This window comes from Rhineura floridana, chromosome 2, assembly GCF_030035675.1.
Source record: "Rhineura floridana isolate rRhiFlo1 chromosome 2, rRhiFlo1.hap2, whole genome shotgun sequence".
NCBI lineage: Eukaryota > Metazoa > Chordata > Lepidosauria > Squamata > Rhineuridae > Rhineura > Rhineura floridana.
The window spans coordinates 17323977-17396065 of record NC_084481.1 but is presented as its reverse complement, the minus strand read 5'-3'; the positions used below and the strand labels follow the sequence as shown (position 1 = coordinate 17396065).

General features: G+C 42.2%; 1 protein-coding gene across 1 annotated transcript; it reads left to right on the top strand.

Moving 5' to 3' along the window:
- Nucleotides 1–24388: 24388 nt before the first annotated feature.
- On the top strand, nt 24389–50530 carry LOC133378083 (uncharacterized). The gene is made up of 7 exons (XM_061612866.1): nt 24389–24438; nt 24898–25000; nt 40863–40922; nt 41962–42294; nt 44664–44773; nt 45613–45704; nt 48712–50530. The coding sequence occupies exons 2-6, from the start codon at nt 24916–24918 to the stop codon at nt 45685–45687; spliced, it is 663 nt and encodes a 220-aa protein (XP_061468850.1). The 5' UTR covers nt 24389–24438; nt 24898–24915; the 3' UTR covers nt 45688–45704; nt 48712–50530.
- Nucleotides 50531–72089: the final 21559 nt, after the last annotated feature.

Below are 72089 nucleotides of genomic sequence, written 5' to 3'. Positions count from 1 at the left end.
GGGATTTGACGATTAATTAAGATAGACTTTGGAAAAAAGTGAATTTCGTATGTTCTAGGAGACAGGTTTGATATATATTATATACTTATAGCTGATCTGTAACAAATCGGAAGTCAAGTTTTTCTTTTTCTTTTATTTTTTCTGTTGTATTGTTTTTGTTGTATTTGTATTTGTTTTTATAAAAAATTGAATAATAAAAAAATTATTATATAAAAAAAAAGAACTGATGACTTGGTTAGCATGCATTTGGGGAATGGCAGTGGAGCAGAAGACAGATCAGCACACGTACACACACAAACACACCTGCCCCCCGTGCAAGCATCTGCAGGTGTGCATGCATTTGGGCACATGAGAGGGAGGAAGCCCTCAATTGCCACAGCATCTTGGAGACAGAGATTGGGGCAGATTGTAGGTGGAGGAAAGGAAGGACACTGGCACACAAGCTTAGCCTCAGAAATGTGGGGCGAGCAAGTCCTGAGCTTCCTCACTGCTTCATTGCTCCATCTGGGCTGAAGGCAAGATCTGAGCGGCCTCACAGATAAGAATAATTTTTAAAAGGAGGTGGCAGTGAAGCAGGAGTCAAAAAAGGCAAGCAGGCTGACTACCAGCAAGGAAGGGGGGAAGCAGTCTTTCTGTGCAGCTTTGCTTCTTTTTGCTTCTCAAAAAGCCCTCTCCTCTCATTTTGAGTAAGGGCGTCATCAGCAGTGGCAGTGCGAGGAGTTGGGAGTTGGTGATAGTAATCCCCTCTTTTTCCTGGTAGCTCTGCCCTTAGCCTCCTTCTGCATCTGCCATGTGTTTTATAGGTAGATGCCTGCCCTCGGTGCACCTGAAGATGATCTGCCACTTCAGCAAAGTCCTCTTGTTTGGAGGTGTCATCTGCAGAGGCAGTGGGAAGCAGGGAGTAGAGTTTTTTAAAAATAATAATATATAATTCATTTCTTTACTGTTTGTGCCCCCCGGTTTACTTCACAGCCCCCCTGGGGGTCACAGCCCCCAGGTTGGGAACCACTGCCCTAGATAATAAGATTCTTCCAGGAGATACATGTAGTTGCTCTACCATGACACTCTCCACCACCTTACCCCAAAATGGAGTGTTAGCAACTGGTCCATAGTCCAGGGCTGCTTTTAAAGGAGTGGACACACACTTTCAAGATGGCAGGCACCACCCCATCTTTCAATAATGTGTTTATTACACCCTAGTGAACCCAACTAGTCACACACACACGCACACCAGATGGCTTTCACCAGCCAGCATGGGCAGGGGTCCAGAGGGCATATAGTCAGCACAAAGCTACAAGTTATCCTGTTTACATCATCAGGCTGCATAATCCGGAATTGATTCCATTTTAGTTTCACATTTATCTTGGACAATCAAACAAAACCCTATCCGTTAAGTCCTATCCACACAAAAAATGCTAAAGTATTTTTAACATTAGTCCATCCCACCTGTTCCAATTACAACTTGTTGATTAAAAACATGTTTTAACGGTTTCCGTTTATATAGTGTTCGTTACAGACACATTTATCTCTCTGCCAGATGCAGCTGAATCAGATATTGTTGATCTGCAATTTTTAAAATTTATTTAAAAGAAAATGTAGATCAACAGCACCCCTTTGTGGCAATTGCAAGTACCTGGATGAGTAAGAAAAGGCTGCAATCAACATTTTGGTTGCAATCTTGGCAGAGAGAGAGAGAGAGAGAGAGAGAGAGAGAGAGAGTAAAAATACATGCCTCCTAAAAACACAGTGAATTTAAACGGCCACAACTAATTTTGCAAGAGGAGTTTAAAAAGAAATGTGAAGATGCTAGTGCAAATTGGCAAATGAATTAATTTTGTTAGAATAAATTAAGAGATTATTACAATTTGAAAAGCATGCCAATTAAATATAATCTGCCTTAATTTATTCTAAAGAAAAATTCATCTACCAATTTGTAATAGCATCTTCACATTCCTTATTTTGATGTTTAGAATATTTGTTTTTAAATTTCCCTTGCAAAATTAGTTGTGGGCCATAAAAAATACTGTGTTGTGCAGAGCAGTCCAATGTAAACAGTGAGAAAGTTCTCCCTGTGACACTGCTGGGCAACCCTGGCGACTATTGTAATAGAAAATATGTCATTCATGCTTGGGAATAGTAATGAACTGTTCATATTTGAGGTTAAAATGCATATTTTGGATAAAGTGTATTAACATGCATAATTTCATGTTGTTTTTTGTTTGTGTAAAATCACACGATGTAGAAATGGGATGGGGTGGAGTTATACATGCACACATGCAAAACTGTCTTGAACTAGGAACACACAGATCCATCCCTAATAGTAAAGTATTTTTATGCTGCTGTATTTTAATTCTGCTGTTTTACTGATAGTGGTTGTTATGTTGGTGAAACTTTTAAAATTTACTCCATTGCTTTCTTTGTGGGGCCTGGAAATATCAATTGAAAGTAGGATTGCTAGGTTTTGGTTTTTGCCAAGAGACACTGGGTTTTTGGGGTCCTCTCCAGGTCTCTGGGTGAATCCGGACTCTCAGCTTTAATTTTTTTAAAAATTAAGTTTCTAGGTGGTCTGGTTCAAGAGATATACACCAAATCATCAGCTGCCACCCCCTCAACTTCTGTTAAATGAGCTCATAGCTAGCTACTCTAACCCCGCCCTTTCAGGTTTGTAGCCAATAAGTGAAGTCAGGGTTGTGATTGATAAGGAATTTGTTAACCTCTAGACCAGTCTTTCCCAACGTTTGGGTCCCCAGATGTTGCTGGACTACAGTTCCCATAATTCCTGACCATTGACCATGATGACTGGGGCTGATGGGAATTGTAGTCCAGCAACATCTGGGGACCCAAACATTGGGAAAGGCTGCTCTAGACAATAGCTAGAACCCATTGCACGGCCAAAAAAACTGTTGTCTTTTCCTGGTTTATAGCTTTATTTATTTATTTATATTTATATACCGCCCCATAGCCAAAGCTCTCTGGGCGGTTTACAGCAATTAAAAACATTAAAAACAAATATACAAATTTTAAAACACAAAAAACAATTTAAAAACACAATTCAAAAAATTGTAACACATAATCATAAATAAATATTTCCTTAGTACAATCTTCCCTTTCTTTTTCCTTTTCATTTTACCATGGGAAGAGTTATTGGTCAGCCTACAGCTTCAGCATCCAGAAAACAACCTTACATTTTGAGAAATTCATACTGTTTTCTTTGCTGGTTATCCCTTAATTCTGTCAGCTCATCTATCAATTTCAAGGCCACAAAACAAGCACTTCTCTCTGTGTACAGGTTAGGACAGTGGTTCCCAACCTTTATGATTATGGGAACCCTTTTGTTTTGTTTTTTTTAATAATTTTTATTCAAATTTTTCAAAAGACAAACAAAACAAAGTCAAAAAAACATAACAATACATCAACAAAAAAATGAAAATAAAATAGTTGACTTCCGATTTGTCGCAGATCAGCTATAAGTATATAATATACATCAAACCTGTCCCTTAATGTATACATACAGAGTCCCTTTTCTCCGTAGGCTGTCTTAATTAATCGTCAAATCCCAGTATCATCATTTTATTTTGATCTTTCAACAAAAAGTCTAAGAGAGGCTTCCATTCCTTAAGAAATGTATCTGTCGATTTTTCTCTAAGTAAACATGTCAATTTGTCCATTTCTACTAAATCCATTAATTTCAATAGCCATTCTTCCATTGTTGGTATTGATTCCATTTTCCACTTTTGTGCATATAATAATCTTGCTGCCGTAATCATATATAATATTATTCTTCCATATTTCTTTTCTATTTGTTTATCCATAAAACCCAATAAAAAAAATTCTGGTTTTGACTGAATATTTATCTTTAGAATTTTTTGCATCTTCCTACCTATCTGTGCCCAAAATGATTTTGCCTTTTTACATAACCACCACATATGATAAAATGATCCTTCTTGTTGTTTACATTTCCAACAAACATTAGAAACATTACTATACATTTTTGACAACTTTTCTGGAGTCATGTACCAACGGTACATCATTTTATAAAAAATTTCTTTAAGATTATAGCATAGTGTAAATTTCAAACCTTTTTTCCACATATTTTCCCATTGATCCATTTGTATGTTATGACCAAAATTTTTTGCCCACTTTACCATACACTCTTTTACTTGTTCTTCCTCCATATCCATTTTCAATAAGAGTTTATACATTTTCGCAATTATATTTTCATCATTTGTACACAATCCTATTTCAAAATCAGATTTACTTATTTCAAACCCATACATTTTCTTGTCCATTTTATATCTTTCTAACAATTGTAAATAGGCAAACCATTGAAAACTATATCCTTCCTTTGTCAGTTGTTCTCTCTCTTTCATTGTATATTCTCCATGTACATTTTCTAATAGTTCTTGATAAGTTAACCATTTCTCTTTTCCAGTCATTTCTCTTCTATAAAACGCTTCTTGACTTGAGACACATAATGGTATTTTCGAATAAAACCTTGGTTTGTATCTATTCCATATTTTCAACAGAGGACGTCTTATAAAATGATTGTTAAAGTCTACATTTACTTTTACTTTGTCATACCATAGATATCCATGCCATCCCCACTTCAAATTATGGCCCTCCAAATCCAATAGTCTTTTATTCCTCAATAAAATCCATTCCTTTATCCAGACTAAACAGCAGGCAGCAAAATAAAGTCTCAGATTTGGTAATCCCAGTCCTCCTCTTTCTTTGGCATCTTGTAGTAGTTTAAATTTAACTCTTGGTTTTTTTCCTTGCCATACAAATTTAGAGATATCTTTTTGCCATTGTTTAAAAGGTAAATCAGAGGATATTACAGGTATTGTTTGAAACAAAAACATCATTCTCGGTAATACATTCATTTTTATCACAGATATTCTACCCATTAATGACAGTTGTAGTTTATCCCATCTTAGCAAGTCTTTCTTAATCTCTGTCCATAATTTTTCATAATTATTATGAAACAACTTTGAGTTTTTATTTGTCATAATGATACCTAAATATTTCAACTTTTTTTCTATTGTAAAATCTGTCTTGTCCATTAACTCTTTCTGTTCCCTTAAAGTTAAATTTTTCACCAACATCTTTGTTTTTTGATTGTTGATCTTAAATCCTGCTAACGGTCCAAATTCTTTTAATTTGTCCATCAATATATGAATTCCTTCCAAAGGGTTTTCTAGTACAATTATCAAGTCATCAGCAAATGCTCTCAATTTATATTCTTCTTGTTTTATCTTTAATCCCGAAATCCTTTTATCTTGCCTTATATCTCTAAGCAGCACTTCTAAGACCAGAATAAATAAAAGGGGAGATAATGGACATCCCTGTCTTGTACCCTTTTGTATTTCACATGAATCCGTTAAATCTCCGTTAACAATTATCTGGGCCTTCTGAGATGTATAAATCGATCTAATCCATTTTATAAAATTGTCTCCAAAATCCATTTGCTCCAAAACCTGAAACATAAATTTCCAATTCAAATTATCAAATGCTTTTTCAGCATCTAAAAAAATCAAAGCTGCTTGTTTATCATTTCGTTGTTCTAAATATTCCAACACATTCAAGACATTCCTGACGTTGTCACGTAATTGTCTTTTAGGTAAAAACCCTGATTGATCTTCCTGAATAAATTGTTGCAATATTATTTTCAATCTTTCTGCCAAGATCATTGTAAAAATTTTATAGTCATTATTCAATAGAGATATTGGCCGATAATTTTTTGTTTTAGCTAAATCTTGCTCCTCTTTAGGTATTAATGTTATATTAGCATTTTTCCAACTATCCGGTATCTTTCCCTCTTGCAGAATAAAATTCATTGTAGACTGTAAAGGTAGCAAGAGTTCTTCCTCCAAACATTTATAATACATTGCAGATAACCCATCTGGTCCTGGCGCCTTTCCTAATTTAATTTTGTTTATAGCTTCAGATATCTCTCTTGACGTAATAGGGCCATTAATAGCTTGTCTCTGAAAATCTGTAATTTTAGGCAAATTCTGTTTAGATATATACTCTTCTATTTTTTCAGATGGAATTTCCTGACACTTGTACAATGTTGAATAATATTGATGAAAAATCTTTTTGATTTTTACATTATCTGTCAGCGTCTCATCTCCTTCTTGTATCTTTAAAATAATATTTTTTGACGTTCTTTTCTTAATTTATATGCTAACCATTTCCCAGGTTTATTTGCAAATTCAAAAGTCCTTTGTTTAGCAAAATTTAGTTTCCTTTCAATTTCTCTAACTGTCAACATTGACACTTGTTTCTGTAACATTTTAATTTGATTTACAATAGAAACTTTAGTTGGATTCTTTTTCAATTCTTCCTCTTTTTGTTTTATTTCTTCCAAAATTAATTGCATTTTCTGTTGTTTCTTTTTTTTTAATTCAGAGTTACATTTAATAAAATATCCCCTCATAAATGCCTTACTTGTATCCCAAACGATATTTTCACTTGTTCCTTTATGTAAATTATGTTCAAAAAACTCTTTTAATTTCTTCTTACATTCTTGTACTACTTTGTCATTCTGAAGTAAAGATTCATTTAGTCTCCATCTAAATCCAAGATTTTTTTTTTTTAAAGTTAATATCACAGGATTGTGGTCCGAAAAAGTTTTTGGTAATATATCCATTTTAAAAATATCCTTCGCTAAAATTTTAGACATCCAAATCATATCAATCCTCGAGAATGTTTTGTGTCTTTCTGAAAAATAAGTAAATTCCTTTGCGTTATCATTTATATATCTCCAGGTATCCACCAATTCTAAATGTTCCATCAGTTCAAAGCAAATCTTCGGTAATTTACCCTGTGTCTCTTTGATATTTTTTTCAGAAAGCCTATCAATTTTTGGTGAGATTACCCCATTCCAATCACCCATGACGCACCAATGATCATATGAAAACTCTGACAATTTTTCCATAAGTCCTGTGTAAAATCTTGTTTTATCTTCATTGGGAGCATAAATACCCACTATCAAAATGTTTGTACCCTGTAAAGTAATTTCAACCCCCACAAATCTACCACTATCATCCAGTAATACCAATTTAGGAAGCAATTGTGGGTTAATGTAAAGAACAACTCCATTTTTTTTTTTTGGTCCAGCTGAAATAAATTCTTCACCCAAATTTTTACAAATCAAATATTTGGAATCTTTCTTCTTAATATGAGTTTCTTGTAAACAAATTATATCCAATTTTAATTTTTTCAAATAATGAAACACTTTCTTTCTCTTCTGCGCCGTGTTGGCTCCATTTATATTCCAAGTTAGATATTTGTAATCCATCTTTAAGCGTGTATTTTAAAATGTGCCTGATGCTCCTTTTAATCCATCATCTTCCTTCCCCTCCTCTGCATATCCTTGTTGACTTTGTTTCCCAGGAATTATATCCATATCTTTGAGTTTATCTTCTTCCATATCTTTTGAAGCTTTTCTCAAGAAGTCCCTTGCTTTTTGAACAGTATTCAATCTATATTTCTGTTGTCTGAATGTAAAAATCACTCCTTCTGGAACATCCCATCTAAATTGAATTTTGCATTGCTTAAGTTTTTCTGTAAGGAAAGCATATTCTTTTCTCTTACGTAGAAGTCTAATAGGAATTTCTTTCATCACCAGTATTTCCTTACCATCAATTTTAAAGGTATTTTTAAAGTGTTGCTGTAATACCATATCTCTGGTCGTCTTCTTTATAAAATGAACAAGCACATCTCTTGGAATTTTTTTCATTGTTGCATATCTGGAATTAATTCTATAAACTTTGTCTATTTCAAATTCCATCCGATCTTCATTCAAATCCAGAAATTTTACTAAAGCATTCACAATTTTATCTCTGATGTCTTCACCTATTTCCTCAGGGATTGCACGGAATCTCAAACAATGCTCTTTATTTCTCATTTCAGTCACAGCATGGGAACCCTTTTGTAAGCTCAAAAAATTTGTGACCCCCCCCAGTGTAATTTTGTAATTCTAGTTTCTGTTAATTGAAAAAAATGGAGCATGGCAAAATCACGTCTCCAAATATCCCTTTCCATAAGTCCGTTCCTCTCTGTCCAGCACCCAAAAGGGTCCAGGTGGGAGTGCTTTTGCAAGACAGGCAGGAAGGGCATGAAGCCACTTCTGGCCTCTTTAGTGCCAGAAGCACCAGCACGGGGGTGTCCCGTCCAGAGCCGGAACTACGAGGCTGAGACACGGGTGCAATTAAATCTCGTTTTATTAAAGTAATGGATACATCAAAGGCATTGCGCTTCATAGAAAAACCTGCACTTACTCGCTAAAATCCCTAACTACACTCTAGACATGCTCTGCGGCGTATGAAGGAAGTTGACTCAGCAGCTTCCCACTGTGAGCGGCAAGCTTAAGAAAGGAACGTTTTCGATTGTAATCTCTGACTCCTTCGCAAGTCCTGTCTCTGCCCTGTCTGTTTCTCGTGACAGCGGGAGCGAGGTGACTGGGGGCGTATCTCTAACGGCTCATCGGAAGACACCTGCTCCTGAGTAATGGGCTCGAGGTCAGGGGGCTGCTGGTGGCATCCTGGGAACTGCTTGGTAAGGGAGGAATTGGCACTTTCGCTGGAGCTTCCCCCCACAGGTCCTCAGCAGCAACTGGAGGCGGCGCACTCTCCTTCCTCGGAGATTGTGCCATCCATGGGAACTGGCTGGAATTCAGGCTCGCTTCCGCCCCCCAAGGTCCCGCTCAGACTCAACAACTCCCAAGTCTTCGGTGTCTTCTGGCAGCTGAGGCGCCTGAAACTCATGCCTCCCCCCTTCCTGTCCCTTCTGGGAGAGCTGAGGCTCAACTGGGGGAGGAGCAGGGAAGGCTATTTAAGGCCATGTCCCTGCTGACCTCCCTCTCTTTGTTTCCAGGGACCATGACATCTTACTACTGGGACTGTGACGCAACCATTTTTGTTGACTCACCTCGTGTGGCTGAGCCATGAGTTCTGCTACATTTGGCTGCTACTGCTACAGCATGAGAACAGCTGTGGGGTGCACTGCAATCAGCTGTTAGGCGGCTGGGGCGGGTGCACTGCAATCAGCTGTTGGGTGGCCTGGCTGCGATCAGCTGGGCAGCTGCAGGTTTGCTGCCGTAGCTCCGGACAAAATGGTGGCAGCCTAGGGGAAAGCCTGGAAGAGTGGCGGCAGCTGGCAGCGGTGGCAGTTGGCAGCTGTGGCAAAGAGTGCCTAGGCGGGCACACCGGCATCCAGAGTGGCAGTGGTGGCAGTGGGGCCTAGCCCCCTTGGTGGTTTGGAGCTTGGGGGAGGTCTGGGCGGGAGGAGGGAGGCATGGGTTCTATCTACCCTGGGGGAGGAGGGAGGTTCAGAACAGCGGGGCCTTAGGCACGGGACCGGGTCTTAGATACTGCCTACCTTGGGGAGGAGAGAGGTCTGGGAGAGTGTGGCCTTAGGTAGTTCCTACCTGGAGGGGAGGAGGGAGGCACAGGACTGTGGGGCTTTGGGTGCTACCTACCTTGGGAGAGGAGGGAGGAGTAAGGGGATTGCCCAGGTTAAGGGGTTCAGGAGGTTGCCAGTTTGGCATGGTTATTTTGGGGTGCCAGAGTTGATTTGGAAGCAGTTAACATGGCACCAAGAAAGGGTATTGGAGGTAAAAAGGGTAAGGGTAAAGCTCCAATGCAGCCTGCTAAGGTGCCGATTAGGCACAGGGTGGCAAAGGACTCTGCTTCAGAGGAGGAGGATGGCCCTAATATTAGGAGTATTTTGGCCAAGTTGGAGGCTATGGAGAGGACAGTGGGAAAGAAGCCTGCAAAGCTGAGGAAGACCTCTGCTGAGCAAATGTTGTTGGGTGTCACAGCATGCCTGGATGTGCTAGAAGCCTCTTCCAGCAAAACTACCCCTCCAGCGGAAAGGCCAGTGGAGGAAGAGCAACAGCAAGCGGAGAGGAGACCTCAGCAACTGCAAGCAGAGGAGAGACCTCAGGAGCCACAGCCACTAGGAAACTCCCCTGCAGGTGATGCCAATGCACATACATAACCGTGGGGGTGGCCGGCTTCATGCCAGCCTTCCCCATGGGGTTTGCCACATTGGGGGGCTACAGGGCTATCCTCACGTACAACTGCGGGAAATGTGCCAGGGGAAGGACAGAGGCCATCTGGGGGGCATACGACGACAGAACAGGAGCTAATTACACCTACAACAGTTAGTGTATGTACACAGACAGGAGGAGAGGAAGAGCGAGTAGAGAAGGCCGGCATTGAGGTTAAGGATGCATATGCAGAGGTGAGAGATACAGACATCCCATATGGCCAGGCCTCTAGTCGGCTAGGGTATCATCTTCTTCCATCAACAAAGGAGAAGATATGGAAGGGAGAGTTTGTGGATGTTTTCTAGCTCCTTTTCTGAGAACCAGAGCAAGTGGATAAAAACACAGAGGAACAAAGGGAGAAAAAAAGGTATAAAAGGAAGAAAGTGGATCAGAATTGGTCTAATTGGCTGGCAGGCTTTCTGACTTATGCGGTGGTGGTATTAGAAAAACAGCCCAATAAAGAGGCTGTCCTCATGAAATACACTGATATTGTATTTAGAGCATATAATGAATTCATGGGCGGAGCCTGGTTGGCTTATGATGAGGCCTTTAGGATGCAGGTAGTTTTTGACTCAAGTTTGAGATGGGACAGGCAGGAGCCAGAATTGTGGCTACAATTCATGTCTGGAGCAAAGGCTGTATCTGGGGATAGGTCAGATAGTGGTCATCTGGTATCTAAGTTGCAGGCTACCAGCACAGCCTGTGGAAGCACAGGACAGGTGGTTCAACTCTGCTTGCTCTGTTGAGAATACAGCTCCCATGGACACAGTGCTAGGAACCCATGCCACTTCAGGCATGAATGTTCCATTTGTGGGGGGGCTCACCCGTTCACTGGTTGCCCCAGGGGCAGGAATTTCAGGCCCACGAGGGAGGAAACCAGGGGCAGCTGGCCTTGCTCATAGCTAGGGCCCCCAGTCCCATTAGGTTATTAGTTTTGAATAGATTGTTAATCATAGAATCATAGAATCATAGAGCTGGAAGGGGCCTTGTAGGCCATCGAGTCCAACCCCCTGCTCACAGCAGGAAATCCACAGCTAGAGCATCTCCCGCAGATAGCTGTCCATCCTCTGCTTGAAGACATCCAGCGAAGGGGATCCCACCACCTCCCTAGGCAGTCGGTTCCATTGCCGAACTGCCCTTACTGTCATGAAGTTCCTTCTACTGTCCAATCTGAATCTACGCTCCTGCAACTTAAAACCATTAGACCTAGTCCTACCCTCTGGGGCAGCAGAGAACAAATCTGTACCCTCCTCTATGTGACAGCCCTTCAGGTACTTAAAGAGTGCAATCATGTCACCCCTCAGCCTTCTCTTCACCAGACTGAACATGCCAAGTTCCTTCAACCTTTCCTCATAAGACTTGTTCTCCATACCGGCTATCATCCTTGTCGCCCTCTTCTGAACCCGCTCTAACTTGTCTATATCTTTCTTAAAATGAGGCGCCCAGAACTGAACGCAGTATTCCAGATGAGGCCTGACCAATGCAGAATATAGTGGGACTATTACTTCCCTCGACCTGGAAACTATAGCTCTGTTTATGCAGCCCAAAACCGTGTTTGCCTTTTTTGCCGCAGCATCACACTGCTGGGTCATGTTCAACTTGCGATCCACTACAATTCCAAGGTCCTTCTCACACGCACTACTGCTAAGCCGGGTATTTCCCATCCTGTACCCGTGCATTTTGTTTTTGTGGCCTAAATGCAGAATCCTGCATTTGTCTTTATTGAATGTCATTTTATTAATTTCATCCCAATTTTCTAGTCTATCCAGGTCCCTTTGGATTTTATTCCTGTCTTCCATTGTGTTAGCTATCCCTCCCAGTTTCGTATCATCTGCAAACTTCATAAGGCTTCCCTCCACCCCATCATCTAAGTCATTGATAAAAATGTTGAAGAGCATCGGCCCCAGGACAGAACCCTGTGGCACTCCACTCGAGACCTCCTTCCAGTCCGAAGCAGAGCCACCGACGACCACTCTTTGAGTACGGGTTTCCAACCAGTTGTGAATCCACCTGACAGTATTTCCATGTAGTCCGCATTTGACTAGTTTGCTAATCAAAAGGTCGTGGGGGACTTTGTCAAACGCCTTGCTGAAATCTAGATAGATGACATCTACAGCATTTCCACCATCTACTAAGCTAGTGACCCGATCAAAAAAAGAGATGAGATTAGTTTGACAGGATTTTTTCTTGACAAACCCATGCTGGCTCCTTCTAATCACAGCATTGTCATCTAGATAGTTGCCAATGGACTCTTTTATTATCTGTTCTAATATCTTTCCCTGTATTGAAGTCAGACTGACCGGTCTGTAATTCCCCGGATCTTCTTTTTTACCCTTTTTAAAGAGCGGGACGACGTTTGCCTGTCTCCAATCCTCCGGCACCTCTCCCGTTCTCCAGGATTTCTCAAAGATGATGGCAAGAGGTTCCGAGAGTATATCCGCAAGTTCCTTCAATACTCTGGGATGCAGTTCATCAGGCCCTGGATGGAGATTTGAACTCATTTAGGTTAACTAGGTATTTCCTGACTATCTCCTTATCAATCTCGAACTGCAGTCCCGACCCCTTACTGAGATTGCTACTGATGCAAGGTTGCACACTGTTCCCTTTTTGGGAGAAAACGGAGGCAAAATAGGTGTTGAGCAGTTCTGCTTTTTCCTCGTTATCTGTCAACATTTTGCCATCCTCATTGAGCAGCAGTCCCACCGTTTCCTTGGTCTTTTTCTTGCTTTGAACATATCTGAAAAACCCCTTTTTTTGTTCCTCGCTTCCCTTGCCAGCCTCAGCTCATTCTGGGTTTTAGCTTTCCTTACGCTATTCCTGCAAGCCCGAGCCGCTCGTCGGTACTCTTCCTTGGTGATGCGTCCTTCCTTCCATTCTTTATACATGCTCTTTTTTACTTTTACCTCCTCCACCAGTCTTCCGTGTAGCCACATTGGCTTTTTCTGATGTCTTCCATTTTTCTTCCTCTTTGGAATTGTTTGCGATTGCACTTTTTGTAATACGTTCTTCATGAACTCCCACGCTTCTTGGGCTCCTTTTTTCTTTAGTCTATCTAGCCACGGGATCCTACCCATCATTTCCCTGAGCTTGCTAAAATCGGCTTTCCTGAAATCCAAGGTCCATGTTTGACTATATTCTTCTTTGGCTTTCCCCAGAATCCCAAATTCCAGCATTACGTGGTCACTTTCCCCCAAGGTACCAACCGCTTTAATTCCCGTGACCAATTCGTCCGTGTTAGTTAAGATCAGGTCCAGGATTGCCGATCCCCTTGTTCCTTCTTCTACTTTTTGAAAGAGGAAATTATCAGCAAGGCCCATCAGGAATTTGTTGGAGGCTTTGTGCTTCGAACTATCCCAGGTTAGGGGATAGGTATTATCTGTGGGAAGGTTTTAAGGAAGGGTTTAGGATACCCTATCAGGGGCCAAGTGTCGCTTGTTTCAATAAGAATGTAAAATCAGTTGAAGGAATGCAAGGGGTAATTAGAGATAAGTGAACAAATGTATTTCGGTCCATGACCAGCAAAAGTACCACAATACAAAAGAATATAGCGAAAGTGACAACAAAATGTTAAAAGGGAAACAAAAAAATAAGGGTTAAAATTTAAATCAAGGTCACCAAGATTAAGACAGTTAACAGCACTAAAAGTTGATTACAAAGAGCTCATTATTTCCTTCCTGCGGGCCATGGCCGCAACACAAAACGAAGCAACCTTCGCAGTAATCTGGGGATCCAAGTCTGCCAATAGGCGCTGCAAGAGAACTGCCTCCGAACCGGGGTGAAAATCATCCAAAACTGGGTAAATAAATTTACGGCGAAGGTCCTAGTATAAAGGGCAGTACAGGAATACGTGCCGTATGGACTCCACCTTCTCAGCTCCACAAGGGCAAGTCTGTTTGGAGAGGGGAACACCGTTATACCTACCCTCCAAGAGTGCTGAGGGGAGGACATCAAATCTTGCTAAAGCAAATGCTGTCCTATATTTAAAATTGAGTAAGTTTGAAATATAATTAATGGGGACAAAGGGTTTCACATTGATGTAACAGAGAGAATATGCAGCGGTCAGGCTCAAATTGTTCTGAAGTTCAATGTCTTTGAGGCGTTGAATAATGGTTGTTTTAGCCCTCATGTAACCTAAGGCCCTGATCGCCGGGAGCGAGAAACCAAGGGTTTCCAATTTTTTTGTCAGTACCTGCTTCCATTGGGACTGGACCAGAGTTAAAGTGGCCAATCCCGTGGGCACAAATAAAAGTTTCAGCCAATAACTGAATCTATACATCCAAGCTCGGGTCTCAATTGAGAGGGCTCCCAATTCTAAACGTATGGCCACATTAGGGACACAGCTCGGGATGCCCAGTATAGACCTCAGGAATTTAGATTGAACAACTTCCAGCGGTGTATAGTCACCCCCGCTGCAGATCTGCATCCCATAAAGTAATTGGGCGAGAGCCTTGGCATTGAATACCTGTACAGCTGCCGGCACATATGAACCACCCTTTGTATAAAAAAAGAGAGCAGAGCTTTAACTGTTTTCTGAGCAATCTCAGCAGACCTGGTCAGATGTGCCTTCCAGGAGCCCGAAAAATGAAATAGTATTCCAAGGTAACTGAAGGCATCGACTTGGTCAATAGGATGATTATCAATTAGCCACCGGTGCTTGTGTGTTCTTCTAGAGAAAACTAACACCTTACATTTGGCATAGTTAATTTTCAAAAGTTCTTCAGTACAAAATAAGGCAAGTTCTCTTAGCAGGCGACGCAATCCCACAGACGTTTGGGATATAAGAACAATGTCATCAGCGTACAATAGAGAAGACAGGTGTCTACTCGCCAGATTGGGTGTGTGTGAATTTACCGCCAGTAAACGTTTAACCAATGAATTAATATAAAGATTGAATAAAGAGGGCGCAAGGACACATCCCTGTTTTACTCCGTTAAAAGTTGGAGTTGGTGCGGACAAATGTCCAGCCTGGTTACATCTGACTCTTACCTGGGTCTTCTCGTGCAAGCAGCCGATTAAACAGAGCAGGTGTCTATCAATTTTTCTATCCTTTAATTTCTCCCAGAGTCTTTCCCGGGGTATTAGATCAAAAGCTGATTTCAGATCTATAAAAGCAGTGAAAAGTGCTCCCCCCTTGAAAGAGGAGTACTTTTCAACCAAATGCTGAAGGACAAGACCCTGATCCACAGTAGAGTGACCCGATCTAAAGCCAGCTTGTTCATCAGCCAGAAGGTTTTCATCATCCATCCAAGAGCTCAACTTCTCAAGGAGGTGGCTAGCATAAAGTTTGCTGATAACACTAAGAAGACTAATGGGTCTGTAGTTTGATGGATCTGCTCTTTTACCTTTCTTATATATGGGGACAACAATAGCCATCCGCCAGTCATCGGGAAAACAGACAGATTGATCTATGGCTGTAAACAAAGCCACCAGAATAGGTGCCCACCAATCTAGATGTTCTTTAAGAAATTCTGGGGGGGGGGTTATCAACACCTGGCACTTTGCCCATCTTTAGATTATTAATAAGTGCGGTTATCTCACAGATGGAAACTGGGGGCCAGCTGAGTAAGGTATTAAAATCGTCCCACGGTAAACTATTAGTATTGTAACTCTTGGCAAAAATGTCAGCAAAGTAAGATTCCCATTTGCTGGCCGGTATGTGATATTCAATACATGGTGGAACAGACTGGCACTCTCTGGAGACCAGCCTCCAAAACCTTCCTGAATCTTTTAATCTGGAGGCTTCTATTAATCTTTGCCAGGCTTCCCTTAGATGAGATTTCTTTTTCTCTATAATTAAGATTTTATAGCATCTTTTAATAACTAGATATTCTGCAGGGAGAGCTGATAATTCAGAAACTCTGTATCTCCTATAATATCCATAAGGGTATTCTTCAGTAAGACACAGTCCTGGTCGAACCAAGGCTTGGACACCCTCCCAATGGCACGAGATCTTCACTGATTTTTAAAATTTGGGGAATTATTTATAGATCTCAACAGGTCCTGATACAGTATACAAATAGACTCTGGGGCAGTTTCAGATGAAAACCTGTCCCTGGGGCTAAGTATGTCTGCAGAATAGAGAAATTTAGAAATCTTATTGGCTGTAGTGGGAGTCCACCTGATACCGGCAACTCTTCTCTCCGCTGCTAGATTGTGCAAGGGTTCACAAGCCAATAATAGTTTCCCATATCCCAGATTTAGTGTGACAATCAGGAGGAAATGATCGCTCTCATCCCTTATATCTATGTTACATCTTGAGACATACTGCAGCAGGTTCAGTGAAACCATAAAATAATCAATAGTGGATGCCCCATGGCACGTTACATAGGTGTATTTGCTGTGCAGATCTCCCTCCACGCCTCCATTTAACACAATCAAGTCAAGAGTGTGGGTCATCTGTAAAAGGCAAAGGCCAGTGAAATTACAACCTTTATCCTTGGATTGCCTACAAGGGAAAAAGGGGGGGGAATTCCACTATTGGAGGAACTAGCTGGAAATGTTCATATAGGGCTTCATCATTAGCACCAGTCCTTGCATTAAGATCCCCGGCCAAAATGATATGAGCTGAGGGGTACTTAATCATAAGTTTAGTAACATACTCCTGTAACCTAGACCATAGCTCTCTGACTGATTGTTTTTTAATTGCGGGGGGGAGGTAAGCATTGATCACCACAAAAAGATCAGCTTGCAGGAAGAATGTTACAGCAAGTGCTGTATCCTCCAACCCCTCTATTCTCGTCGTCGTTAAACCTAATTTAGTTGAGATCATGGTTGCTAGGCCACCTTTTGGACATCCGCCTCTAATACTTGGGACAGCCTCAAGTGATTAACTTACAAATCCACTTAAGTGTAGTTCCTCAGTGAGCCAGGTCTCTTGAAGCAATACAATGTGATGCTTATTAAGGAATGTAAGAAAATCAGGGATAAAGCACTTATTGGACCAGCCCGCCACATTCCAGGAGATTATTGATAACAAATCATCTGACCGAAGTGCCTTATGTCAGACCGTGGAACACAGTACATTACCTACAAAAGAAGAATTAACCCCAGAATGACCAGGAGGGATTTGTGAGGAGCCTATTTGAGCAAAATTATCCAACATCACATGTGGGGCGTTAGATGCAAGAGGGGAGACACCCTGTAGAGTATGAGCTTTCGACTCCTTCGCTTTACTTGAACTCCTATTGAATAACATTATGGCCTCCTGGACCTTGTTAGGTCCCTCAGAGGGTAGGATCTCCTCCACCAACTAACGTTAGAAATGATCCTAGTGGGCAGCTTCTCCAAAGGAGCAGAGCAAGAGGTAACAGTTTCAAAATTATCAAAAGTATCCTGCTCGATGGTCTCCATGTCCCTCGAACCCAACAAATTAGGGGGATTGGGCAAAAGGGAGGGAAGACCATCCACCACATTACACTCAGGAGAGTTCAACAAATCCGGGGCGGAGAAATTGTCAATGGAAAAGTTAATTTCTGCCAACACCTGTACATCCGGCTTATTCCGTCGAGGTGAAGAGCCAACTTTGTTATTTGGTGGTAAAGAGGTTTCTGTAGCCCAACAGCCACTATGACTAATGAGTTCCTTAGTGACTTGTGCAGATGAAAGCAATCGGGATTTAAGAAAATCTAGTCTCGATATTATGTCCTTTTGGGCTTGTATTGGAAGAGCCCTGAAGGACTCAAATAGTCTGTGCTCCTCCATATCAAGTGAATCATTAGCCAGTTTATTATTCAGCGATACAGGGGATCGCTGGACAGATGCCACAACTTGGGAATGCTCCACATGTAGTTGGTCTTCTTTCACGTTGTAAGCAGGAGCAATCGACTCCTCAGTTGGAACCCCAGCACACTGTTCAGATGAATGCTTGACTTCGCTAGGGTAAAAACAGTCATTCGGGTGGAATACCAGAGACATAGGTGGTGCCACATTATCAAAGACTCTTCGCACCGCGATGTTGTAGGTAGACAGAGCATCCCTGCAAGCGTATAATTTCTTTGCTGCACTGTCCTCTATGAAATATATCATTCCCCGGGCAGCAGCCCCAGAGTAGTACAAATATTCCGCATGCTCAATGTCCTCAGTGGAAAGAGTGCTTGAAGGGAACCCCCTCAAGAGAGCTACAAGATGTAGTTTCCACTGCGACTGTGTGAGGAAACCGCACAGTTTGGGGTAATTGCAGAGGGCAAGCTTTTTGCTGTTTAGAGCCAAGTTCCAATTATTAACTTTGTAGGGCTTCTCCCGACCAGCAGTTACTATTGGAAACGGAATCGACCTTGAGGCTTTGTTCTTAAACTTATCATCCGGAGTTTGAAGAGAAGACATATCCGGAAGAGCCACGTTCGCTGTCTTCAAAGCCTGGGCAGCCACAGGTTCGATGATACCATCCCTTTTTGGAGAAATTGTACTGTTTTGAAGTGCCACTCTAGGGGGAGGGCTTGCACCAAGAAGTCTGAATAGTTTGCCAAATTGCATTTTCATATATTTAGGGACCTTTGGATTTTTTATGTTTTTGCTTTTCTTACATTTTTATAGCCACTAACTTAGAAATACGTCTCTTAGACGTATGTCGCTACCTTGGGGTTTTTTATTTGGGTCTTATTCGTATTAGTTGGTACATCCACATTCATTTTGGGTAAATCAAGCAAAATTTCCAGTGCAATTTTGGCAACAGTTGTTAGCAAGGTATTGCTCTTGTCCAGGAATAGTTTTATATCGTCAATTTCCCTCATAATAGGATAAATCCACCTCTGGCTTGAGGAATCTTCACAAAGGGGTGACTCTGGCTGGTTTATAGATCCCTGGGTGGAATTTTCACACTTAGGCGAGGCTGCAACCACTTGCTGCAACGTTAAATCAGGGGACGAAATCCCTTGAGTGTCTTCCCTTTCATAGTCCAAGATACTAATAGACGTAAGCAAGTTAGTAGTCACTTCTGCTTGAGAGATCTCATAAGCCAGGCTGTGAGTGCTGTCATTTCCCTTTAACTCAGGGACGTCAGTTTTCCAACCGAGTGTCCAGTCGTGATTAGTGCAAGATTCCTCCTCCATGTTCTTTTCTGGCTGCTTTTCTACAAAGAATTGCGTAATCTTCGTCTGGATAACTTTCTTCTGCAAAGGACCATCCTGTGAAAGAGGGGAAATTCCCAGGGCCTTGTACCCAGTTCTAGTGAGTACCATGCTTCATATTTATAAAAGTTTAAAAGTCTCAGGGTAATTTGCCTGTGAGCTGCCAAAGAGTATCTTGTTTCCTTATTTCCTTATCTTGTTTCCTTAACTTCTTTCTTTCATTCTTTCTTCTTCTAATTTACTATTCTACTCCCTGTTCGGCAAAGGGAAACTCTTAAAACAAACGGCTGAAAGATCTACCGGAGAGGTTAAAACGTGGAGGAGGGGGACAAAGTTTCTCCGTAAGTAAATGAGATAAATGAAATAAAGCTGCTATCAGCAAGAACCTCAAGCTATCAAATAGGAGGAGGGTCCTTCATCAGTACATGAGCACTTGTCAGTCATTTAAATTTTTTTTAAATAATAAAAGGTGACCCTGAAAAGATAAAATAAACTTATCGGAGGAAGAAGCTCACTCTGAGGGCTGCCGACTCCGTCCTCCCCCTGACCGGAAGTCCAATTAGAGATAAGATAAATAAGGAAGTGGAAGCAGGATCTGTTCTTGATCGTCCCAGAGTGCAGGACACGGAATAATAGGCTCAAGTTGCAGGAAGCCAGATTTCGACTGGACATCAGGAAAAACTTCCTAACTGTTAGAGCCATACGACAATGGAACCAATTACCTAGAGAGGTAGTGGGCTCCCCGATACTGGAGGCATTCAAGAGCCATCTGTCGGGAATGCTTTGATTTGGATTCCTGCATTGAGCAGGGGGTTGGACTCGATGGCCTTGTAGGCCCCTTCCAACTCTACTATTCTATGATTCTTCTCCACCTTTGCCAACGCTGCGCACATCTCCTCTGTTTGTGGTTCCAAAAAAGGAGCCAGGGCAATTTAGGTTGGTGCACCACCTGTCATATCCAAAAGGCGATTCCGTGAATTATTACATTCCAGAAGAGTTATGTTCAGTGTGCTACACATCTTTTGACAGTGCAGTGAAGGTTGTGTGCAAGCGTGGGTACAGGGCACAGATGGAGGGAGCCTGCCTACCAGAATCAGGAAGCTACCGGGAGGCTGCCCCTTCCCCAGCAGAGAGAAGACACCAACAAGTGTTGCAGCAATGAAGGCAATCAGCGCGATTAAGGAGCAGGAGAGCTCTCAAGAATATAGGCTGATTGGAAGCACCTGGGCCAGCATGCAGAGTACAAAAGACTGGAAGGAAAGGGAGACTCTTTGCTAGAGTCAACGTCAAGCCTTGCTGCAGACATTGCTCCAGCTCTCCTGTTAAACCTGTACCTTGAACCCTGCCCTGACTGATCGGATCTCTTGGTTTCTGGACATTTGGACTCCCTTAAGGACTTCTCTGCCTCCTCCTTCGGCCCCTTCTCAAACGGTAAAACATGCTGGCTGATCCTCTAGTTCCTCCTGTCTGGTAGATTTATGGTCTGGCCTTATCTGTTCATTAGCTGCACACCTCTGTGAATCTCTGTTTGACAACCATGTTTGAGTGCTTTAGTTCATTCTTGAAGTGGGCTGTGAGGAGGTGGCCTGGATCTGACGAGATTGTACACTACTTGGATGATTTTATGTTTGTTGGGTGTAAGGGATCAGGTGCATGTGTGCATTTGATGAAGGAATTTAGTGAGATGGCTAAGGAGTTGGGGGTGCCTTTGGCTCCAGAGAAGACAGAGGGGCCTAGTTCCCTTCTGACCTTTTTTAGGGATTGAATTAGATACAGTTATGCAGTGTTCCTGGTTGCCAGAGGATAAATTGTCATCACTGAGGAATAAGATTCAACAGGTACAGTCAGCTAAGTAAGTCACTTTGAGGGAATTGCAGGAATTAGTAGGATTGCTTAACTTTGCATGTTGTGTAGTGGTCCCAGGCAGAGTGTTTATCAGATGCCTTTGTGATGCCATGAGGGGTTTGAGGGCGCCACATCATAGATGGAAGGTGACAGCTGAGATCCGTTTGGATCTCGCTGTGTGGCAGGAATTTTTGGATCATTTCAATGGGGTTTCGTTTTGGACAGATGACCTGCTATTAGAAGCTGAGTTACAAGTGTCATCAGACGCAGCAGTCATTTTAAGGGATAGGTGGTGTACTGCACAGTGGCCTGTAATCTGGCACCAGGAAGGGATGACTCGGGATTTAACTTTCCTAGAATTCTTTCCTATTGTAGTGGCTGTATACTTGTGGCCAAAGGTCCTGGCAAATAAAGTGGTACACTTCTGGTGTGACAATGAGGCCATAGTACAAGTAATCGATAGATACATGAACATCCCAGAATTCCAGGGTTATGGCATTGGTTAGGGCCTTCACTATTCTTTTCAGGGCACGACATGTGCCAGGTTTGGATAATGGTATAGCTGACACCTTGTCATGTGGTCAGGTTTCAAAAGTTAGCTTTCTGGGCTCAGGAGCATCCGGACACAATGCCAGTGGAGCTGTGGGAGATTGGAGGAGTGAAGCTGAGAGAGCCATGAGGTTATCCATTGCAGCCAGTACTTGAGCAGCCTATGACAGGGCAGGTAAGGAATTTGCATGGCCCATTGAAGTGGACCAGTTGATGGAGTACAGTGTATGCTTGTGGGCACAAGGATTATCCGTAGGCACAATAAGAGGCAGGTTTAGCTTTTATAGCTAAAATGAAAGGGGTACAAGATACTTCAGTAGATTTCTGCATTAAAAAAATGATGGAGGGGTGGTTGAGGGAGCGCTCCAGGACACAGGATCAGAGGGTGCCCATCTCACCAAGTTTACTTAGGGGGATGAGGCAACAGTGGAATAAATTATGCACTACTCCATATGAGGCTGCGTTATTCCATGCAGCTGCATTGACAGCTTTTTTTTAATCATCTAGAATAGGGGAATTAGTAATGGGTTCAAGAGCTGACCTGTCAGATCAGGCGCTGCAGTTCAAGGATATTTCATTCATAGGGCAGGGGGTGTAGCTTTGAGTTTGATGGCCCAAGACAGATCAGAAAAGGCCATGACTAAGAGGGCCCTAGTGGGCCTGGGTGTGAGTCCCATCGATTTCGGTACCCACTCATTTCGGATTGGGGCAGCTTCAACAGCTGCACAGGCTGGTATGTCAGTTTGTGTCATTCAGAGCATTGGCAGATGGAAGTCAGCAGCCTATAAGGCTTATGTGTGGCCCATGAAAGGCGGGAAAGCACAGAAGTAATAGGCCCAACATTGATGATATTGTTCCTTCTCTTGCAGGTGGCTGGGATGGAGGTGAACGCCTTCAGGTTCTCATCGCTGGCCACAGTATGATATTCTGGGCCAGTCATAGGGCACTGTGCTCTAGGCTGGGGACCCAGCTGGGATGCAGCCAGATGGCAGTGGTCCAAGGTTGGGCCAGAGAGGGTTAACTTGGGATAGGCTTTTGCCTCTTCTCTTTCACCAGGGTGAGGTCAGATTAACGCCACACATACTAATTATTCACGTGGGTGGCAATGACCTCGGTCTGTTGAAAGGAAAGGCCCTCATTCTACAGGATGTGGAATTGATAAGGCACAGATGGCCAGGGATGGTTATTTTATGGTCTAATATTTTGCCTAGTTTGGAGGGGTGATGGGAATCCTAGGGCACTAGATAAGGCAGGCAGGAAAGTTAATAGAGAGGTCAGGTTGGCATTGCTGAAAGTGGGCGATGGAATAATTCCTCATCTGGAGATCAAACATTATAGGGAAGAGCTCTATAGAGATGATGGGGTTCACCTGTCCGATTTAGGGAATGTCATTTTCTTAGAAGACCTGCATAGGGGATTGAAAGAGGCCATTTGGGCCTGGTGGGGGAAGAAGGACTAAGTTGAGACTTGTCCTCCTCCTGTGGCAGGTGTGTGCGGGAAAGGGAAGCGGTGAGTACCCTGAGGCACTTCTCAGGTGAACAGTTATCCCAGAGACTTGTGCACAGGGCTGTGGGACCTTGTGGGGCAGGGGTTGAGGTTAACTGTCACTCACCTGGAGTTATAGGGCTTCAGGGGGGCATGAATCAGGAGGAAGGGCGGGATACAAATTAAATAATAAATAAATAAAAATATCTCCCTCCGCACCTGAAGGGTGTGGCAGGGGAAAAGAGCTGGAAGCATGGACAGCTTGACACCCTGCGGGGTAGGCTTGCTCGGGCATGACAGGCTTAGGAGCCTGACAAGGATTAATGGATTTCCCGTACATGTTTCAATTCCCTATGCATTTTAGAAGTCAGAGGTTTATAAGCTATTGAGTCCATATGTTCTTAAGTTATAGTTAATAAAGTGGCCCTAGGTTACCCTATACATGTGTCTGGCTTGTTTATTTCCTGCCTCCTTGCGCAAAAAGCTCCCTGAAGACAGGGAGGTGTTGCTTTCTTTTCTTAATGCAAAGGTCCAATTAAATTGGTATCCCCCTCTCACTCGACAGTCTGAAGATGTATAGCCCTGTCTTCCAACACCAGTATGCGACAGTGTTGGACTAAGAACCAGGTTCAAATCCCCACACAGCCGTGAAGCCCACTGGGTGGCCTTGGACCAAACACAGTGCCTTAGCCTATACCTATCTCACAGGGTTGGTGTAAGGATGAAATGGAAAGAGGGGGAGGGAATGATATGCACCACGTTAAGCAACTTGGAGGAAAGGTGGGATATCAATGCAGTAATAATTAATTAAATAAATAAATACATTTCAGCTGCAGTATGTGGACCCTAGCCTCAGCCAACCTGCTGAGATTTTAAAAAATAACACTATTATTATTATTGTTATTATTATTATTATTATTATTATTATTATTATTATTAGTAGTAGTAGTAGTAGTAGTAGTAGTAGTAGTAGTAACAATAACAATGATAATAATAAAGAAGCAGAAATGTGGTCATGGTGGGGATGCTAGATAGTGAAAATAAAATGGTGGATAGATTGAGGAGAGGGGGTAGTGCTTTTAGGCCTTGGGATGATCATCAGAATGAATAACTTGGTTAGCGTGCACTTGGGGAATCAGAGTGGAGCAGAAGACAGATCAGTGCATGCATGCGCACACGCACACACACACAAACACACCTGCCTCTCCTGCAAGCATCTACAGGCATGCATGCATTTGGGCACGTGGGAGGGGGGAAGCCCTTAACTGTCGCAGCATCTTAGAGAGAGAGAGATGGGGGGGTAGAGTGTAGGTGGAAGAAAGGGGAGACACTGGCACACACACTTAGTCTCAGAGACGGGGGGCGAGCAAGTCCTGAGCTTCCTCACTGTTCCTTGGCTCCGTCTGGGCCGAAGGGGAGATCTGGGCAGCCTCGCAAGTAAGAATAATTAGTAAAGGAGGTGGCAGCGACACAAGAGCCAAGAAAGGCAGGCAGGCTGGCTGCCAGGAAGGAAGGGGGAAAGCTGCCAAGAAGGAAGGGGGAAAACAGCCTTTCCTTGCAGCCTTGCTTCTTTTTACTTCACGAAAAACTCTCTCCTTTCATTCTGAGCAAGGGCATTGTCAGCACAGTGCAAGGAGACAGGAGTTGGTGATAGTAATCCCCCCTTCTTCCTGGTAGCTCCACCCTCAGCCTCCTTTAGTGTCTGCCATGTGTTTTATAGGCAGATGCCTGCCCTCAGTGCACCTGAAAGATGCTCTGGTACTTCAGCAAAAGCCCCCCCCATTTGGAGCAAGGGGGGAAGTGTCATCTGCAGCAGCAGTGGGGAGGAAACAGCTCCAGTGAGTGAAGACTTTTTTTAAAAAATGAATAAATAATTCATTTCTTTACTGTTTGCAGCCCCCTCTGGATTACTTCATGGCCCCCCTGGGGGTCACAGCCCCCGGGTTGGGGACCACTGGGTTAGGAGATGTAGAACAAAAAATATCACAGCAGGATTTTGGTAAGTAATTGTTTATTGTAAATAATTTCAGTTATAATAAAAGTGTACATGCAGGTTTTTTTAAAATTACTTGCAAAAATAGCATATTATAAGTTTTATCTTTCAAATAATTTTTGAACAGAAATTTAAAAGAAGCGTACATGCAACTTGTTTAAATTTTCCTGGGCTGTTGAAGAGGACAGTTTGTCTAATTCCTAGCCTGTTTTGTAAATTTACTCAATATGAAGCTTTAATCCAATATTTACTTTTCTCGGAGTAAACATGCAATGCTAATCCCATATACTGGGAGTAAACCCCATTGAATTCAATAGGACTTACTTTTGAGTAGACATGGTTAGGATTGTGCTGTAAATCAATGGGAATTTGGAGTGAACATACCAAAGGATTGTGTTTGTGTCGTAAATCTTTCTCTCTCCCTCCAATCCTATTTTTAAAGTAGTTTGGCAGGGCTTACCTAGGTATCACTGCTTTTATTTTGTAGGAAACTAATACTGACTTTTATTTTTTTTAAAAAAAATGTTCTGCAATGACCAACTGGTTTTGACAATAAACTATTATATGGGGAGTATGTGTTTTTACATCTCCTGTGTGCGTGCGTGCGTGCGTGCGTGTGGAATCTTTCAAACAACCCTGTGAGGTAGGATTGGAAACCAAGGCAGCTCAGAACAAGAACTAAATCCATTTAAAATCCAATAACCATGAAACAAGTATGAAACAGTTGCAAAACAGCTTAAAATGGCATGATTCTGAATTTTGCCCTTGAGGCTGCAGTCCTGTGCACGCTTCCCTGTTTGAGTAAGCCCCATTGAATACATTGGAACTTGCTTCTGAGTAAACATGCATAGGATTGCACTATAAATATCCTTACAGGTTGTGTAAATAATAAACATCTTTGACACTCATGCTTATATAAATATTTATTCATACTATGTCCTGATAAGTATCTGACTTCACACTATGGTTGGCTGTTCATTATTATTTCCTCTACATTTTAAGTGTGCCCTTCTTCCTTAGGGTGGTCATAGTCTCCTTCTGTTGTTTTCACTCTGAGGGGCAGATTAGGCTAAGAGATTATGATCCCGTGGTCACCCAGTAAACTTTGTAGCTGATTTTCTTTTTAAAAAATTAATTAACATTATTTACATGCAGGCAAAGTTTATGAAGTAGATCCACGCAATACATTTAAAGTACATCCAACTTGCATTTAAAGCACATGACTTCCCTCAAAGAATCATGGAAAGTGTAGTTTCCCCCTCCCACCACCCTTACATCTTTGCATTTGAGGACCTTTTCCAGTTCTGTCATAGCTGCTCTCCCCAGTCCTAGCCTTCTTCTGATTTCTTGACTATTGTCTCTATTTTGGTTAATGACTCTGCCAAGGTATTGATAATCCTTGACAAGGTCAATGTCCTCATTGTCAACTTTAAAGTTACATAAGTCTTCATTACTTTAGTCTTCTTGGCATTCAGCTGTAGTCCTGTTTTTGTGCTTTCCTCTTTAACTGTCATCAGCATATGTTTCCAATCATTACTGGTTTCTGCTAGTAGTATGGTATCATCTGCATATTTTAAATTATTGGTATTTCTCCCTCCAATTTTCACACCTCCTTCATCTTGGTCCAATCCCGCTTTCTGTATGATATGTTCTGCGTATAGATTAAACAAATAGGGTGATGAAATACACCCCTGTCTCACCTGCTTTCTGACTGGGAACCAGTCGGTTTCTCCATATTCTGTCCTTACAGAAGCAAGTAGGCTAGATTAAATGTTTCCTACCCAGGCTCCCTAAGCAGGTGAGAAAGCATAATCCTATCACTTCAGCTGGACCTGGGAATACCCTCATTTAGCTAAGATTTCTATCTTAATTTTCAATCAGAGACTTTTTTTTCTGTTTGAGCGGTATGCTCCAAGCAACTGTGGTTGATGCTTAATGTGTCATGCTTAATGATATCACTAGGGCCCGCCCGCTCCTGTGACATCACTAGGGGCCTCCCCATGACATCAGTAGGGCACGCGCCTGAAATCTCAGGGTTTTGGATGCTTCCGACCTGGCAATCTTAATGAAAGGCAATAGCCAAGTCCATCTAAAACAAACAAGCAAGCAAGCAAGTGAACATTTTTTCTGATACTTAAATGGTTAACCTCAGAGAGGTCTCTTCTTGTTTATCTTTTATTTCCCATGGTGAATTAACTGGTGATCTTAATTGTAAAACTTACTAGGATACATTACCAAAGTGACTTAACTGCAATACAACATGATACCAACACAGGAATTCTTCCTTCAGTGGTACATTTTACACATTTCCATGTAAACCCCTTTTCAAGCTACTGCAGAATCCAATGTCTAAATCTCCTGGGGATTATTAAAATTTTACTGTACGCAATTTCCAGATTACAAGGTAGTTTCCTTCACCATCTATCCAGAAATACTAAGCAGCATATCCAGTCATGCATATACAACCCAAGCTAGCACCCACCATCAATACCTGGAAGGTGAATCTGCATTATTAAAGAACTGCCAGAACTAAGTTCTGCTTTGGACAAAAAAGCAAAAATGTTCAGGCTCAAAGCTCCTAGGGGGCACAAGAAAACAAGTTCTTGACGGAAACTATTGACATAATTTCAAGACATCTGAACAGAGATTAAGCACTCTTATCTTCTTTTACCTACTTATTTGCATATGTAACATTGTGGTTAAAAGAATGATGAAAGGGGAGATATTCCCCACATCATGACAGCATCAGCTACTTTCCATATCAAGCCCTGACTATGACATGCTATGAATGACATTATTGCACTGTGCAACTTGCTGCCGAGATGGGCAGAGCTATGGCTGATATGGCATGTCTACGAAACTACTTAGAGCATATTTGTGGCAGCATAAAGTGTAAAGAGTCCACTATGTTTCGTGATACCTTAGCTTAGAACGTGAATCTGAACAACTCAAATAGGAGGAAAACATAATGACCTCCCCACAACCCCTGAATTCTTCTCTAGCTAGGATTTCGATCTGAGCTGGAGAAGAATTCAATTCCCTCTTTCCAGCCTTCTGTGTCTCCAGTTCCTCTTTTCCCTCTCACACACTCTCCTATGTGTCTCCAGGCCCACCAACCACTCATCTGCTTACCATGTCTCACTTCTAATCCCTAGTGCCTGGCACTTGATGCTGTTATGACAGTGAATCAGATGCCAGGAGCACTGGGAAAAGTACATTTTTACATGCTTAGGATAGGTAAAACTCACCATAAGCTCAGAGGCACATGTTACCAAATTATTCCAAGCTACACAGAAAGTGGATTGGACTGTGAAAGACCAACCAAATTGTGTTTGCATTTTTACAAATCTGTGGGGCAGGCCAATATCTTGGAGATGAGATCAGGTCTCCTGCTCCCTTGGTGCATTCACTATAGCATGCCCAATTTCCCTGCTTTTTAAAGTTTGATAGAAATATTTGTTAGCTATGGGTACGTTCTTAAACCACAAGGTTTTTTGCCTATTAGTGAATTTACTTGCTTATTTGCATACATAATGTTGTGGTTAAAAGAGTGACAAAAAGGGAGCTCCACACTGTGACAGTGTCATTTACTAGGGCTGTGCATGCCCCTCCTGATGTGGTTTGGGACTCGGTTTGACACCTTAGATCAGGCTTGAATCGACCTAGGATGACCTGGTCCTGGCCCGATCCAGGCCTGAACCAGGCCCCAACCTGAACTGGGCCTTGCACAGTCCCATTTGTTTAAAACATATAGTCAGCACAAAGAGAGAGGCAGAGAAGTAAACACAGGCAGAGACTCTTGCCTGCAGCTCCTCTCCCCACTCCTGCCCGCTGCATATTTATTCAGGGTTTATACCCTAATTAAACATGTGGTTAGCAGCAATGGGGAGGGGGAGAAAGACAGGCAAGAGTCTCTGCTTATGTCTCCTTCCCCTCCCCCTCCTCCAGTTAATCAGTCCAGCCATAACTTGAATGAACTGATGTCAGGAAGAGGGGAGGAGATCTCTGGGGCCTGCACAGAATGAAACTAGAACCTGGAATGGAAGCTGCCCCTTCAGCAGGATTCAGGAGAACCAAGTCCTAGAACCAACTGGCCACAATGTCCATATTCTACCTCCACTTTCAATGCCTCTGAATGCTACTTGCTGGGAATCACAAGTGGGGGAAGAATGCTGTGGTGCTCAGGTTCTAGTACTTGGGGGCTTCCCATAGGCAACTGATTGGCCCCTGGGAGGACAGGATGCTGGACTAGATGGGCCACTGGCCTAATTCAGCAGGGCTCTCCTTATGTTCTTATTAGGTTCTCTCTATCAAATGGGAGCACAGGTTTCCCCTCCCCTCAGCAAGATATATTACACCTTACTTGTGTTCCTATAGCATAACAATTCTTCCTGCCCCCTCCTCCTGACAGTGGCAGTCAATGATGCAGAGCTTGGCAAGACAACGTGGCATGCTATGACAGCAGGAATTTGGCTGCAGAGCGGGAACTATCAGTTTGGCTGCCATTTTTAGTGGCAGCTGTACGTTGGCAATGTGTGGTGTTTTGTTATTTATTATTTATTTATTGCTCTAAATCTCTCAACTGCTCAGTGTATGGAAAATCTGTCACTTTCCTGTCAGGGCAACAAACAAGTATGACCTCACAGTGACCCAGTTTAAAGGACTGTTTAACAGAATGCTCCCACTGGTTTCTGTGGGTATGAGTAAGATCAGCAGCGCTAGAGATGAGTATGACTTAACAGTTGGGTTGGGAAAGATGTAGATTTATCTCCTCTGGTGGGGCCAGCTCCAGGCTTTTGGGGGGCCCTCAGGACAGAGCAACCGATTCCCTAGTACTGTAATTGTTTTTGACATTTCTGTACATTCTATTTCTATCTTTGGTCCTCAAACATCCTTGCTCTACCTGTGGGGCACACAACTCAAATCCCTCCAATTCTCAGTTCTTTCTATGCATTCCTCTACTTATATCATCACAGGGCTCTTCCTCACCATTTCTGTTACCTCCGTTTTTCTGTTTCCTTACCCAGCCATCATCTTCTATGCACCCCAACTCTCAACGATTTCAGAGGTAGTCAGGCAGATGTGGTACTAGAGCTTTTGAATGGAAGTGATGAGCAGGGGGTAAGCTCAGTTCCCATGCACAGGGGTTGCTTACAGCCACCATCAAAATCCCTGGTTGGGGCATTGTATTTTGGGTAATTTGATGGCAGGCAACCGCCATGCATGGAAGGCCATTCAAAATACACTGGCCACGCCAACCAACCACTGTGTCTGATCTGGCATGGCAGTCAGTTTGCAGGGCGGGCAGAAGGCTCAAGCCTGGGCTGGTGAGGGGGCCCTTTTGAACTCTTGGGCCCTCAGCCAATGCCGAACCTAGCCAGCTGCTGGTGCTGGGCCTTTCTCTGGATCCTCCACATGGCATGCATGTTGCTTTTAAAACTGCACACCTGTCTCTGCTCTTCTTCTTAATCTACCAATACTCAGCCACGAGCTGCTCTAGTACTGCAAAAGGAGGGGGGAAATGAGGCATCTGGGACTGTGAGAGATTTTCTCCAGCCATTATGAGAGAGAACACAGGTCTGCTGTTGTGTCTTCATTTAGCCTTCACTATTTTAAAAGTATCATTACTAATTTATCCTACCTTTCTCCCAAGGAACACAGTTCCCTGACATTATATTCACAACAACCCAGCAAGGTAGGTTAGGCTCAGAAACAACAATTGGTTCCAATGAGCTCCATGGCTGAGCGGGGAGGATTTGGACCTACGTGTCCCTAGTCTAAATCTAACACTCAGGCTACTAAAATTATATTTATATTACATCTTTCTTCCAAGGAACTCAAGCCAGCATAGTGCTTTTCTCCTCCCATTTTATCCCCACAACAACCCTATGATGTTAAGTTAGGCTGAGAAAGAATGATTAGTCCAAAGTCACCCAGTGAGCATAGCAGGGATTTGAATCCAGGTCTCTGTAGTCCAAGTCTAGCCCTGTAACTATTACACCAAACTGGTAGCGCATGTCTGTCTGTCTCCTTAAACTAGGATTGCCACTCAAGTCAGGCCTCAGGATACCTTTCACCTTGCAATCTCATCTTCTCTAGGACATGGATGAGTTCTTTAAGAACAGTGGCTGTAAAACAGGCAGAAAACACGTTTTAGATTTATGAGAAGAAGTAATTCCCAACATTACCTGAGTGAAGGAGCATAGAGCCAAACAATTTCCTCAAAGGAAAGTACCTGATCTTATTGTTTCTTCAGAGAAGCATTTCATCTGGTGTGATGGCAGGGTGAAACCCTGATTGCTTCCATTAGCCTTGTGATGGAGAGATCATTACTAGGTGAGCCCCACAGGGCTAAAAGAGAAATTGGAGCCATCGCTAAAGGAGAGTTGGGGGGGGGGAGAGAAAATGTCAGAACAAGGGGAGGAAACAAGGTACCTTAATGAAGAACTCCAGTTTCAGGTTAGCTGACTGATTGCAAATTAGGGATGGAAAGAACTGGCAGTTTCTGTTGTCTCAGTTTCTCATTTTTCCAATCTTAAATTCAGTCCTCCACATTTCTGCAGTAATCTGCATTTTTTTAAAAAAAAATCCTCATGAAAATTCTCCAGCATTTTAGTGCAAATTTCTCCTAATCACATTTTTGAAGGCAGTTTGTATGCATTTTTTCAAGTCATTTCTTATCTTATAATGCATCTTTGTATGTTATTTTCACTTATATATTCATTTTTATGCACACTTTGCCTTAATATATGCATTTTGGTAAGCATAGCTTGGTTGTTGAACTGCATCGCAAAATTCAAATAAATGCAAATTTCGAAGGATTAATGTGTTTCAGTTTTCTTATCTGATAAATTCAGATTGAAATGCAAACTAAATCAAAATTCTTGCTCATCCCTATTGCAAACCAAAATTCTTGCTCATCCCTATTGCAAATAGTGTATGTGTGTGTATGTACGGTCTGTATAAAGGGAAAAGAAGGTGAAGGGAATTGAAAGGCCAGCAGGACTAGGACAGGACCAGACTGACGATTCAATACTCTCCACAGCAGAAGGAAACCCTATTTGGAGCCGGCACAGGATCTGATGCTGCCTCACGCCCTCACCCTCTCAGTGAAGGATGAGAAAAGAGGCCACATTCCAAGTGAAGTCTAGCATTCTTTTGGTACTTTCTGGGTTTTTTTGGTGGACCTGCTGATGTCTCAGGTGGGGAAGGCTTGGTGAATGTGGGATCTTGGGCAAGGGGGAAAGTGGCTCCTTGCGTGTTCAGGCTGGCCAGTTGGATGGTCTGGAAGGTTCAGTACAGTGCCTGATTATCCAGAGCTGCTCCATATGTACTGAAGTTTCTCATATGTTCATCCCTGGATGGTGTCATCTGGACCCTGATAGGCCTGATAGACTTTGGGACTCTTGGAGTCGCACATGCTCTTTGACCACACATTCTTGAGGCTAGGGATACAATGGCATCTTCCTCCATGTCTCCGTTACTAGTTAGGGGTCACAAGAGCTCATACAAAAGATCAAAAAGCTGCTCAAAAGAAAGGCAGAGGGGCTGCTTTATAATGGTAATTAGTCTGAAGCAGAAAATTAATAGGTGAATTTGAAGTAAAAGAGCATTTGTTTATAAGCATAATTACAGAAGAACATGGATGAATGTTGAAATCTCCAGTCAGAATTTTATGAGGGCAACTGTCAACAAAGGGGAAAGGGCTGTTTTGTTGGAATAGCTGCCAACAAAGAGGCACGGCTGAAACAAAAACACAGAAAACAATAGCCTCCTTCAGAAATGAAGACTGTTGGTGTGCACATTATTAGATTATTCAGGCTCATCTCAAGGAAGTTATAGAACATGATGAAGAGGCCACTGATCAGAATGGGAAGTGGGAATTGATAACAGGAAAAGTGCAATATCCTGCACTCAAATAGGTAATTTCCAAGCTGAATTATATCTGTACAATTCTGAAAACAAATATTAAGGCTGGCAAGTAAAGGACCCCAAATAACTTATAGTCATCAACCCTCTTCAGACATTTGTGTCCAGCATTAAGAACATAAGAAGAGCTTTGCTGGATCAGACCAGTGGCCCATCTAGTCTGGCATCCTGTTCACACAGTGGTCAACCAGATGCCTATAAGAAGCCTGCAAGCAGGACCTTAGCGCTGTCCAATAGCACTCTCCCCCCACTTGTGATTCCCAGCAACTGGTACTCAGGGCCATACTGCCTCCAACGCTGCTGCTGGTACATAGGCATCATGGCTGGTAGTCATTAGTAGCCCTATCTTCTATGAATGTGTCTCATTGTACAGTACAGTACAAGTCAAACTAGACACTTGAGTATTCTTTCCCCCCTCCCTTTTTTAAAAGGCCAAAGCAGTCTAAGCAGGTTGAGACTTCGAGCAGAGGAATGGGACTCAGCCATGAGAAAGGGCTGCTGGAGCTTTTTACCAGCTGTTTTCCCACTCAGACTTACTCTTCTGTATGTGTGTGTGTGTGTGGGGGGGAAAGACACAGGAAGGAACCTGTATCTTTCCCCCCAGGACAGAAGTTCTAGAGCTGGGGTGGAAAATCTTTTTCAGCCTGAGGGCCACATCTATTTTATTTATTTCTTTAATAAGATTTCTGTTTTGCTTAATCATCCATTACATCTAAGAGGTTTACATAGTTTACATTATTTTTGTACAGCCCTTACAGTTTGCTCTATGTTCTGAAAAGATACACTTAATCGCTTAAATTGCAAGCTCTGACTTATGAGACCTACCACCTGATCCAAGTGGTTTACACTCTCTTTTGGGCAACCTTCCAGGGTCCACATGCCAGAGGGGGCAAGAGTGGGCTGAGCAATGAATACCCTCTTACAGCACACAGGTTTCTACACACACACTTTTTCACACCCCTCATTCCTCCACCCAGGCACACAAGAGGTTAAGGACACATTCTATCCAGGCAAAAATTACTCAGGGAGATCATGAAGCAGAGTTGGGGAAGGGTGTGGTTGGTCAGCTGGCTGTGGCCTGGGGAGAGGGCCAGATAGATATTGGGGTGGGTGGGCTGCATTTCCACCCCCAGGCCTAAGATTCCCCACCCCTATTTTAAAGGGAAGAATCGGTCCAAGTGACAATGTCCAGATGGAAGCTGGTGGCTCTGAAGTCAGTGGGGCAGCAAATCCACTCTAGGTTTTAGTCCGAACTTTCAAGAAGCTGTCAAAGGTGCTTTCAGCAGCCTCCACTGAAGCACACACACATTACAGGGGCAAACAAAACAAAGAGATGAGTTTCTTAAATCATAATGTTTCAGCTTCTGCCTTCTTCAGTTGCTCTGAAGTGAGATAAAGGCAAGTTGCTGTAGCCAAGATATCATTTGCTGTAGCTGTGTGATGTCAGGTATTATCCTCCAGATTGAGGTGATAATGGGTGTTGAGGTGTCAAGATCCAGAAGTGCTCTCTTGTTTCCAATGTTCTTGGATCAGATGGTACCCCTGCTGCAATAATTCTTAGAGAGGGATGTTTAAGGGACTTTTAAAATGGAGGCAGAACTGTGGATTTTGGAAACCCTAATCATCATCATCATTATTATTATTTACTTATTCATATCTAAACACAGAGAGGTCTCTAAGTGACCTACAAAAAGTTAACAGCCAAAAAGGTATAGCATAAAATGAAAACAATACATTCCAATAAAACCATTTCAATAATCCATAATTAAATCTACCAAAACAAACAACTAAAATTTAATTAGCAAGAACACTACCATCAAACAGACCATCAACCATCTTATCTTATTCTGTCAAATATATGGAATCCCAAATATGTTAACGATGGTGTCAGGCAGACTTCACTGGGGAGAGCATTCCATAGCTGAGGAGCCACAACTATACATTATGCTGAATATGTAGCATGCATCATCATCATCAGTTTTAAAATGAATTATGAGTGGGGGGGCATCCATCAGGGTGCAGTGCATGAGGAGGGGAAGTTTAACCCCTTTCTCCAGCTGTGATCCCCATGGAAATTGACCCCTCCCACAGAGCAATTGCCCTTTAAAAGGAGCTTGCATTTATACTAATTGCGCTTCCCCCTCCCCCAAGGGTAGCTGTTGTCTCTCTGTGTTATATTCATGTGGTTTTCAGCTGCAGATGGAAAGATTAAAATCTCTCTTCCTCACGCATTGCAGTCCAGATGGAAATTGCCCCAAACAAAAGAGACTGAAAGGGCTGAGGACAGGAAATATATGAAGAACATGTAGATTTGTGAAATTAAAAAGAAGCAGGCATGTGTGTGTGAGAAAGAGCATGTGTGAGCAAAAGAGGAGATAAGAGATAAACAAGAGCAATAGTATATAAACTTCTGTAGACTGAACAAAGGAACATTAAATGAACACACTGAGTAAAAGAAGGGAGTGGGGAGGAGAGGAAGGGAATGAAATCATCCAAACGAGGAGATCAAGAAGAGCTGCGGAATAAAGAACAGGAGAAGTTGAGATCAGGAGAAGAGAGGTAGTAAAGAGGAGAAGGACAAAAATAGGAGAGGTTGAAAGAAACATGAAGGTCAGAAAGGAGGACATTACAATCAGAGCTTGGAAAAGTTACTTTTTTGAACTACAACTCCCATCAGCCCAATCCAGTGGCCATGCTGGCTGGGGCTGATGGGAGTTGTAGTTCAAAAAAAGTAACTTTTCCAAGCTCTGATTACAATGGTCAATATCTAAAGTAAATTAAAGAGCATCATCAGCCATAGCTTCCTTTTCTTAGTAGGCCAGCCTTTGCCAACCTGGTTAGGATTGATGGGATAGTCCAAAACATCTGGAGGGTACCAGGCTGCTAAAGAAAGTACAAGGTGATGGAATAAAAGTAGTGTGAACATCAACTGAAATAAAAAACTCCACTTTATTTGGTATACCAGAAATTATTTAACAAAAAAAACCTTACTAGAACAAGAGGGACCTCCAAGCAGCTTAAAAGCCAAACCACAATATTCATTTAAAATAGTCATACAAACAAACATTTAAAAAACAAGTTACACAACAAATTAAAACATAAAATATAAAATAAATCAGTAATTTTAAAACACTTATAACCTACTAAAATCTCATGCCTGGGTAGACTTGCTGGAAGAAAAAAGTTTTTAGCTGGCACCGAAACAGTACAGTGAAAGTGCCTGCCTAATGTCAATAGGTAGGGAGTTCCAAAGTGTAGGTTCTGCCACACTAAAAGATTGATTTCTTGCAAGTGCGGAACAAATATTATGTGGTACTTGTAAAAGTGCCCGTTCTGCAGATCTGAGGGATCAAGTGGGCACACAGGGGATGAGGCGATCCTTCAAGTAAACTGGTCCCAAACTGTTGAGGGCTTCATCATAGATATGACTACCTTAGCTCAGAAAAGAGCTTGGAACAGGGCCAGATTATCCATTAGGCTTAGTAGGCTGAAGCCTAGGGGCCCGGAGCTCTTGGGGGCCCATGCATAAGCTAAAAATATTATCGCGGGACAAGAGCTTCCAAACTGCCCGCCATCCCCCTGCTTCACTTACCTTTTTCTCTGCTGTTTTTTGCAGTTTGCCATCAATCAAGATGGAGGCCAAGGTTTCCCTAAGGGGCTGAAGCCTCTGCTGCCATCTTGGTTGATGGCACGCATGCGTGCTACACGCATGCATTGCTGCCATCAACCAAGATGGCGGCAGAGGCATAAGTCCCTTAGGGAAACCTCGACTGCCATCTTGATTGATGGCAAACCTGCGTGAAAAAAAGCAGAAAGGTAGGGAGAAGGGCCCCCGAAACACCAATCAGCCTAGGGGCCCTCCTCAGCTTAATCCGGCCCTGGCTTGGAAGATTACTTTTAAAAAGTAAATTACAGTTACGATTACATAGCCCCAAAAAGTAGTAATTACCCTTACAATTACAATTGCTCTGAAAGTAACTGATTATTTTTTCTCAAAAGTAATCACTACAATTACATTTCAGTTACTTTGCGGGGGGGAAACTACAAGGTGCTGGCCTTGGCTGCTGCACATCTAAGTAGCCTAAAACAACATTAAAAATAAACACACACATACAAGAATCATTCTTTTTATCCATATGATAGCAATCAGAGCTTGGAAAAGTTACTTTTTTTAAACTACAACTCCCATCAGCCCCAGCCAGCATGGCCACTGGATTGGGCTGATGGGAGTTGTAGTTTAAAAAAGTAACTTTTCCAAGCTCTGATAGCAATGGTGATCTCTCAGCTTGTAAGGGAGATGGGGAGAGAGGCAGAGGCCACTACTTAGATCTTTGCATGTCAAACCAAGTGCAACCCCACCCACCCCCCAGCCAGCCAGCATAATCTCTCTCACTTAACCACTTCCTGGACCCTGCCCTGCCACCAACTAAGGGACACTCACCCAAGCAAACATTTTCCCCTGAGATGCAAAAAAGTTAAAATATTGCAAATGCAGCACAGTAGCCAGAGAGGGTGGTGGAGGCCACTTTGTGTGCCAAGTGCAATCAAAGTATACACACACATACACATTGTCATCTTTCACTTCCACAGTTCTTTATCTCCATTCTGCTGCTCCCTCCTTCTCCTCCTTTATCCATGTTCTTGCCCTCCGGCTCCTTTTTCCCTCCACTCCATTCTTCACCACCACCGTCCATTTTTAAAAACATTTGTTTTCTCCACTCCACCCCGTCTCACTCTCTGCCTCCTCCCTCGTTGCCCCCTACCCACCCACAGAGCATGAGGGAAGAGCGACACTGCACAGAAGACCAGTTTGAGGCACATGATTTTGATTCACAAATCAGAGGAGCAGAAGACTTTCCCTGCTCCTCCCCCAAGTAATACCCAAAAGTAATGCTGGAAACATTACAATTATTCCACAGAAGTAATACAATTACTCCTAGTTCTATTGCAATCAAAATGGAAAGGAATTACCCACTTGTTCCTGAAAAAAGTAATGAATTACTCTAAGCTCTGGTTCAGGGCAAACGTCAGCATTTTATGAGCCCGCAACAAAAACAGTACTCAGCCCTCCTATTTCCTCCATGGAAGCATGGGGGATGCCTGATGCCCCCTGATGACCAATGGACCACCTCCCCCCAATTAATGTCCCTGTCTGTAGGACTTTCTCAGACTCTCTTTTCTATCCACAGGGTCAGGGTCATGATAGCCACAGGACCATTAGAGGGATGACTAAGGTAAAGATTTGAATAGCAAATGCTGCGATTGTCATGATGTGTATTCATTTTCAGACCATACTTGATTTGGGTTTAGTTTTCAGGTCCACAGAGGTAAGCTGATAATTGTCCACTCAGTGTTATTGGTAGTAATACTGAGTTGACAATTAATTCCTGGTAATGAGTTGGGGAAACCACCAGGCATCTCAGATGGATAACATCTTTAATGCTGACGTTAACTATACTTCTAGGTGTGAGATGATCTAACAAAAAGGGGGCGAGTTATTTTAACAATAGCAAGATGACTTATAAACAGTAAAGTTTCTTCCCTTGCCACGGAAAGTTTTAAGGGGAACGAAGCACTTAATTGCTCTTCAGGTTCAACCTCTTCCCCTCAAGACAGAACAAAAGATAAGCATTAGTACCTCTATTCAAAAAGTATGAAGTTGGATATTGTGACTTTTTGCCTTTTGTGCTTCCACATTGAATCTCTGCATGGTAAGTGATATTCCAAACTCTGTCGGCAGCAATTTGCTTTTGCTAATTGATTTACTTTACAGAGTTTAAGGCTGCATAAGGAATGGATAGCAGAGGTATAGGGATGGAAGGATCTGTCAATTTTGGTTCTCTCAGTTTCTCATTTTACTAATCTTGCAATTAGTTCTCCACATTTCTGCAGCAATTTTCATTTTTTTAAAAAAACAATCCTCATAAAAATTGTTGAGCATTTTAGTACGAATTTTTAATACTAAACACATTTTTGTATGCAGTTTTTAAAAATGTGTACATTTTTGCAAACAATTTCTCTGAATATAATGCATTTTATATGTTATTTTCACTAATATATTCATTTTTATGTACACTTTCCCTGCTATATGCATTTTCATAACCATTTGGTTGGAGAACTGCATTGCAAAATCCAGATAACTGCAAATTTTGAAGGATGGCTGTGTTTTGGTTCTCATATTGTTTCAGAAAGTGCAAGTTTGATAGATTCAGCTTTAAATGCAAACTGAATTGAATTTGTCTCTCAGAGGAACAATGGCTGTAAAACTTTTCTGAAGAAAGGGCTTCTAAGCTTCTACTGTGATATTTTTTACACAAAAATAAGTTAGCTTTGAAGTAAATTAATGTCTAGGTATGGAGGGTGACTGAATTTCTGCCAGTATCTGCTGGTGCTTCCTGTGGTTTTTGAGACAAAATTATAATGTATTATTTCCCTTTTCTTAAACCAAAACAGCTAACATAAGCTTATGTGCCACATACTGATAAACTTATCCTTTGATAGTGCTATGAAACCAACCAGAGTTAAAAACGCAGAACTATAGTCAAACTTTTAATTATAAAACTAGTGATTTCAGAAACTGACCTATCAGATTTGGCCATCTAGAGATCAACCAAAACCAAGTTCAGTTGTTTGTCCAACTAGCTTGGTCCTTTTGTTGAAAATGTATCAACAACCCTGCTGGTCAAATACACCTTTTGAGTTTCCAAGCTGTCATACAGCAAACCAACCCTTACCATCTTTTCAAGACTTCTTTAGTTCTTGTGTTAAGTGCAATGGATCTTCATGGACAGCATAGTTCCATATTGCTGGTGCTTTCAGAAATTTTATGGGAAGTGATTCATATATGGAATCAAATAAAAATATGCTTTTTGTAATAACTTTACTTTTAAAAGCCTGTTTTCCAGTAGTTATTCCTGTATGTTAAAAATATTTAAAATAAAAGTATGTTTAAGAAAAACATATAGGATCCTTCCCACTTAATTCAATAAAAACACAGCTGCTAATGTGAGTGGCTGAAGGAAAACTTTCTTACACAACTAAACTGGCTCCTGGTCCATTTTGAGGCACAATTCAAAGTGCTGCTTCTTACCTTCAAAGCCCTAAACAGCTTGAGACCTTGGGTGTCTGAAGAACCTCCTTCTCCCCCATGAGCCAGTCCCAGTGTTAGGTTCCTGGTACGAGAGTCTCCTCTGAGGTCTGCTGCCTCAGGGATGAGGCAGGTGGTGATTGGAGAGAGGGTCTTCTCAGTTATGATGAAATGTCATCTGTTGGGAGACCCGCCTGGTGCCAAACTTGACATCTTTTCTCCAGTCAAGCTTTTCAGTGTGATTTGAGCTGGTTTTAAACCAGTTTGTTCTGTTGTGTCTTCTCCCATTGCTGTTTTAAATCATGGTATTGATGTTTATATCTTTTTATTACTATTGTGAGCTGTGCTGGGAGTTGGCTTAAACCAATGAGTGACATACATGTATTTTAAACAAAGAAACAGACAAATATATTTGGAGTTCCTTTGCCTAACTCAGTAACTTTGATGATTACATGTTGGGGCTATGTACGTCGGATAGAGCTTTGCCCCAATCTCTCTCTCTCTCTGCTTTTAAAATCAACATTTTATTAATCTTTTACAGAGATATTACAAAAGAACAGAAATTAAAATAATAAAAATGCACCATGATAATAATTAAGCCTTATAAATGCCTTCTATACCGCTTAATCATTAGGCGGATGCATTTGGCTTTGTGCTGGTTCCAGGACTTGACTTTTCAAGCAGCCTAGGATAATTTCCATCTGACTAGAAAAATGGGTAACATGAACCAAAGTTTCTCGTTTATGTGTGCTATAATTACATACTATTTATTAACACACAATGCTTACAGAATTAGAAATGTTTTTCATGGGTGACAAAATGCTATTTTATTTATTTATTTAATATTTTTAGGTGCGGACTTAGATATTGACACCTGCTCATCATTTTTATCCAGCAAAGCTTCATTGAAAGGTACATATTCTTTTTGTGCTTGGGTGGTATTAATTTAGGACATCAAATATTTGTTTGTTTGAGAAATGATACAACAACTGAGAGGAAACAAATGATGTCTGTAATCCCGTTTAACTCCCATGCAGGTCGGTGAGATTGAAGCAGCCTGCGTATGGGACTGCAGCTAATGTTAACAATCCAGTAGATATGCTTAACTACTACTGAAATCAATGAAGTTTAAGCATACTTGACTCTAGGCTGGACATATAACAATTGACAATGATCTGCCTGTGTCAATAGTAAACTTTGAGATATCATTCAGAAGATCTATTAAGAACAAACTATTTTGCCAGATATTTCATCACATTTTTAATTAAACAGCAAGTTCAAAGCCTACAGACTGTATCAACAAATGGCTGAACTGCTGTGATATCATACTAAACCCTGTCACTGGCATGGCCTCTCTGTCACTCACCGGCTTAAATGCTCTGAAATCACAGAGAGGCAGAGCAGCCTTGGGTAAGAAAATGGAGGGTGGATGGCTTGAAAGACTTTTAACAGTGAACATCTAAGGAAATGAATGTTTGTTAACATTAAACAGTACATGTATAAACTCTATGGGAATTCAGTTGACACCTTTTGCTCATGCAAACCATTTGAGCAGTTTTGGAAGATTTCATCGGAAATTATTTTCCATAGAATCGGGATGGCTAAGAAGGTGCTCTCCAGATGTTGTGGAGCGCAACTCCCATAATCCCAGATCACTGGCCATCTTAGCAGGGACTGATGGGAGTTGCAGTCTACCACATTGGCTACCCTTGCCATAGGTGGACACAGATGTTCCTTGCTGTTTAAAGTATGCCACAATGTGCACATTAGAAGACCAGAGAGAACACCAGGTTTTATATGTCTAGAAGAAACATAACTCCCCTTTCTCTTTATTCCTCTTTTCCTCTAATGTTCTCTTTTTATGGGGAAAAATGAAGCAAACAGCTACTTGTATTTCCAATGGCATTTTTCTTTCTTATCTTTATTGATAACAACTTCCTTCTCTTTCCAGCGAACCTTACTGCCTCAGGTCCTCAGCTCAATGATGAATTTCCGAGAGAAACCTTCACTTTTAACTGCCCCTTGCCTGGCAATGTTGAAGATTTCAATATAAAACTGTTCAAAGGGCAGCATGAAGGAGTAGTCTGTGCTCTCTACGTAGACAAAGGGAAAGTACAGAGTCACAAGAGTGAGTCATGTGATCCAGTGCATTCTGGTGATAAAGTGTCATTTGTACTCAAAAAATTGAAAAATAAGGATAGTGATACCTATATCTGCTGCCTAGAAGTTCTTATGCCAGTATATCGTTGCTGCGAAACAACTGAAAAACATCTCTATGTCCAAGGTAAGTGGACTGTCTTATCTCTTTTGTCTAACTGTGATAAGGAAACAAAGAACGTTATGACAGAAAGCCTTGGAGAACAAAGTCCAGAATCCCATTTTTGTCAAATAATGAAGGCTTGTTCCAGATTATTACTGTTTCATAATATCAGTACATACTCCTTTACCCTTGTTTCATAGACATCTTGCCTCCTCAATTTCCACTAAAAGGAAATCGCATTTTCCCATCATTTAATTGCTGGGATAATGTGATTCTCCTCCCAGTTAGCACGACCAGTATTCCAGTAAAAGAAGTGTATAACACTGTTAAGTGACTGTAACTGGTGGCATCTTTGAAGTGATGCCTGTGACAGCACTGCAGAGAACAGAGACTATTTCTATTCAGTCCACTGAGACTTGAAAAGAAATTATCCATGCGGCATTTGTTTTTCCACCATACCATATGAGCACTCAGGTAAGCCGTTGATCAAATCAGTGCCTCTATTTCCATCCTCCCTTGACTCAGCTGCTGTCTCTGTTTCGTCTCCCGCCACCATTTGTAGAACATAGGAGAAAAGAGGTGGAAGAATTAGCTGGGAAGGTGATGGAAGAAGACAACTGTCTCATTCCTTAACTACTTCGAGAAGTTGCATCGCAAATGCATGCTCATCACTTCATGACTTGCACGTCTGAGTGGACTTTCACAAATACACACCAACCACAGATAGAGTTTTCCTTTCATATTGCATCACCTCAACTGCAATGTTTTACACTGGGGTTGATCCACATGTTCACCTGTCAATTGTCACATGTATGGCAATCAACTATTTAAGAATAAAGTTATGTACATTCATGACAACCTGGCAAAATTCTCACTGCTGTTCTGTGCAGCTCTCACAAATAGAGGGGACTTCTTTTTTATTGGATTTGGAAAATCTGTAGAGATCATGAGACCTAAGGGGCAGGGTGAGAGGCATGCATTTCACAGAATGTAGGTGCAGAGAAAGGAGAGGGAGAGAGGTTCCCTTCCATCTGGTGCTACAGCCTTACCCTCAAGTGGTATAGATGACACTAGAGCTGAGCAAGACTGCAAGGTTCATAGGAAGAGGCTTTATACTGTGTCAGATCCAGTAGTGTAGTGGCAAATTCAGAAGTGCAGGGTCCCTACATGTGAATCACAGCCATGCCCCCTACCTGCTTTTCTTTTTTGCTGTGGGGTTGAGAATGAGATCCTTGTAAATGTCTAGGAGCCAATCAGCATAAAAGAGGAGAGTGTTAGCACTGAGAAGACCCTTTGATTCACCTCCTTCCACCCTGATTGGCTCCAATCAGCAGGAAAGGACAAGGAAGCATGTTAGAACACTCTTCTCAGTGGCTAACATACTCCTCTTTCATGCTGATTGGCTTGTAGGGTGCTAGAGACATAGGGACCCTGCTGGGACCCTGCTCCCAAAAAAGGAAAGGGTCTAAGACACACTCCCTCGACACCCCACACAACTACACCCTTTGTCAGACCATTGGCCCATCTAGCTCAGTATTATCTACACTGATTGGCATTGGGTCTCCTAGGTTTCAGACAGGAGTCTCTCCCAGCCTTATTGGGAAATGCTAGGGACTGAACCTGGGGCCTTCTGCATGCAAAGCAGCTGTTCTTTCACTGAGCTTTAGACCTTCTCCTAAGTACAGAGGAACCCTGGCTCAACCCTTGGGCTACACCACTGTCCTTCAACCTTGGGTCCCCAGATATTGTTGGAGTACAACTCCCATTAATCCCAGCCAGCTTAGTCAATGACCAAGGATGATGGGAGTTGTAGTCCAACAATATCTGGGGACCCAAGGTTGAAGGACAGTGGGCTACACCACAGAGGTAGGTCACAACTGTGGTCTTAGGCCTCAATTCTAAGTTCTGGTTTTTTATGTTGCCCAAGATTCAGAATAATCCTCCCAGGATCCAAGCTTCATAGAACAGACTAGGGACCATTTCGCTGAAACCATCAGTTATGCGTGCCTTTTCCCGTTAAGTCAAGGCTTGGCATATATGGGCCCAGTGTGGATAAACATATCTAAGATTCACACATTTAAATCATAGTTTAAGATTCTGGGTCGTTCAAAACATGGTGATTATCGTTTCCTGGATTGGACACAACAGGAAACAATGGTTAACTGAAGATTTCATGGCTTATTGCAGTCCACTGAGAATGAAGAACTGAAAAGGTGACATGCACTGGCAAATATGTCATTATATCTTGACTGATTAATGTATGTATTATGTATGTCCAAACTGGGCCAATATGGCAATTTGGGAGTCATCCTACAATTGGAATTTACCAGTCCAGTGGTGGTTGGCTTTAGGTCTCAGGTACTACTAATATATATTTTTTGTTTAATATTCAGAAGAATCCTGCTTGTTATCAGAATTCACATCATGGATACTCGTTGGACTCACTGTTCTTTCCGTTGTTGCCTGTATCTTTTGTTTAATAGCTTGTTGTCTGAAAAATGTGGTAAGTGATTCCCACAGCCTTCAAAGGCTTCTAACCTGTCCCCATAAGATGCAGTAAAATTGGGGCTTTCATTTAGGGAAATGCACCCTAAATGACACCCTCACAGATATATGGAGTCAGCATGTAGAATGGAAACTGCTTTGATGAACAAATTTGAGCCATTTATTTACTACCGGAATTCAGTCACCAGTGACAGCAGTTTACTTTTAATTCCTCTAAGACAGAGCTATTTATTAATTTAAAGACCTGGAGCCTGGGGAAAAGGAGAGAGAAATTTTTGCTGATGTGCACAAAGTTATCTGAGGGAGCAATTCCCCTGATTGCTTCCTTCCAAAGGAGAAACAAATAATTGGTGGGCCCAGGCCAGCTCTGAAGTAATTTGAGTGGTTGTGGCAAGAATATGGTAAACATGGTTGATTCCCCCCTACACTGGATTTGGCAAAGTGCCTCTAAATCAATTTTAGATTGCTCCTGTTTGAAAATAGGTGTTAGGGCCAGGTCACATGTTGTTTTTCCTTCATAAGGAAATGTCTTTTTTTTAAGGGAGGGGGAATTTCGTACACACACACAAGGAAACTTCCATTAATAACAACTTCCTGATTTTTGTACACAAGGCCAAAAACAAAGAAAGAAATTCAGGCTGCAATTCACACATTACATTGTTCATCCCTCCCAACACCAATTTGGAAGTATGGGTGCCAGCCGGTTAATGTGTGAATGAGTCCTCAGAGATCAACCATAATTTTAGCAAACTGTACAAAAGCAAACTGTCCTGTAAAAAAAGGAAAGTTAAGTGTGTGTGTGTGTGTCCATTTAAAATCTTTTCTTTTTGACTCCAGATTTGCCACCATTCCTCTAGCCCTCATGACTACAACAATGAATATATGCCCATGGCAGCTGTGAAACCCAGCTAATAATTCACCACCCTCAGGTAATACACCTCTATTTTTCTTTTTTCTCTCCCCCCCTACTAATTTGCTTCCCAAGATATGTTGATGCATTTAATTATTCTGAAATAGTATATTAGCTGTAATTGTTAGGTGGCAAGTTTATTTAGCTTGGGGGTGGTGTGGGGGTATTGGGCATTTTGTGCTTCAGAACAGTATGTGGCAAGAAAAAAAGGGGGGAACCTGCATATGGAGGATGGTCACCTTCATAGCTTTGTAAATTTAACATATACAATGTGAGGAGAGCATTTTCTTATTGCATTGTTCAAGTACGTTATTGCCAAACAGGAAAAATGGAAAACATATATGAAAACTCTCTCAACCAAACGTTTTCTGTGGTCCAGCTGTCTGGAACAGAAGTGGGATCAGCCAGCACCTAGGGATATGTGTGTGTGTGTATGAGAGTGAGAGAGCGAGAGAAAGAGCAGTGTACTACAGGGTTTGGAAGTGCATGGAGTCAAAAACCATTGGAGTTCTTTCCAAATTTTCCACACCATTATTGGTTTCTTTATATGACGTGGAGAATTATGAAATGAACCGCCTAACCCTGAGTCAGGTGATATTGAAGGAAGCAATGGCAGAGGTGGGAAATTCCTGGCTACGTCTGACCTCAGCTGCATGGCAGCAATTTGCTCATCCTAAACAGTAGACCATCTGCTTTACATACAGAATCCCAACATCTCCAGGTAGGGCTGGGAATGGTCCTTGTCTGAAATCTTGGAGAGCCACTGCCAGTCAGTATAGACAATATTGAGCTAGATGGACCAAGGGTTTGGCTCAGTGTAAGGCATTTTTCTATGTTCCTGTGTACACTCACCCTTCACATGAGAAGTCACATTGTACTGAAAGTCAAGCATTACGAAAGGACAGAAATCACAGGCTTCTTTATATCTGTATCTTATATTTCTACCTCTCATGCTGATTGGTATATACCACATTCATAGGATAAGGAGTCTCTTCCCTTGATAGTCAAGTTGTAATGACCAGTACATTAAGCACAGCTATAAAGTGGTAGTTTGGGTTTTTAACTCATCACCAGGGATGGCATCTGTTGGCCAGTGCCACCTCGAAAGCATTCCATCAACCTAACAGGCGGTATCAATTTGAGTTTGTTCTTTCTCTGCTATGTTGCTTTCACCGGCCTGATTTTTTCTCCCAAAAATATTGATATTAATATCGATATTTTGAAAGGAAATAATGATATTTTGAAAGGAAAATGGCTCCACCTCCTCCTCCACTGTGACTGAGGCTGGTCAGTTTACATGTTAGCAAGCAGAGAATGGCTGTTTTCCTTTTGCAAAGGAATGGAGGAAAACAGCTTTCAGTGCCCCCCAATGCCCCACCTCATCCTCAGCAAGCCTAGAGTTCTTAACATGGGAGAGACTCTCTAGATTCAGGTTTGCCTTTTAATCTCTATTATAGGATGGGCTTACTTCCGCTTGGAGCTTGGATTATTGGTAGGGTGGGGGTGGGAAAGAGGGAGAGGAAGATCTGTACTGCTATGCTGTGCTGTGAGTAAAACCAATAAAAGAATAATATATTCGAGGGAATGTTTGAGGGTAAAAAATTCTGGTGTTGGGGAAAATGCACTGCAGTTCAGGGCAAACAGGATCACTCTGCAAAGACCTACATATGGACCATTGAAAAATCCAGTGCTAAATTCAAGTTCGGTGGAATTCTCACCCATCCCTAATCATCACATGAGAAATCTGTTTGACTGCAGTTACCAACAGTGATATCCAACTTAAGTTGCATCTTACCATTGCAAAGTATTTGTTGTGCTTGGAAGGCTAGACAGTGAGTGCTTCTCAATAAGCATGGAAAGATGCTGAGGTCTTGCATGATTTGTGAAAGGCAGAAGCTGGGTCTGAGCCACAAATACCAAACCACATATTTGGACCCATGTGTACAGAACAGCAGCAAAAATCAGCTTTATAGAAGGCAAGCTGGTGGGGGTGAGAGACCAGTAACCTACCCCAAAAACTTTGTCCACATGGGAAACAAAATGTCAGGAAGGGGAATAGGCTAGAACTCTTTTTCCTGACATGCTTGTTTTCTGCGTGCAGGGAGGGAGTGTGTTGTAAAATGGTGACATGAATCTGTTTTTCTTCTTTATCCTGTTCTTTAACTGCTGGCTGCTAACTCTGACATTTATTACACCGTGGTGTCAAGAACTGATTGAGGGTAAAGATACTATTTTTGATTTCAGACCATTTGTCTGCCACTACCAGACCTTTATGTCTTTATGTAAGTAAGGAGCATCTTTGCTAAATCTATTTAGTTAAAACAAATGGGATCCTTACATGTAGGGCTGGATTAAGGCCAACTGATGCCCTAAGCACAGCCCAACAATGGTGCCCCCCTCGGCCCTTCCATTGCTTAACTGAGAAGACATTAAGACTCAATAAGTGCTGAAGGTGAAATAAGAGATTGAAAATTCAGTTTTCTTCCAGGCCAGATCCCACAACTATATTAAATAAAAACTGTTTTTTAACATTTTATTTAACACTAAATAGCTGTAAGCAATATAAGCAAATTACTTATAACTAGGGCAACAGAAATAATGTGAATTTTCAACACTGTTTTATGCATTTCTTAATAAAATTGTTATAAGGGAAAAATGCAAATACAAAAATTTATTGAAAATGGCTTTTAATTACCCTCCCGAAGATTATAAGGCAAAATAAGATCTGATATTATCTCTACTGAAATTACGTGATCTCGAGAGCATACTTTTCAATTTTCAAAATCCTCTTTCTACAGATTAAAGTTGAACATGGCAGGTAAGGAGAATTACAAAAAATTCAACTAAAGTCGAGTGTGCCAGTGAAAGTTGAGAGTTAAGGGCATGATAGTCAGGGGAAAAAACTCTGTGGTACCCCCCTTCCCTTGGTGCCCTAAGCACGTGCTTATTTTGCTTAATGGTTAATCCAGGGCTGCTTACATGACTGTTTAATATTTCTTGTTGCTGATTAAGAGTTTCTGTTTTAGGTGTGAACTCTGGTATACAGCAGTGAGAGCACAACAAGGAAGAAACTCCCATCCACTTCGCAGTTTTGACTTTGGGTTCACATGCTGACTTCTGCTGAGGAAGAAAACTTCTTGTGCCATAGCAACGTTTTCTCATTGTGTCTTGCTTAAGCCATTCTTTGTATGTGAAGCGACCCAAACATGCCAAAACAACACTGATCAAATAACATAGGTCTGTGGTTTGCTTTTTGCAGGGACTTTTTGTGGCTGTACAGAAAACTGCCTTTACAGCTGGTTTCCTCTACCCTGCCCCCAAAACCAGCAGCTGAGTAAAATAACCAGAGCTATCCACCACTATGCTGCACATACCGTTATTGCAAATATCTCCTTTGTAACCTGTTCAGTATCAGGCAAATAATTCCTTCATTATGTGGCTACACAAGTACTGGTATAGTGCAGTGGCCGGAATGCAGAATTTGCTTCCCCTAGATCAGAGGTGGAGAACCTCAGGCCCAGGGGCCATATGTGGCCCTCCAGGCCTCTCCGTCTGGCCCTTGAGACTCTCCTCAGGCCACCCTCCTCCCTAGGCTAAACCCTGACCAGCTGTGCTTCACCCCCACCTCCAGTTCTTTTGCCTGGCTGGGATAAGTCCTTGAACTATAATAATGCCTCTGGCTTGCCTTGATGGAGAGATGCAAGTGTAGAAATCTCTGAGATGTGCATGGCTGCACTGTACAAAGACGAGTGGAAGACACCTGGGCTTGTTGGGAACACTCCCCACCCATGGACTTATAAGCAGTGCCGCTGTGGATCACCCTGTTGAGTTACACTGAGGGTGAGGGCGCTGCCCCATTTTGTTGTTGCTTTTATGGGTATTGCGGGGGGGACAGTGGAGTTAAGAATGATTGTGGGTGCTTCCTGGTGAGAGCTGGCAGCTTCAGGATCGGGGAGTGTGTAATTTTGTGCCACCTTTTAGTGAGAGCTTAATTTAAGGAGAGAGCCCCAGAGGTTTGTGAGTGCTCCTGCCACCTATAAATACCAGAGCTTGGAAGTAATTTGTTACAAGTAACAAATTACTTGTAATTCATTACTTTTTTGAGGAACAAGTGGGTAATTCCTTTACATTTTGATTGTAATAGAACTAGGAGTAATTTTATTACTTTTGTGGAATAACTGTAATGTTTCCAGCATTACTTCGGGGCATTACTTGGGGGGAAAGCAGGGGAAGTCTTCTGCTCCTCTGATTTGTGGATGAAAATCATGTGCCTCAAACTGGTTTTCTGTGCAGCATCGCTCTTCCCTCATGCTCTGTGGGTGGGTAGGAGGCAATGAGGGAGGAGATGGAGAGTGAGACGGTGTGGAGTGGAGAAAACAAGTGTTTTTAAAAATGGGCGGTGGTGGTGAAGAATGGAGTGCAAAAAGGATCGGGAGGGCAAGAACATGGATAAAGGAGAAGGAGGCAGCAGCAGAGTGAAGATAAAGAACTGTGGAGGTGAAAGATGACAACATGTGTATGTGTGTGTGTGTGTGTGAATACTGTGTTTGCACTTGGCACACAAGGTGGCCTTCACCACCCTCTCTGGCTACTGTGCTGCATTTGCAGTATTTTAACTTTTTTGCATCTCAGGGGAAAATGTTTGCTTGGGTGAGTGTCCCTTAGTTGGTGGCAGAGCAGGCTCCGGGAGTTGGTTAAGTGAGAGAGATTATGCTGGCCGGCTGAGTGGGGGTGGGTTGCACTTGGTGTGACGTGCAAAGATCTGAGTATTGGCCTCTGCCTCCCTCCCCACCTCCCTTGCCAGCGGAGAGACCACCATTGTTATCTTATGAATAAAAATAATTATTCTACTACCTCTGTATGTGTGTGTTTATTTTTAATGTTGTTTTAGGCTACTTAGATGTGCAGCAGCCAAGGCCAGCACCTTTTAGGTGTTTTTTTTTAAGTAACTGAAATGTAATTGTAGTGATTATTTTTGAGAAAAAGTAAAGTAATCAGTTACTTTCAGAGCAATTGTAATGGTAATGGTAATTACTACTTTTTGCGGCCATATATTGTAACTCTAATTTATTACTTTTTAAAAGTAATCTTCCAAGCTCTGATAAATACATGCTTGTCTATCTGGTAGGTAAGGCTGGTTGCCTTTGCTGTAGTTTTGATATGCTAGTAGTTATTATGGTCCACATACATTAGCGGTTTCAGTTTGTATTGATGTTTAATAGGGCAACTTATCTCATTTTATCTGTGCTGCTCTAAAATGTGGATTTTTACTGGGGGGAGTTGTATTTGATTTTTATTTGTGATATTTTTAGGATGTTGTGAACTGTTCAGAGATGCCTTTGGGATATGAAGTGATAATATAAATTACCCAAATAAACAAACAATACTCTGTTGCCTTGCCCATCCCAAAAGGTTGCCCATGAGGGAATGTGTCTCTTGGGCTGAAAAGGGTTCCCTGCCCTGCCCTAGACAAAATATTTTGGCAGAATTTCTAGATGGAATACATGGGCGAGATGGTCAAAATGTGTTTTCTTGTTGATGCGGGCAAATCTCACTCTAAGAGCTCTTGATGATGACAGTGCAAAAGATTCATATAATAATAATAATAATAATAATAATAATAATAATAATAATAATAATAATAATGCTGCACAAAAATGATTAGGTATTCTGGGAACCATTATGTATAATTGTTTATTCTAGGCCAGCACATCATGCAATGATTTCATTATTAGTTTGTTTATTTTACAGTATGTTGTTAACTATATACTTATGTTATGATTTTTATATTGTATATTGTTCGCTGTCATCCAGCAAATTTGTTTCCCTTGTTTTGCAATAGCCAAATGCTTCATGCTAAGAAATGATACTGACTACTGGATGTGAGAAGCATAGGTTCAAATCTTCCCTTAGTCAGGAGGCTTGGAATGGACAATATTTTTAAAGCTAATGTGAAACAGACCTCATTGTCATGAAAGTACATGACGTACCTCTTCTGTTATCTCTAGTCAAACAGGTGTGGTGTGCTCTGAATTTGGGTGGAGAGGCACAGCTCTATCACAGTGTAGCGTCCCCTCAAATTGAGCCAGAGGCAGTGGTGGTTGGTGACTCCATGTCAGCGGGGCAGTGGAATCCACTCAGGGTTTTAGTGCAAACTTTCAAGGAGCATTTTGGACATATTCTTGAAAGTTCAGACTAGATTCCACTGCCCCACTGACATGAAGCCACCAGCTGCCACTGGCCAGAGGATAACAGTGAGTTATGTGTGCATGCTATTATCCTGTTCACATACAGCAGCAGAGGGGAAAATGTGGCCTTCCAGATGCTGTTGGATTCCAGCTCCCATCAGCCCCAGTTGCCATGGCCAATGGTCAGGGATGACGAGGACTGTAGTCCAGCAACATTCCTGGGGTATAGAGTGGGGATAGATTTTTTTACATCTAAAGGAGCATGCAAGGGAGGAGAGCCAAACCCTACCCTGCCAGACCTCGGCATGCGCTTTCTCTTTTGGAACTCCCCTGCCCCTCTAGCTTCCACTATCAAGGCCAGATGTGAGAAAAGTGATTGACCTGGTGCGGGGAGGTAAAGCAGTCACTGTTCAGTTCCTCTCACCTGTATGTTCCTTGAGATGTAAAAACAAAAACCTTATACGGGGCAGACACAGGGACAACAACTGTGGCTGCCTAACATCAAGTCTCAGCTTCTTGGAGGAAAGACGGAATGCAACTGCTGTAAAGAAAATACATGATGTATATTATTGTATTGCTTATATTGTTTTTATATATGGGATTGTTTAATATATGGAACTGTTTTTAACTGTTTTTAAACTTCTCTTGTTTTATGATTGTAATGGTTATACTTGTTTTATAATTGTATATTTTATTGTTGTAACTGGCCTGGGACCTTATGGTAAAAGGCAGGTAAGAAATCTAACAAATAAATAAATAAATAGATGCTGTATATAATCATGCCACAAAATGAAGGGTGGAATGATGCATTATGAGGAAAACATGACATTCCCAAACCTGTGTGTTCCTCATAAGATAATTGCAAGGTGGTAGGGGGTCTTATAGGGAAGAATGGACAGGTAGACGTAGAGCTTAACTCTTTTCTTCTTTTTCCCCAATTTTCTCCTACAGATACCCTTTTAAGCTAATTTGAATGGCTTCCACAGACCCACAGCAGTCAGGCTTTGAAAGTGGAAGAAAGCGAGGCTGAGGTGGAAACATCCTATGGGATGGAGCGTTTGCTGGAGGGAATCAGAAGGAATGGGAGAGGTTAAGTACCTTTCTCCCACCCCGTTTCTCCTCTACAAATGCCTGCCCTGCCTGTGCACATTCATATTACCTTGGCAAAAGTGGCTTTGGGAACACATCTTTGCTGATACAAAGTGTGGTTCTACCTTAAAAGGAAACAAAAGTCAAACAAAAGGATTTCCAAGATTCTATTCTTCTCAGTCTTTTTTATCCTATTTTCATATCCCTGTTTTTCCATATGCATCTTTGTAGCCTCCATCTTATTCTTGAAAAGCTCAGGAAATCATCATACAACGAGAGGTCATACTGCATATTATTATTATTATTGTTGTTATTATTATTGTTATTATTATTATTATTATTATTATTATTATTATTTTGCAGAACCACATTCAATGAATGGCTGCCTTCTTTCAGATCTTTTATGTCCAGGCATCTATCATGCCTATATCAGCCGATTAGTCCGACACAGAGCTATGTGAGCTAATAATGTATCTTAAATATTTACTAAGCATGTGCCACAAAGAAAATTTAAGTGGTGGGCAGATAATGATGATCAAAGCTAAAAAAAAAAAAAAAAGGAGGGAGGGGAGTTGTGGGACATGGAGCCTATAGTTATCTTGTCTCATGCAAGACTCAGTCTGTACCTTCCTGATCAATAACATGATATGCTTGATCAGAGTGGTTGAAGATGCGCAGTGATTCACTGAGACGCATCTTTGTGACACCTTCACATTTCTTGGGGCAGAACACATTACTGCATGTACGAATTTGGAATGAACACACTGTGAGAGTGTACCCTTAGTCTAGAAATAGATTACAATTCCACCCACAGGTTACCTTTCACATCTTTCTTCTTAGTCAGAGCTGCCTGACAGTGTTTGTTCTTTTTATCCAGTCACAGACGTGAAGAATGTGTAGTCCTCCAGATGTTGTTGAACTCCAGTTCCCATCAGCCCCAGCCAGCCTGGCTAGTGGCCAGAGATCATGGGAGTTGTTATCCAACAACATCTGGAGGGCCACAGGTTCCCCAGCCCTGTTCTGTAGTAATGGCTCAAACTGCTAGTAGGAGCTTTCTCTTTTGGGAGCTGGGCTGGTCCTACCATTAGGCAGAGTAAGGCAGCTGTTTCAGGTAGCAGATGCTGGGGGGGGAGGCCGGGGCATCAGCTTCTGAGCTCCCTGGCCAATACACTCTGCTGGAAGTAGGGATGGTGGAGAAATTTGATTTTGTTTGCATTTTCATGAGTAACTACCTAGTTCGTGTTTCTCTAACCAGTAGGCAAACCAAATCACAGCTATCCTTTGAAATTTGGACTTCCCTGAATTGGTGATGTAGGTGATGTAGTTCTCCGATCAACCAGTGTGCACACAAATGCATATGCATATATTAGGGGAAAGTGTGTGTACGAACGCATATATTAGTGAAAAACAACATACAGAAACGCATTAGATTAGGGGAAATGGCTTGTATAAATGTGTATATTAGTCAAACCCGCATATTTATTAAGAGAAATTTGCACTAGAATGCTGGTGAATGTTCATGGTGGTTGTTTTTTTAAGCAAATTGTTGAGGAAATGTGGAGAAATGAACTTAAGATTGGAAAAATGAGAAACTCAGACAAATCAAAATGGTCAGAGGACAGAGGTATGTATGCCACACAGCCTGCTCTGTTCTCCCTAAGCTAGCCATCTGCCCTCAGGCATGGATGATGCTGACCCATCACCAGTGTTGACGTAAGATTTAGCTGCCAGTTTTGTTGGCCTTCTGTTCCTGAAATGGTAGGGTGCCATCTTGTCCTTTCCCTCAGGCAGCAAAAGGTATTGGGCTGGCTCTGCCTGGTAGCATATTATGCCTATCTTAAAATAGTTGCATTGGTTGGTAGCACAACATGGGTTGGTGATTTCTGAATAAGAATATTTATGAACCATCAACTCATTAAAAAAAATCATGGCACAGTACAGTAAAATCATTAAAACATAAAATTACAAAACCATAAAGTACAGATGGTAATGGAGGTCACTGATTCATAGGGTCGCCATAAGTCGTAATCGACTTGAAAGCATATAACAACAACAAAGTACAGAACAAATAACCAACACTGAATTAAATTAATTCTCTAAAACAGAAACATTTCCAGAAGGCCACAAAATATCAAAATTGTAGGTACCGATCTGATTTCAATGAGAACATTGTTCTAAAGTACTGGTACAACTATGCAAAGTTATTTATTTCTTAGATATATATCCTAACCTTTCTTCCAGTAGGAGCCCTGTGACAACTATGAGACAGTCAGAAGGACCTCTCCAGATTATCTGGTCCATGGATAACAGGCAAAGTGATTCTGTTTAAAGCCTTTAGTGGCTTGGACTCAGGATATCTGAAGTTCTGTCTCCTCCCACTCCCTATAATTGGCTGAAGTCTCATCTTCAGGGCTTGCTGGTGGCTGAGGCATAACAGGCTAGGGCACAGGAGAGAGCCTTTTCTCTGGCCATGCCTAGATTTTGGAACATCTTCCTCTAGGAGATCTGTTTGGCCCCTCTTTCATTAGCTTTCACCATTTGGTTAAATTAACTTTTATTTCTGCAAGCATTTGACCTGCCAGGTTGAAGTTCTTCTGCTGGCAAACCTTTAATTTGCTGGCTTTTAACTGCTACAACTCTCTTCTTCTCCTCCTCCTTCTCCTTCTCCTTCTTCTAAAAAAACCTCTTTTAGATGCTGTCATCATCCCTGACCATTGGCCATACTGGCTGGGGCTGAAGGGAGTTGAAGTCTAACAACATTTGGAGAGGCACGGGCTTCCCACCTCTGGGGTACAGAATTGCAGTCTGAGTGAATTTCATATTCAATTGCCATTTCCCCAGTGAGGCGAAATTTAGAGATCTGCATTTCTGTTCTATGAGCAGCTACGATTATTCACTTGGGAGGAAAGAAAAGATTAGTCAGAGTTTTACAGTAAAATGAAATACGGATTATATGCATGCACGTGTGCATGCACGCGCACACATAAAATGTATGCATAAAATCAATGTGCAGGGGAGTGCGGAAACTTCATCTAAATTACTATCTCTTTGCTATTTAGTGCTTTAGCAAAGTAGTACTCATATGGCTGGGGAGATCAACTTTTAACAAGATAAATCAGTTCTAATGATCAAGGAGAAAGATTTAACTTGCACCACATATTAAATATTACCACTTCTTTTTTTAAAAAACCTCACACATTGACATCTTTGAAATATTGAAGAAGATTCATCATGTAAATCCAACTTCAGGTTTATGGAGTTTTGTTTTTTTTAAAATGCAACATAGCAAGTCCAGTCTCAAATACTCAATCAGGCTACGTCTTTGGAAACGAATCTCCATGACTTCACTTTATGATCGTTCAGCACAAATGCATTTCCCCCCCTCCAACACTCAATATTTACTGCTGGTGTCGATTACCTGCCTGTGTCAGCTTCAGATGTTCAGTCATATGTGATAAACAGTTTCCAATAGTTGTTTCCAATAATTCTGACTGACATCACATAGCTACCAAAGATCATAGAATGCTCCAGAGTATTTCTCCCAGAAGAGCCCTGATCTCATTCAGCTGGCTGGATGGGAGAGAATTATTCAAGCAAGCAATGCTTAAGGATGAATATATGCAATTGGGATGGGTTGATTTGTTTTTTCTTCTCAGAAAATGCTACTGGTAGATAGGATATTTCCCAGTAACAGCAGATTGCACTTCACCTCCTACAGGACTAGATACTTTGCATGTGGTGATCACTTTAGGTTTCATGCTTCTTGCTCTTGGTGAATGGAGTATCTGATTCATGTGCCATAAGCAGAACATGCCGCTTTCATGCCAAAGCTCAACACATGCTGAGGTGGTTTCTGTCGATGTGCAAATTTACAGGTTCTGCTTGGGAAAACAGTCAAGTGACAAACCAAAACCAACCAAACAAGCAAAAGCCTCTGTTTGGTACTCAATAAATGGAAATGAATTTCTCAGTATGTATTGGGGGAAACAAAGCAGCTAAGAGTAGGTGTTGCAAATGGGGAAGCTTCTGCTATGAATTCACCAGGGCCTTAGGCAAGCCGTTCTCTCTCAGCCTCATTGGTCCCCCATCTCATTCACAGTATGAGAAATAATAATAATGACATTTTGGTATATGCAATATTATGATATTATATATATATATAAATCAGTTTGTGTACTGAAGATCTCCAAGGCTGTGAACAGAATATTACTACAACAGAAGAAAAATACAATCAATGTACAATCAATGCAACCAATCAATGATCCTGTCAGTGCAAGGACTTCCATTTGTGCAATGGGACTTTCCCCATCTCTCTTTCCCTCCCCCCATGCCTCCTAAATCTATTCTGGGGCTCTGGAGCAGATCTGGGGAGAGTGCAGGGCACATGTGGGGTGAGGAGAGTAGGGGAAATCCCATTGTGCAAGTGGAAATCCTTGCACTGATGGAACAAGCTAGCTGAATACCACACAATCAAAACAATTTAGAATAACAAATTGTGCAATACTCACTGATCATACTGAGTACACATGCATGAGCTGGATTCATGCTCTCACCACTGATGCAGTTCCCCAGCATTCTACCTCTCCCTTGGAAGCCAGTCACATCACCCCTCTCTCCCAGCTGTTCCCATCTCTCATCTAGGAGCCCAAACACAACCAATGTAGTTTCTCACAGGAGCAAAAACCATATTGGACAGTCTTTTTCCAGTGGGGTGAACTACAGACATTGATTTGGAGCTTATGGGCATTTAACATTTTGTAATGCATTTTCAGTATTTGTGTGCCTGTTTGAGGCTTTATCTCTTTTTGGGGGGGGAGGGGCTGTGACTATTTAGTGCTGCTTCTCTGATGACCTTTCTGCTGGAAACAGGGGTTAGGCAGTGTGAGAAAAATATTAATTTAGATGTATAGTTCTCTCCATCCGAACAGTCCAGGAAGGTATGAAAAGCAAAAGCAGTAAAGCAGAATGAGATTTAAACTGATTTTTACACCTTTCTCCAACTTAACCCTGGGCCCCAATGGGCAGCTCAAACAGTAGGTCTTTCAGTGCTTCTAAAAGATGTTCAGTGCTGGGTCTGGATTTTATTTGCATTTATTTATATTGGCACCTGAGGTGGAAACCCCCCACAATTGCTTCACCCTGGCAATAAATACATACAAATAATAGATTAAATAATGAACAACTTGCTGTCCTTACATGACACCCCAAACCACAGTTGCCTGAGACAGCTAAGAGTAGAGCTGGCCTGACTAAAAACTGTGACATCTTCATTGTTGAGCAATGCACCATGTATGGCACACACATCTCTGGGACTCTAGCCATTCAAGGTAGGAACGTGCACAGGCCACATACCATTTGCAAATTGTGCAGCGATCATGCTTGTGCTATTTTATTCTCTGTTTATTTCCTTACATTTACATTCCACCTTTCAGCGTGGGTACAATGAATTGTTTTTGTGGGCAACTGATCCACCTTGTTAGACTTATAGAGACAGAAATCACTAAGGACACGCCTTTTCTTTACCCTGGCCTTTGACACCAGAGACATGCATCTTAGGACCCACCCGAGCCTCTTTACTTTAATTAGTTTTAAGTGATGTTAATATTGTATGTTTAAACTGTTGTAACCCACCCTGGGACTTCATGGTGAAGGGCAAAATAACCAAAACAACTGGACAATTGTGGCGATCCAAATACCAAGAGAAGAGAGGACTCATCTGTAGTCTCAGGTGCTAGTGTGCAACTTGCCTTCCTGTTCTTCCTGTTGATAGTCAGTCTCTATTCAGCAAATATGCCTGAAGTTGGGGCTCAGATTAGCAGTGTGAAAAATGAAGCGTATTCTGCTACCCAAAAGTGAGTGGGGATGGGCAGCAGTGAGAATGAGCTGTGGAGCTGAAAGCAGTACATCTCCAGTTACCCACTATTCCCTCAGCCCAGTGCTAGGAAGAAACTGCCCCCATCATCATTTAAATTATTCCCACAAAGCTTCTGGGTTCTGCCCCCATACTCCGGACACTACATCAGAGGCAGGGCCCAGAGACATTGGTGATTATGAAGTTGCTGGCAGCTGCAGCTGTCTGGCCCAATACGTCTCTTCACAACATTGGACCATATTTTTTTAAAAAAAATACAGGAGGTAAGTGTCAGCTGTGGTAAGCCCTCTGGGGGCCCTGGCATTTTCCTCATCATGCCAGTTGATGATGCTGGGCCTGACTAAGAAAGTAAACACCATTGCCGACACTGTCTCTCCCAAAAGACATGGACAGCTTTTAGGATGAAAATCTGTAGCATCAGCACACTGAATCTCTGCAAATGTAATTAGGTCAGGTTAGAAGAATTTTTTAATGAAGATTGAAAGGCTGGCTATATATTGAAAGTATTAAATTCAGTATTAACAAGATAAAATTAATAGTTTTGAAGTGAGTGATTAACTGCATTGCTTCCAGGAACTGAAACAACAGAAACAAAATCTATATTCTTTTCATTTATTTATTTAAATAAAAAGTTTCTCCTTCAAGCCAGGTATTAGACCAGCAACAACTAAAAAATGACTTTGGACTTGAAAAATAAAATGTATGCAGTGCAGTGGTGTGGCCCCTGGCTCCTTTCAACCATGTTAAAGGCAGAAACATGGTTCATTCTTGTGATCTATCCAGTGCATGCACTCATGCACACACACACGCACACACTCACACTGGGGTTGCCAGGCTCAGGGCCTGAGACTGATCTTGCATCTTTAGGAGAAGAGAAAGTCAGCCAAGTGCAGGTGTTCTTGCGGCACTGTAATGAGAAAAACCACAAGGTGGAATTCTCCCTCTCCCCTCCACAACTTTTAAAGATACGGAAGACCTCTTGGAGGCCAGGTCTTCTGTATCTTTAAAAGTTGTGCAGGGGGAAGGGAGAATTCCACCTTGTGGTTTTTCCCATTACAGAGTTGCAAGAACACCTGCACTTGGCTGACTTTCTCTTCTCCTAAAGATGCAGGTTCAGTCTCAGGCCCTGAACCTGGCAACCCTAACTCACACAATGTTGAAAGACTAACCCATGTTGTCTGAGAGCTTTTGTATTCTAGTGGCAGGAACAAAAAGAAGCATAAATAATAAAATATCATTATTTTATTACAAAAATGTTGCTTTGGGATTTTGGACACATCTGCACCACAGAAGCCCTTGTAACAGGTTACTTTGTGCAAACAATCATGTGTAGAAGAGTGAGTGGGGCTGCTCCATTTACTATACCCCACTGTCCTGCATGCTGGCTGGCCTTTCCCCTGACACTTGCACAATGAGCTCTGATGTCTAAAGATAAAATCCTGTGCTCTAGCAGCTGCTTGGCCATAGAATTTGCTCTTCAAAGATCATGATATTGATGCGCTCACATCAGTCAAAGTCCAAATCCATCACTAACCTTCTGTTGCCTGATCAGATTAGAGCAGCCTTTCCCAACAGGTGTGCCTCCAGATGTTGTTGGACCACAACTCCCATCAGCCTCAGCCATTGGCAATGCTGGCTGAGGCTGATGGGAGTTGTGGTCCAATAACATCTGCAGGCACACTGGTTGGGAAAGGCTGGATTAGAGCTTCAGAACTATTATTCCTCAAGTTCACCTATTACTTCTGCTTAGGATCTTAACAGAAGGGTGTGGCAGGCTCTTCCATAGGGATCGTAATAACTACATCATATATAGTAATAACTATATATATCTTCTAGAACATCTGTCCAGATATGTACCCAGATATGAACGTACTCCAGATATGAACATACCCAGACCTTTTGAGGCTCTTCTCCAGGTCCCCTCCGCTGAGGGAGACTCGGAGGGTGGTAACAAGGGAGAGGTCCTTCTCAGTTGTGGTTCCTCATTTGTGGAGTGCTCTCCCCAGCAAGATATGTCTCCCTACCTGCAATATGGAGATACTAGGAAGGTGGACTACCATACAGGTTGGTCAAGAATAACATAAACAGCTTTGAACACATATAAGTGCAAAGTGTTATTATTGCTGTTACAGCTGTGATTTGCTTACTATGTGGTATCATACCCCTAAAAATCTGGAAATACCTAGAGCCATATTACACTCATGGAAATAACCAATGACTTCTGGAATAAACAACAGACCATCTTTCCTAGAGTGACAGCAGCATTTGCAAACAGAAAAGACATTTGTGGGTGTTATTCTGGGAAGGAAATAACTTCTTCTCCCTATGCCTCTCTAATGCAGGATGACCCAGTCATGGCGAAGCCACTTTAAATTGGGCCCCAAGCAGTCAGAGCCGATTACTTTGCTTCTCTGATCCAGCTTTGATGACAACAAACGCAACCAGTCTACATTTTATTTCCTTTCAGTTGGCCCATGCTTCTAAACCAAACCGCCCTGAAAAGGTTGTTTTGCTCAACAGGAAAATGTGGTAGCAAGATAGCGGCAGGCTGGAAATCATCATGATACCTTTTCATGAGTTTGTTGATTGCCTTAGATGACAAACCACAGAGAGTCTGCTAGAAGGAAAATGGAATGTGGCTCACCGTCTTCCACTTCTTTGGGGGGCTTACATACATTTGAATAGGAGTCACTGTCACCTCAAACCTTGTTTCAAATGTTCTTGAGGCCAATTGCTTGTTTCGTAGGGTGGAGTCAGAAAGCAAATGTGGAATTAGTGGGTAATGGAAAAGGACCCATTTTTAATACGATAACTGGTGAAATCTACCCTTGGTCTGTGTTAAGAATGAAAAAGAATTGTAAATAAAACACAGCACAATTTAAAATAAACACTAGCATTCAAAGCCCCTTCCAGACTGGTCTTTTTCTTGCGGGCGTATTCTGAAACATGTTCTTGACACAATAATAGTGCATTAGTGGTAGAATTATTCTGCTTTAGTTTGTTCTGAGATGCTTCCCCAATAGCACCATATTACTGTTGCCCAGAGAGGCTATAGCACAACAAAGGAGAAGAAAAATGAACCCAGAACATTTGTGATGTAAAAAGTAACAGGGTTTCAGTAGGAAGTTATGGGAGGTGCACTGACTGGAAATGGAGCAGTGCTAAAATTGTTGCAGGTGCAAACAGTATTGAAAGCGGGATTGTGTGTGACTGCCCTGATAAGCACAATGAACACAAATGATCATGAATGCACAACATTCACAACATGCACAACATGAATACACAACATTACCTCTTACATACCCAGCAGATCACTACACTCTGCAGGTGAGGGCCTCCTGCAGATACCATCTTACGAGGAGGTCCGTTCTGCACAACATAGGAAACAGACCTTTAGTGTGTTGGCAACTACCCTGTGGAATTCCCTCCCCTTAAATATTAGGCAGGCACCATCTCTGTTATCATTTCGGTGCCTACTAAGACCTTCCTCTTTCAACAAGCCTTTCAAGCAGAGACCTTATCCCAGTCTGCGTCTGTGCTGGAATTGCTTTTTAAAATGTTTTTAAACCTTTTTTAAAAAAGATATTTTTAAAGCTTTAAAAAAAATGTTTTTAAAGATGTTTTGTTTTAATATGTTTTTAAGGATGTTTTTATTTTATTGTGTTTTAAAGTATGTTTTTGTGATGGTTTAAAGTGTTTTTGGTGCTTTTGTTTGCCACCCTGGGCTCCTACTGGGAGGAAGGGTGGGATATAAATTTAATGAATGAATGAATGAATGAAAGGGCATCTGGAGGGACCCTCAAAAAACATGTTTGTGAGGTCATTGGCACAAGCTCCGCAGGCTATACTCCCATGCAAAGCTCAATGAAATAAAGCAAACACAGACTTGTAAATATAGGAATTCATCTTGCTGTTTGTGTCAAGCAAAAATAAGATGAGGTCAAAATCATGTAAATCTTGGCTATAAATGTTTGTGCTGCTGTAACTATTTGATTTAACATGCAGTTGTGCAGCTTCATCTACAGCAGCCTCTATATCAGGCTATAGGAGAGGGGGAGAGGGAGGACCACAGGGCATCTCCACTGGTTCTGCTGAAACACTACCAGCTTTTGGCTCTGCTCCAATTCTCCCCCCTTCCAGGGCATGATCAGTCCATTACAATAATATACCCCCCCAATGATCATTGGATACTTCCCAATGTCCTCTGTAGTGAAAATCAGATCTAGGGTATGACCTGCAGTGTGGGTACATGATATATTGTGACAGCCTTATGGTTGTCATGGCAGCCATGAAGTCCTGAGTCTGCCCAGACAATAGTTCTGAGTTCAGCATGGATACTGAAGTCCCGCAGGGCTAGTGTCATGGGGTTCTCCAACAGAGACTGCCTCCTACCAACTCAGTCAGGGAGGTTGTTGGGCAGGGGGATGGGCAGTAGACCAACAAGATCCCTGTTTCTGTCTCTGCCTTCCAACACCAAGTACAAAGCATCACATCTGGCTCTGAGATGGACCCTGGTGAGAATGATAGAATTTTTATGGATTGCTGTCATGCCTCCTCCCCATCACTCTGACCTTGACTGAAGCTGCGCTGAATACCCTAGTAGGCAAAGCTGGGTAAAGTCAGCCTCCCCAGCTCACCCAGCCAGGTCTCCATAATACACACCAGATCAGCCACCTCATCCACATTGAAATTGTGGAATTTGTTTTATTGTGGACTGATCTAGCATTAATTAACAGCACCACTAGGTGAGAGAGCAAGTCAACATGGTGTCATGGGCCCCATGGAGAACTTTGGCAGGATTGTGAGAATGGAGAATGGGTTATAGGTGTTGTGGAGGGCTCTGGGGAAAACACAGGAGAAATGCTTCCAGAAACCACTAGCAGCTCTGTGCCTAGTGAATTAATTAGTGATAGTAAACCCCCTTTGTTTATAACAAAGAAAAGAATCCCACTGGCACCCAACCCAGTCATAGTTGTTGAACAGATAAACCCTAATGAACAGCCTGGACTCTTCCAGAGAGACCATAGTGAAAGTAGTATGTCAGAGTCTTAACAATATCATCAAGGTCCCACAGAACTGAGAAAAGGAAGCTTCAACTAAAGGAATCAGCATCTCTCCCCAGAAGATGCCTTACCACAAAGACTAGAAAATGCTAGAGTTAGCCAGTGCAAGTAGTGTGCCTGCCCCCTTGATTTTATAAGGAGTGTTGGGGGAGGGGAATCCTTATTGAAACAACTTTCCATTGCTTCCACATACCTAGCTCTGTATCCTGAATCATGAATGTTTGATCTGTGTTTCTGCTGACTTTTGGAATAAAGCTTCATGGAAAACCCAGTCTTAAGTCTCGAGTCTGCTTCTCTGGTTGGGAGCCAAGACAAATAGCAACCCAAGTATCTCATGGGAGGATGCTGAGTAGCGGCAACAGGTGTCAAATGTCCATTCCCCACTCTTTTATGATAATGTTGCCTAAACTTTCCATTCCATATCTCCCCATCCCCAGGGCCCTGGTAATAGCAGCTCCCTGAACCTCCTCCACCTGCTGTCTTTGACCCGGGCTGTTATTGATGTTCCCTCTGTCCCAAGGCAACTGCTCAGTCTCTGAACAGGACAGCTCAGCATCACATTAACCTTCCACCAAATATGGTGCATATATGCCCATAAATAGTTTCCCTCCTCTCAGTAGGTCACCATTCCACAACACTCCTTCTGTCACTAAGGACTAGGTTAGCCATATACCTACACTCCTGGTTGTTCCTGGCTCTCACACAGGAATCAACCCAAATCAGCAATCAAATATACGGGGGGGAGTAGTGCCCAAGTGGCTCCCAAAGGGAAAATCCCTTTGGTGTCACGTCTTCAGTGGTGACCCTGCTAGCAGCAGGCCCATTGCCCAAAGCAGCATTCCTTATAAGTCTCTGTGAACCTGCTGGAAAAGGCAGGCACGGGTGCCTGCAATCATGTGGAATGTATCTAATGGAAAGATGGCGGCTGAAGGTGGTAAGCAAGCCGAGTTGCCTGCTACATTTCTTTTTTAGATTCTTTTTTAGACTATTTTAAACTTTTTAAACTTTTTAAATTATACCATCTGAGTTCTGCTCCTCACACAGTACTCCTAATTGTGCAGTCTGACAAGAATTTGCCCGGCAAGAGGCCTTATCTTTATTATTTTCTTGCAAGGACCTGGCGAGTTGCCCAGACGGCTGTTTGAGAGAGCCGACGGTTGTTGAAATAGCCGACAGTGAGTTGTATCAATCGACATTAGGCTCTCTGTATTGCTTTTGAGTTGTTTTTATTCAACGTTTTACTTATCTCTAAGCTGATATTTGCAGCCTGTTTGTAAATTTTACGAAGAGAATATGGTTTTAACGCGGTCGGATTACAAGGCCCAAGGTTTGGCTCTTACAGAACCGCCCAGAAACCCAGAGAAATTTAGGCAGACAAAATTAGAATCTTTTTTTGGACCTAAATTGAAGGAAATGGAATCGGAAATTGAGTTGGAATTTAAAAGCTTAGTGGGTAATGAGTGTATTGGAATTTCTACAGGCAGCTCCTTATCTTCAGAAAGGAGTAAAGCGAGAAGCAGTGCTCATATTACATCAGTACACTCATTAACCCCTCCAGCTCAGATTCCTCGAGCTCAGCTGGAGTTTTCTCAATCTGTTTCCCCTCTAGACTGGTCGTTAGACCTAAAGGGACTGTTACAACAGAACAATACTGATACATCTCAAGTTAACCTGGCTTCTGAGTTAGAAGAGGCAGAATCTTAGTCAACTTCTTTATTATCAACACCTGAACATCAAACAGTTGAATCTAACCAGCACCTATCCTCAAGCTCTCGTATTAGTATATCTTCTCTCAGAAGTGGTCCTTTTAAAACAAGTTATTCATCTCCAAATCCTCACAAATTAGCTAGTAGTCCACCACATACCAATGACATTTTACTTGAGTGCTGGCTTTGGATGTTGGTTAAAGACTTTGAATCTTTGAAGACCTTTTTAATGGAAACAAATTCTCTTCTCTCCACCTTAACTGAAACAGTCATTAAGTCTTGTCGTCAACCGGACTGTGTATCTAAGGGATCTCAAACGCTTTCAAAACGACAAAGAGTGAGAGATGGTCTGGGCAAAATGCGAAGAGGCGCCCTTAAGGGGCAAATAAAAGCTAAAAAGGCTCCCTCTATTAGGAAATCTAAAAACATCAAGGGCTCAAAACGTAATCGATCTAGTAAGATGAACTTCTCTAAGCTCTGTAAACGGTTGGACGAAATTTATGTGACCAAAAAAAGCAAGAGGCAAAAGCCCTGTGCTCTGCAAGAAAAGAGGGAAAAATATATTTTATCTATTTCTTCCTCAAGAGATGGAAAAATGTCTACATTGCAAGTAAGAAAGGAAAACACTACTTTATCCATTTTAACTCCACGTGAAAATAAAACGTCTCCATCATTATCCCACCATGCTTCACATAATTCTGGGCAGAGCCAAATGCAAGGTGATCAAGATGATCACACCTTCAACCTAAAAGAAATAAAGCCTTCTGCCCCTAAATGGCTATTAGTATTAAATCGATATAAACTTGTTTTTTACAATTATTGTAAATCAGCCGGTTATTCATCCTCTTACGAACGTAAAATTTATTTTTTGAGAATCCTGGAAAAGGCCTTACCGGACCTTTTAGCAATTGGTGATATTGGCCAAGTTGAATATTTAGACAACAACCCTCTTTTTGACTGGATTCTTGTGACTTTTAAATTGGCTCGCAAAACAACATTGGTATTCAACAGGAGAGCGATTTTGTCCGCGATGGGCATTTTGACATTAAGATTTTTTGATAATATCGCTCCTCCTCAACCTTTATGTAATTTTCGCCCCTTTTTCTCTACGAAATCACAGATAACATCTGTTCAGGGTTCTGTTGGAAACTCGAATGCACTTAAAGCGGTCTCTGTGCTTCCTCCTGATCAGTTATCGGACCAGGGGTTAAGGCATCTGGACTTTGCATTGGAAGTTCCCAACAATTGCATCTTACAGCGTTCTATTGATAAGGACGATTTGTGTAAAGAAGAAAAGGAACTGTTTGAAATGTATACGTTATCGTGCCCCCAGAAGCAAGCTGAGACAATTTTGAGATTACAAAAACTAATCTTACAATTAAAGCTACTACTAGGTGGCGACTTGAGCCCCGATCGTCAGGGAGCTCATTTGACTGAGGGGGAGAGGACAACTTCATCTAGTGTTGTCCCTCTATCTGAGGCCATGATGAACAACTTCCATGGCCCTTCTTTAACTACAGCTGAAATTAATATTCCACCTTTGAATATAGCTGAAATCCAGAGCCCTTTAAATATGGGAAACTCTCTTTCTGGATCTATGGGACAGCAAGAAAATGTACCTCAGAAAGTTTCTTCTTCTCATGTCTGCTGTACATCTTTTTTCAGGCCTTACATCTCTAATGTTAGCCGAATGGATTCAAATCTAGATTTAATAGATACTGTACTCACTGAATGCCCTCTGTCTGCTGATAATTTTGAAAATCAAAATCTTTTAGCTAGAGGACAGTCTTCTTCCAACCCTTGACTAGACTCTTCAGGGGAGAAGGTTTTAGGGGGGAAATCCATAACAACTATACTTGAAAGAGGGAGATTTAATAGGAGGAAACCATTCTATCATCTCAAGAACAATGCAACTTATCGCTGGTTGATTACCCCTACTCGACTACCCCAGCCAAATAGACAGGTGTGCTCAGAAGACAATCCTCCTGGGTTTTTAGTCCTGCTTTTTAATGCCAGGTCGGTGAATGACAAGTCTGTGATCATCCAGGATCTCATCCTGGACGAACAGGCCGACCTGACGTGTATCACTCAGACTTGGTTGGATGAATCTGGTGGGGTTAACCTCACCGGTCTTTGTCCACCAGGTTTCTTTGTTCAACAACAGGCTAGACCCGGGGGTCGGGGAGGGGGAGTCGCAGTGGTCTATCACGATTCTATATCTGTGACCAGATGTCCTCTCCCACAAATCACTGGGCTTGAATGTCTCTATTTGAAGTTTGGCGGCAGAGATAAAATAGCGCTTCTGTTGGTCTATCGTTCCCCGTGTTGCCCAACAGTCTCTCTACCCGGGCTCTCTAAGCTGGTCTCGGGGTTGATGCTGGAATCTCCCAGACTGTTAGTCTTGGGCGACTTCAACGTCCACGCCGAGACATCCCTCAGGGGAGTGGCCTGAGACTTCATGGCGGCCATGACAACCATGGGGTTATCTCAACTAATTTCTGCCCCCACTCATGCAGCGGGACATACCCTTGATCTTGTTTTTTATGCAGGATTGGACGAGAATGATCCCGGATTAAGGGATCTTTCAATAGTGCCGTTGTCTTGGACGGACCACTTCCTGGTCAGATTCAGACTAACTGCGACTCATACCCTCCATGAGGATAAGAGACCTATTAAAATGGTCCGCCCCAAGAGATTAATGGATCCTATTGGTTTCCTGTCAGCTCTTGGGGAATTTCCTGCTTCTCGAGCAAGCGATTCAGTCGAAGCCCTGGTCGATTTATGGAACAATGCAATGACTAGGGCAGTGGATTCTATCGCTCCCGAGCGTCCCCTTGTGCGCCTTCGGGCCAGATCAGCTCCATGGTTTTCCAATGAGCTGAGGACTATGAAACGCACTTGTAGGGGTCTAGAGCGATGTTGGCGGAAAACTCGGAGCTTATCTGATAGACTTCGTGTTAAGGAATTCTCAAAGATCTATGCAGCAGCTAGATGTGCTGCACAAAGGACTTTTTTTTCGGCTTCTATTTCTTCGGCTGACAATCAGCCAGCTGAACTTTACCGGGTGGTCAGGGGGTTGCTTAATCATGACCACCATGAGTCTATTGAAAGCTATTCTTTCACTCGCTGTCAAGAATTTGCCTTACACTTTGAAAACAAAGTTGCTCAGATTCGTTCCGACTTAGACGCCAATATTCATGCAGTCTCTGGGGATGTACCTCTGGACTCTGTTTGTCCTGTTACATTGGATTCTTTTCAGCTTGTTCACCCCGAGGATATAGATAAGCTTCTTGGTGAAATGAGATCTACCACTTGCTTACTCGATCCTTGTCCTTCCTGGATCATAAAGCAGGCCAGAGGGGGATTGGCTAATTGGGTTTGGGGTGTAATTAATGCCTCTCTCCAACAAGGTTACGTCCCTGGTTGTCTCAAAGAGGCCATAGTAAGACCACTATTAAAGAAACCCTCTTTGGATCCCCTCTGCTTGGATAATTTTCGTCCAGTTTCCAATCTTTCATTCTTAGGTAAAATCGTTGAACGAGTAGTTGCTACCCAACTTCAACGTTTTTTGGATGAAATTGATTATTATGATCCATTCCAATCTGGTTTCAGGCCGGGCCATGGGACGGAAACGGGTTTGGTTGCCTTAGTAGATGACCTCCGTAGGGAACTAGACAGGGGGAGTGTGTCCCTGTTGGTTCTCCTTGATCTCTCAGCGGCTTTTGATACCATTGACCATGGTATCCTCCTGGACCGTCTCTCTGGGATGGGGCTTCGAAACACTGTTTTGCAGTGGCTCTGCTCCTTCCTGGAGGGTAGGACTCAGAAGGTTTTACTCGGCGATTTCTGCTCAGACCCCTGGCCCCTAACATGTGGGGTCCCTCAGGGGTCGGTGTTGTCCCCGATGTTATTTAATATCTATATGAAGCCGCTGGGCGAGGTCATCCGGAGGTTTGGAGTGCAATACCACCAATATGCTGATGATACTCAGCTTTATTTCTCTTTTCCCCCAGATACTAAGGAAGCCGTCCGCCCTTTAAACCAATGCCTGACTTCAGTGATGGACTGGATAAAGGTGAATAAGCTGAAACTAAATCCAGACAAAACAGAAGTGCTCCTCGTTAGTCGTAGGACTGATCTGGACATTGGGAATTTACCTATGTTGGACGGGGTTGCACTCCCCCTGAAGACCCAGGTTCGCAGTTTGGGTGTGCTTCTGGATTCGGCACTGAACCTGGAGGCTCAGGTTTCGGCGGTCTCCAGGAGCGCTTTTACCCGGTTAAGACTGGTTCACCAACTGCGCCCATTTCTGGAGACATCCGACTTGACGAAGGTAACACATGCCTTAGTTACATCCCGATTAGACTACTGCAACGTGCTCTACGTGGGGCTGCCTTTGAAAACAGCTCGGACGCTTAAATTAGTTCAGAGAGTGGCAGCTAGAATGTTAACATGAGCTGGCCTACGGGCCCACACAACTCCCCTTTTACAACAACTACACTGGCTGCCGATCTGCTTCCGAGCTCAATTCAAAGTGCTGGTTTTAACCTTTAAAGCCCTACACGGCTTGGGCCCTCTCTATTTGTCTGGGTGTATATTGTTTTATGAACCCTCCCGGCCCTTGAGGTCCTCTGCTGATCCTCCTCTAGTGATCCCCTCAACCTCTCACATACATCTAATGGGAACTAGAACTAAGGCTTTTTCTGTTGTTGCCCCTGGACTTTGGAATTCTCTACCGATAGAGGTGCGGTTATCTCCTTCTCTTGTTATATTCCGTCGCCGGGTCAAGACGTTTCTTTTTCGTCAAGCATTTAATCTGAGTGATACATAGGATGTTTTATTGCTTGATAGGCTCTTGCTGTTGATATGTTTATTTTAACATTGTTTTTATTATACTAATTTTAACCTTTATATGTGATTGTTCCTTGTTCTTGTTCGCCGCTCTGAGTCTCTGGAGATAGAGCAGGTTATAAATGTTTTAAAAAATAAAAAATAAATAATCAGGAGCTGCTGAGTCAGGCGTGGCTGGCCCCGCTAGGATGCCAAACTCTCTTGCAAAGCCAAACTGCCCTGCAAGAGTACCACAGGCAGAGACAGTAGACAATAGATGTTAAAGTGCATTACTCAGTCTCTACCTGGGTAGATGGTCTGGGGATGGTCTGGGGAAGGACTCCAGTTTCCCAGTGACGATAACTATGGTGAGGTTTTCCAAGGCAAGTAAGACTGGGGACTTGCACACAAGCCCCACCTTGGAGTTTGCAGGCTGCCCTTCAGATCTTTATGTGATTAGCACGAAGATTTGAAGTTTTTAAGCACATTCAGTGAATGTGCTTAGAAACTGTCCCCACAATTGCAAAGCCTGGTAAGTTAGGGTTTCCGATCACACGGAGGTTTCTAAGTATGTTCATCCCTCTTCAGACCTTTGTGCTAATCACACAATGATCTGAAGAACATCTTGCAGACCCTGAGGGACACTGGGAGCGGGACGTCTGTGCACACTCCTCCCCCATCCCCAGTTTTATTTATCACATGTTCAGGCGAATGCCTGGACACAGCTAATATATATTGGAATTGCAATGCTGGCAAAATGAGATTGTCTACTTTTGTATAGCGGATGTGCTTTACAAATTACATAAATTTGTATTTTCTTATCTGCCTTTCAGCCCTAGTTTCTGTTTCGATGATACCTAAGTTGTGAGCCTTTGGTTACGGGCTAGAGTAAAAGCAACAACTGAGAGTGGTTCACTCAAATTTGGTATCTGGCCACAATGACAAAATTAATGGAAATGGTTTGCTTAAGGGAAGACAGACAAATGAATGAGCTGTTTGAGAACCAGTGGTCCTCCTTGAGAACCAATGGCACATGAAACGAGAGCATCAGTTAGAATTAGTCTAAGCTTTATTGATTATTTATTTATACCATAGAAAATTAAATAATATGCAATAGAATATGATTTTAAAGAATATATTCTATTTCTATTCTATTCTACTGTATTATAGAAATGACATAATTTCAATTTTAATGTAGAATCATCTAGAAGTAAGTTTATGACTATTGGATTGAAGTGCGTAATACTATGTGTAAACTGTGTTGGTCTGTTTATATAAATAAATAAATAAATAAATCTTAGTAAAGCACTCAGTTTCAATGATGGGGCAAGCTTCACATTGGGAGAGTTGGAATGCAAACGTTTTCCCCTGCCCCTGCTTGTAAAGTCTAGCCCCCTGTCTAATCAGACCAAACTTAGCTGGCTCAGAAGCTGCATTTATCACCTACCTCTGTTATGAGCTAGTTTGCCCCTTCCTTACTTTTGGGAAGGGGGAGGGAGCAACAGGAAGCACGGAGATATCACTAGAGTCAGTAGCCTTCCAGGGCCTGTCCTTAGCCGGAAATGACCCTAATCCTAAACATGCTCAGGAGTGTCATGTCCTGCTGGGGTCTACACAGTTTTCTCTGAGATCCCCCCCATCAATTCATGATACCCT

Bases quoted from the DNA above. Each gene is read 5' to 3' on its own strand.
- LOC133378083 (XM_061612866.1), top strand. From the start codon at position 24,916: ATGGCCCCCCTGGGGGTCACAGCCCCCGGGTTGGGGACCACTGGGTTA. The intron at 25,001-40,862 runs GTAAGTAATTGT...TAATATTTTTAG, and splicing joins AATATCACAGCAGGATTTTG to GTGCGGACTTAGATATTGAC. The intron at 42,295-44,663 runs GTAAGTGGACTG...TTTAATATTCAG, and splicing joins AAAACATCTCTATGTCCAAG to AAGAATCCTGCTTGTTATCA.